A 72,089-nucleotide genomic window follows, 5' to 3' on the forward strand; every position below is an offset into this window, starting at 1 on the left:
AGGGGGCGGCGGGGGACTGCGCAACAGTGCATCAAATGTGCCTCGGTACCGTATAAATATTTGTAAATTTTGAAGGATATTCATTTGGAGTCAAGCAGCAGTACTATAACACCTGGGCCACGTTAGCCAACGAGACGACTGGAGACCACCACTGTGGGCCATAGGTTCGAGAGCGGGTGTGTCCAGCCGCCTCGTCCACAAGGTCTCTTGGTGCCACAGCCCTGGCGTCGCCAGACTCTTGCCAGGGGCAGCGGGCTGTGTCTCAAGCATGGCAGTCCTTCGCTCGCCTCCACAGTGGGACTCGATACACGCCAGAGTCACCAGGTGTGGCCACTCTGCAGCAGAAAGGAGAACGCCGTTCAAGTAGGGGCCTTGGCCCGTTGTCAGACAGCTGGCCACTGCTCTGCCTGATATCTGCAACGCAGGGCGACTACGTGTGCAACTCTCCGCCGCGGTGCAAGACAGCCACCTGTTAACCATCACCGGTCTGGGCCGTTGGTGTGGGCGTGTCTGCCTCACGTTACTGATGACGTAGTGTGCATTTGAAGTCTAATAAAATAGTTATCTCGACCACCAGTGTGTCACAGGGCCCCACCAACCTGTCACTGCACACGCATCCCCGGAGTAATGCGTCAACACTGGAAAGATGCATTCAATCAGCTGAAGTTTTTATTACAACTTATATTGACTTAACTTACGTTAGATATCCTTTTATTATTCTGTTGCGCTATGAGAGAGGTGGTTCACAGCAATATATTCATTCTTAGTAGTCAGATCACACAATCTTTCATTTTTGTATTAATTTTCTACAAATTGGGATTTCTTCTGGGTGTTAAAGTTGGAGTCATAACTTGCTGTGGGCTGAGAGTTTAAAGTTTAAATGTAGTGAACACTTTCAACTTTTGGGGAAGAGGAAGTGGATCACCGACTAAAAAATATAGTGTTCTATTCAAAAAAGACGCACTGAGGTTCATACCTACAAAGTAACAAGAAAACCAGTCATTTTGATGTTGTTTAATGTTCTCCGTAGTAGACGAACAACATTTTCTTGATAGATTCTTCGTTTTTCAAAATGGTTCAAATGGCTCTGAGCACTATGCGACTTAACTTCTGAGGTCATCAGTCGCCTAGAACTTAGAACTAATTAAACCTAACTAACCTAAGGACATCACACACATCCATGCCCGAGGCAGGATTCGAACCTGCGACCGTAGCGGTCGCTCGGGTCCAGACTGTTGCGCCTAGAACCGCACGGCCACTCCGGCCGGCCTTCCTTTTTCTTCTGGACAAAAATTTACTTGGGTTCTTCAAGATAAACGTAACTCTACCTGGTTATATTACATGTTTCAATTTCTGTGTGCTATAATGAACTGTCACAAATCGATTGTTTATTTTATTATCTGTAAGAATAAATTTCCCGTGTGGTGTTGGCTGAAGGCCAAAAATCTCAAGAAATAGTGGTGGTATAATCTGTTCTAATTCATATGCTTCATGTCAATGTTTGTTAGATGATAGAAAAAGTACTGTAAATTGCTCTCCACACCTACTCATTCCTCCTCGCCAAAGCGGACGCCCTGGTCTCTTCGCTCTGCATCACCTGTGGTGGGACGAACTGTTAACAGTATTTCAGGTTTTTGCAGCTGTGTAGACAAATTAGTGTGCTTCATTAGTGCTTCTTAGTTCGCTAATACATGGTTTGACAATGGATATTGGCAGGTAAGGCTTTTAACGTACGTGTTTTCTTGATGATGTAAGATTAATGTTTATGATAAAACCATTTCACCTAGATGTGTGGTTAAAAACTTACTCCGCGAGTAAAATATATTCTCTAGTTGTGTAAACTGGAGTCCCTTCAGTCCCTTGGATCGGATACCTCACTTTTTCATGTTTAAAGTCTGCCTGTATTAGTACACACTGTTATTCTCATAAAATTCCCTTGCACATTCTAAAGTAATAATGTAGGAAGTTGATCAAAGAAAGTGGACGTCTTAAATTGACTAAAGCTATTGATGCAGTTGAGAAAAATGAGACGGATTGGAATAAGCCCAGTAAACAGATTAATGTTCCACAAACAACGTTTATGAGGTGGTCCAACATGAAGTAGAGTACGCCTGAGCAAGCAGCAAAAAGATCTTTGGGAAGAGCTGGTTTAGTATTGTCTTGTTAACGAAGCTTCTTTCTTTTGCCTTACTGGTAATGGCTTGTGAAAAATGAACTTACAGTTGGTAGAGATAAATATTATCCCATTTCAAGCACGAAGTTGCTGGGGAAAATTGGGTTAGTCTTTTTCTTAAAAGCTATGAAACGAAACTTTAAGAAATGTAGCCTACAGGAACACCAAAGTTCTTGGGTTCAACAAGGAAAACTCAGAGAAATTCTATAAACTTCCCAAAGCTGTTGCATTATACCTACTTTGAAAGTAGGTTATGTTTTCTGTGATCTGATACCTTTTTGTAATTTTGTTCAGTGTTATTTTGATTCTTTTTACAAGGGGTCCGATTTTGGCAGCTATTTTTCAATCTCGCTAATTGTACATGTTTTCAAAATATTACCTTTTTCACAATAAATTTACATTACAGTTTCTAAGAGTGAAATGTTAAAGGTGCCTAAATGATTAAGAAAACTCACACTCTTTTAAAACATAATTTCTTGGTATTTTCCATTTTTTAAAATAAAGGACGAAATGGGGTCCGGTTTTGGGAACTTTTCTTCATTTATGTTTTACTAATCCATTATGTACAAGGGCTATTCGTAAAGTAAGGTCGGATAGGTCGTGATATGGAGACCATAGTGAAAATCAGAAATGTTTTATTTGCAACAGTTAGGTACAGCTTACAGCTACTTCTCTACATAGCTGATGCTCAGACTGAGACATTTCTCATAGCACTGTACCAACTTTCCAGTACTCTCGTCATAGGAGGGAGCCGCCTGCCCTTTCTGCCAATTCTCTACGGTGATCTGCGGCTTGTTGCCTGTGTCAAAATTTTGTCTTCGTAGCCAGTGGTTCATGTTAGCACAGATGAAAGTCAGAGGGACCCAAGTCCGGGCAGTACCGTGGTCGGTCAAACATTTTCCATCGAAAACACTGCAGTAGCGTCGTCATTTCCCCAGCAAACATTTTCCATCGAAAACACTACAGTAGCATCCTCATTGCCCCTGCAGGGTGGAGCCTAGAACTGTCATGAAGGAGGAAATGCATGACAGTTATGTTGTGTGGGCTGTATGATTTCAGGCGAAATCGCTCACCGGAATTCGTGCCTGACGGGAGACCCTATTTCATAGGCACGCTTACGTGCTAACTGTGCGCTCAGAACTAAAGAGAGCGATGCGACGTGATCGACACGCATACTACAGACATTGCCCAACATATCTATGCAAAGCTTTGTAAGGTGTCGGGCAAATCCAACACTTTCCATGAAAACCCTGACATGATAGCAAATCCGGCAGTATGTCACATAGCTCCGAATAAATCCTGACATTAAATTAACCAAAGTAATACAATCAACGAGTGAGCAAATGGAATACGACAGACTAACACAAGAACGCCTATATGCATGTCATACCTTCCAACCGTGAAACAGATGCAGTTCCGAGGGGAGAAACGAGAACAGAAGCCGACAGCAGAGCTGTGTCGGCTAGAAGACCCTACGATAAAGGACACCCACATCGCCAGCCGATCGCCAAGAGCAGCCCCCAGCCCATGTTAAAAAATTGAGCCCTCCAGAAGAACAGTATAGATCTTACAGTAACACTGAAAGGGCCACACCAGCTGCAAGTTTTAGCGTGAGACTATACGCGTCTCTGTTATATAGCAAACATTAAAAACATTGGCCCACCACGAAAAGTATAACGTTTCTCATTGGATAGACAGAATTTTTGTAGGTGGAGCTTAAGGTTAACATTGAGACCCTGATTGGTCAGTTGAAAACACAGCCAGATACCTTTTTCTTAAACCAACTTCGGTAAATTGTAGCAAAGAGAAGTTCGAGGAGTTGCTACCGAGACGGCGAGGTGTGTGGAGCTGCGCCGCCCGCCGCCCCCTGACGCTGACTAACTACCGACAAGGTAATGAACGCACGCGATGCCGCATAAGAGCGCATAAGGCTTCACTCAGAACTGCTGAAGTCTCATCTGTTACATCCCCTTTTTACGTAATATTCGTGTCGATCGTCAATTAAACTTCGTGGTATTCACATTTGCTACTGGAAGTTAAAATCTGAAACGCGATGATTTTTCTGTTATATAATTATTGAGAAGCCACATCAGCCACTGTAATTTAAGACAAGTTAAATAAGTAATTAAAGATAATTCAGGGTCACTGTAGACCATTTTAATAGTTTTCTCTTTTATGAAACTTAACCTAAACCTAGATTATAGATGTGATATGGCATAGGTCATCCTTCGATCCATTATAGGACTTGGAAACCCATTCAGGGAATATTCGTTCATATTTTAGTTGAATGCAGTTGGTTTTTATCATCCTGTATTAAAATATTTCCTTTTATCAATAGTGCAATTTATAAACAATGTTTTGTGAGTAGAATAAAAATTCCAATGGTAAACTTAACTGCTTTTTCGACGTTATTTTACCAGCTAACTAAAAACAGGAAAGCCTTGAACCCCTTCCACTAAATTTAGTTAGTATTAAGATTCTTTTACAGGGAGTGCAGTGGAGCTAACGCTGAAATCATTAAGTATTTGATTATATCATCGCTAGTCTCACTGAACTCTTCTGAACTCTACATGTCATGTGTGGTCTGGCGTCTCCTTACCAGCAACAGGTCCCAGGTTCAAACTAGTCAATTCCCTAACAAACACGCTCAGAGTGTCGTTGCGCGTAAGTAGTAGGGAGACGCGATTAGAACAAACAGACACCACGCAGAATGTTAGAGCTTCATCGGATTTTTCACTGTGGTTTTCATTTTGCGACCAATCGGACCTTACTTTCCGATAAGCCCTTGTAGGCTGGCAAAGTGACCTGCTGTCGCTGACGACCTAATGACTCACCCCTTCTTCCGACAGTTAAGAGATTGTTTGCAAGTGATGCAGCACGTCAAGTGCAAAGCAAGCGGCGCCACCGATAGCGTATCGAGAGGCTCGGGTGCTTTATCTGCGCGCTGATCGCGGAGCAGTTGAGCGGGGCTTCACTCTCCCAAGTGAGTCAGCTGGGAAAGACTGCGAACCCTCCGCCACTGTGCGCTGGTGCTGGCTGGCTGGTGGCGGCGCTGGGGCACGCACAATGGGCTCCGCCCTACCCCAGCCCGGTGGAGCGAGGGCGGGGAACGGGAAAGAGGGAAGGGTCAAACGCCACAACACCCGCCTCTGCTATATCATACGCATTTTATTCTCTATAGACAACATTCATTATAATAATATACTCGCTATACTCTTACTAGTACACAGCTAATATACAATATCCATATATTTATACAGCACATTCACTTTTTACAACGCTCGTCACGCCAGTACGATAATAGGTACCGAAATTTTCGAATACAGAGCAGTTACTGCTTGCATTCATATTCTTTAATTATACACAATACTTTTATGATACATTTATAATAATATTTTAACATATTTCTTTGATATTTATATACTTGTATCGTTAACACTCTTTTTTTTTTGCGCCTGCTGTTTCGTGTGCAGGAGTCCACTACTTGACAGTATACATGTAGATGCGTTCAAAACGTGCGATTTATCTGTCCACAAACTGTCTTCAGCAGCTTTCTTCAGTCTCGGCACAATGTCCCAAGCACCAAAAAAGTTGCGGTATTGAATATACCGTCCTGTGATTTTACGGTCTTCTAAGTTAGGATAAATACTTTTTTCCTAAGAAATTTTGTTGTAAAATTGATTGGAAGATATAAACCCCGTTCAGTGCATGTGGCGAGAAAAATGTCACTGCAGCTAGATGTAACAACCAAATTAGTGCACTCGTGTCGTTAGAGAGAAACAGTTACAGGATATCAAAGATTTATTTTTTCGCTTACAAGTCGACAATGATCCAGAATCCACAGTCACATCATTAGAAAAATGTCATTTAGATTATGCATCTATGCAGGAAATGTCTGTGAAACATTTACGCTCTTTCTAAAAGTTTTCAGTCAGCAATTGTAGTAGAATCCTTTCTGTAACTGCTAAACTTCCAACAGAACGTTGCCATGTAGCTACTTTTCATTTAGTCCACGCAAAGCGAATTTCATACATAAGGCAGTACTGCACAGTTTTTTTTGTTTTTGTTTTTGTTTTTTTTTTTTTTTTTTTTTTTTTTTTTTTGTCAGAGGGCATTCACATGTACTACAACTCTGCCCACAATGTCTTTCTGTTAACATTAGCAATGTCAACAAGTTTTTCATAACGCGTAACACCAAGGAGGGGATACTTTATGCGCACCACAAAAAAGTTAAGAAAGAAATATATTTCATTAATTGTTAACTTTTATTAACAGCATTCTTCTAAATCGGTAAGGATGTATAAGTAGGGTGCAGAAACTGAACACACCCTTTAGTGCAACTTGGCAGTCCCACAAAGCATTTTCCGTAACGTGTACACAGAAAGGAGGCGTACTTTATGATCACCACAAAAAAATTAAAAAGTACAGAATTCGTTAATTAACACTGAGTTTTATTCACGACATACTTTTTAAAAAATATATAGATGCGTAAGAAGGCTCCTGTGTTAGAAAATAAGAGTATGATATTTGTTGCGAAAAGTCTCATTTACTATTAAGATTTAAAGCTTTTGATTACATTTTACCGAAAAATTCAAAACAATTACATAATCTGGTATAAGTAATCATTAAAAATGCTAAATATTTTTTCAAAAATTTAAAATATAAATTAAATGACTAGATTATAATGTTCTCAAATGTGGGCATAATGGCATAAAGCCCCCCCCCCCCCTCCCCCTTTGATACCAAGAGGGTTAAGTGGTTATCGTGGTAAAAAGAGGGTTTTTTTGGGTAAGATTCAGTTTTTCAGTGTTTATTCATTTCTCTTGAGCGCAGAAATGTATCAGGACCACTGGTAGAGTCCTGGTTTCACAGAGCGGGCAGGGCCATTAATTTTTTTCATACAGTTACCTTAAGAAAGAACATGTCGTATAAGTTATGTTAAGAGTTTTACTGATCGACCAATAGAGACTGAAATCTTGTCTTTCAGAAGTCAATCACTAAACACTGACTGTACGCCAGCGACGAGAGTATCTGACATTGTTGCTCCGTAATTTTAATATCAAACTGCAAAACAGTGTCTACAGAGTTTTCCAAGGATATACGTCTTCTGTAATTGCAAGAAAAAACTTTATCTGGTTTTGGTCTTTTTTTCTTTACCATGACACTTCCGTTACCCGTCAGGAATTGCTGCCGAAATGCATTTCGTCATCGTTGATGATATTTTACTAGTATGGGGAGGGACATTATAAGAGAAAAACATAAAATTTCATAAAATTCACAGCTAAATTATTTTCCTTCAATGCAAATAAAGGATGAAGGAAACCCATATAACAAAACCAAATTTTAAACATTTTGGGTTACAATAAAAGCTGATTTCTGATTTTACTATGTAGATTTCTTTGAGGGAGTCTGATGTTTCCCATTTTCACAGCTCAGCATCCTCCCTTGACTAGCGCTAACACGGGATCTGAAAACTTTCGCTGATTTCTTATATTAGGTGCGTCTGTGGAATGAACTATTGTCTCATACATTCGCATTTTGCCGATATTGTGTTCTTACTCGCCTTAGGAGAGACCACTGAAACTTAAAACCAGGCTGTTTAATGGACAACAGTGACAAACATAACGAAGGAAACGGCCTCAAGGTGTCACACGACCTCTTTCGAAAGATGAGCTGAAATGCCGTCGTTCTGAAAAACCTACGGTGCAGTGGTGCTACTAGCGCGTGAGATTTCCTCCAATGATACATCTTGCATTTGTTGAAAGAGGACAGAAGTTGTTTCGTCCTGTGTCTTCCCTATCTTCAGAGTTCTCTCGAAGGTATCGGTATAACCTCGGTCTCCTAAACAGAATATTTGCACTGAGATAATGCAATATGCCTAAGAATCTCCGTTGCTGCAAATGAGACCCTCCCGAAAATTCAATTGGACTGATACTACTTGATTTTCTGAGTTTTTTAGAGCAGTTAATTGGTGTTGTAGATACTCTTTTACTGGCGTTCCCTCAAGTGGTTCCACAAGCTGCCCCAGAGAGAATGGCCGATATTCAGGGGTATGAGAGGAACGGTAATTCGAAGCACAAAAGTCTAGTAAACATGGACACTGCATGTGCCTTAAGGCCTACGAGTAGTTCTTCAACTTCGACACTGAGAAATTAACCTATTATGTTGCAAGCTCTTCGCTTTCAATATTTTCGGAATAGGTAGTTAGGACCAAAACAAGAAGAATATAGGTAGTTAACATGGGCTCTAGAATGCGTAGCTTGAGAACTATGAGCACTTGTTCGGTAGAAGAAATACGTTGCATAGTAGCGAAGATGAAGACGTTCTCATAGGTCTGAAGGCACACACGTACCTACAAAAAGGTTTTACCACTCATTAATTTTTGTGGATTTTCGCACAGGAATGGATAAAAGGCAGGTATAACTGGTAAACTTAACAATAAAATAAAAGAAACAGTGCACACCTCCTAAATCAGATTCACAAGAAAAATAGACACATTTGCTCGCATCCCCTTGTAAGTAGGCTGTTTATGTTTTCTTATTGGCAACGATACGTAGCGCTCTGTATGAAAATCACTGGCTGTGCTGTGTGCAGTCTGTGGCTAGTTTGCATTGTTGTCTGCCATTGTAGTGTGGGGCAGCGGCAGTTGGATGTTAACAGTGCGTAGCGTTGCGCAGTTGGATGTGAGCCGCCAGCAGTGGTGGACGTGGGGAGAAAGATGGCGGAGTTTTGAAATTTGTAAGACTGGATATCATGAACTGCTATATATATTATTACTATTAAGGTAAATACATTGTTTGTTCTCTATTAAAATCTTTCATTTGCTAACTATACCTATCAGTAGTTAGTGCCTTCCGTAGTTTGAATCTTTTATTTAGCTGGCAGTAGTGGCGCTCGCTGTATTGCAGTAGTTCGAGTAACGAAGATTTTTGGTGAGGTAAGTGATTTGTGAAACGTATAGGTTAATGTTAGTCAGGGCCATTCTTTTGTAGGGATTTTTGAAAGTCAGATTGCGTTGCGCTAAAAAATATTGTGTGTCAGTTTAAGCACAGTCTTGTACAATTTTTCTAAGGGGACGTTTCACCCTTTATAGGAAAATTTGGTACCAAGTTGCTAACTTTTTTCGTAACAGTGGTATTTAAATATCCTTCGGCACTAACGATGAGCTACAACAGCACCTCATTCACTGCATCAGGGCAAATAGCCAATGTCACAGCAAATCGGGTATTTACAAACTCTAACGTAGCTTGTATGGAGCTTCCTGGCAGATTAAAACTGTGTGCCCGACCGAGACTCGAACTCGGGACCTTTGCCTTTCGCGGGCAAGTGCTCTACCATCTGAGCTACCGAAGCACGACTCACGCCCGGTGTCACAGCTTTACTTCTGCCAGTATCTCTAACGTAGCTTTTAAGGTATGAGCTGTGCAGCCCGTGTTTACTGGACTTTTTTCCTTGTTTTGATCCATACGACCACGTGTTAAATTATGGAAAATAAAGATCTCATTAGAGAAGGGATTAGTTGAATAATGTCGAAGATGCAGAAGTGTTCGTAGCTCTTAAGGCGTGGCATTTTAAAGCCCATGTTTACTAGATATTTTGCTTCGAATTATCGTTCCTGTTATATCCCAGCATTTGGTCATGCCTCCTTGGGGTACCCTGTATAGCCCCTTACCGCGCTGGAGCTAGTGTCTGTCCAATAGGTCAACATCTTTTCCAGTCGAGATGGTTCAGGAGGGCGAAATGGTCGACTTGGCGATAGTACTACCGAAACATACACTTGGGTCATCATAGTTTATAAAAATTTGACCTAGCTCTTGCAGTACTGATTCCTCTGAGACAACAGTATAGCACATAGTTTTAAGTAAATTTGAACCCAAATGACATAGAGCCAGAAGCCAAGGAGCGTAACTGAAGGCGTACTAGAGTACAAATTTCTCGTTATTGAAGAAACACTGAGAACGTTTTACCAGCATTGTCGTTTCTTTTTTCTCTGCTTGATCACAACATAAAACGGACTTCGTTTCACAGACCTCTCACTAACGTATGCTGAGGTACCTGGAGGATGTTCGTAACCTCGAAGACTGGGACTGTATCGAAAACAACCTGCAGATGATGCCAGTGAAGTTTAGCATCGAAACGTCACCGGAGAGAAACGTGACTCGGGAGACACTGCTCGCCCCTTTCTCGCAGCCTCATCTGCGCTTCCAGCTCGACTCTGTGCGACGACAGAGCGCTGGTCAGTGGTCAAGGTGCGACCAGTGTGGGCTCACTCCGAGTACGACGTCTTGTCGGAGCCGGAGGCGGAGTTGGGCGACCCGGCGGCGGCCTTGTCGGCGGCGGCGGCTGCGGCGGCGGCAGCTGCAGCCGCCCCCGGGAGCCCGGCGTACAGGTCGTGGGGCGGCGCCAGCAGCGGCAGGGGGTAGTCGGGCGGGGGCCGGATGACGGTGGGCAGGTAGCCCGTGCCGGCGTACGGCGCCGCCAGGAAGCGCCGCTGGGGCGTCTGCTGCTGCTGCTGTGGCGGCGGCTGCAGCTGCGGGTGCGGCGGCTGCGGCTGGGGGCTGTAGCGCGGCTGCGGGGGCGGCGCCAGCGGCGAGAAGGCCGACTTGGCCAGCGGCTCGTCCAGCTGGTGCGCCTGCTGCTGCTGGTGCTGCGGCGGCGGCTGCTGGTGGCCGAAGCTGCCGCACGCCAGCACCTCGATGGCCGTGAGCACGTCGCCCTGGCAACACAAACCGGCCACCTGCTCAGTGCTTCAGCTCTGCAGCTGAGCTCTAATTGCGAGAAGGAACACCATCAAACCACACCAGACAAACAGTTACAACAAAGTTTCACAGATATCGCTACTACACTGCTGGCCATTAAAATTGCTACACCACGAAGAAGACGTGCTACACACGCGAAATTTAACCGACAGGAAGAAGATGCTGTGATATGCAAATGACTATCTTTTCAGAGCATTCACAAAAGGTTGGCACCGGTAATGACACCTACAACGTGCTGATATGAAGAAAGTTTCCAACCGATTTCTCGTACACAAACAGCAGTTGACCGGCGTTGCCTGGTGAAACGTTGTTGTGATGCCTCGTGTAAGGAGGGGAAATGCGTACCATCACGTTTCCGACTGTGGTCGAGGTCGGATTGTAGCCTATCGCGATTGCGGTTTATCGTATCGCGTCATTGCTGCTCGCGTTGGTCGAGATTCAATGACTTTTAGCAGAATATGGAATCGGTGGGTTCAGGAGGGTAATACGGAACGCCGTGCTGGATCCCAACGGCCTCGTATCACTAGCAACCGAGATGACAGCCATCTTACCCGCATTGCTGTAACGGATCGTGCAGCCACGTTTCGATCCCTGAGTCAACAGATGGGGACGTTTGCAAGACAACAGCCATCTGCACGAACAGTTCGACGACGTTTGCAGCAGCATGGACTATCAGCTCGGAGACCATGGCTGTGGTTACTCTTGACGCTGCATCACAGACAGGTGCGCCTGCGGTGGTGTACTCAACGACGAACCTGGGTGCACGAATGGCAAAACGTCATTCTTTCGGATGAATCCAGGTTCTGTTTACAGCATCATGATGGTCGCACCCGTGTTTGGCGACATCGTGGTGAACGCACATTGGAAGCGTGTATTCGTCATCGCCGTACTGGCGTATCACCCGTCGTGATGGCATGGGGTGCCATTGGTTACACGTCTCGGTCACCTCTTGTTCGCATTGACGGCATTTTGAACAGTGGACGTTACATTTCAGATATGTTACGACCCGTGGCTCTACCCTTCATTCGATCCCTGCGAACCCTACATTTCAGCAGGATAATGCACGACCGCAAGTTGTAGGTCCTATACGAACCTTTCTGGATACAGAAAATGTTCCACTGCTGCCCTCGCCAGCACATTCTCCAGATCTGGTGTTTGGTTGCCTAGCAACTGGCTCGTCACAGTACGCCAGTCACTACTCTTGATGAACTGTGGTATCGTGTTGAAGCTGCATGGGCAGCTGTACCTGTACACGCCATCCAAGCTCTGTTTGACTCAATGCCCAGGCGTATCAAGGCCGTTATTACGGCCAGAGGTGGTTGTTCTGGGTACTGATTTCTCAGGATCTATGCACCCACATTGCGTGAAAATGTAATCACATGTCAGTTCTAGTATAATATATTTGTCCAATGAATACCCGTTTATCATTTGCATTTCTTCTTGCTGTTGCAATTTTAATCGCCAGTAGTGTAGTTAATAATTTTGGTGGATGAACAGAACCGAGATATAATTGGTGAACCTAACAAGAAAATCAAAGAGAAACAAGCCACACCACCTAAATCAGATTCAAAACAACAAATATACACATTTGCACGCATTCTCATCATAGGGAAAATTTTTACAACGAGTTGCTAACTTTTTTCATAACAGTGGTACTCAAATATCCTTCAGCACTAGTAGTAAACTAAAACAGCAGCCGCGCGGGGTAACCGACAACAGCACATCATTCGCTGCAACAAGACGAACAGCCAGGGTCACAGCAGATGAGGTATTTGCGAACATCCATGTGGCAACAAGCAGACCTGGAATACCAGTGATTTTTTACACACCTTTAATGAAATTTTAAGAAACCGAAACTGCTGCTCAATTCTCACTCACAACTAGTTAAAATGCCAATGATTACAACGTTATATAATTTGCCAGCAACATTAATTGATCATATGGCACTGATGGCTGGACTCCCCTCCTGAGGAAGTTCCTTAACCGAGTTGCAAGTCTTTTCAGTTGATGCCACACTGAGTGACTTGCGTGCCCGTGATGATGAAATGATGATGAGCTCACCACAACGAATCTCCGATCCGGCCAGGAATCAAACCGACGTCCACTGCATTCGCAGTCAGACGCGCTGACCACTCAACGAAGGAGGCGACATCATTCTATATATTATAAATAATACTGTGGTTCTATAATCATGTAACAATTTCATTTTCATAATCTCTAATATCTGTTGTATTTCTGTCTGTGTAACATCTTTAGCCGACCGCTGTGGTCGAGGCGCTTCAGTCCGGAACCACGCGGCTGCTACGGTCGCAGGTTCGAATCCTGCCTCGGGCATGGATGTGTGTGATGTCCTTAGGTTAGTTGGGTTTAAGTAGTTCTAAGTCTAGGGGATTGATGACCCCAGATGTTAAGTTCCATAGTGCTTGAAGCCATTTGAACAATTTTTGTAACATCTTTGAGCTCTTAAATCTAACAACTGAAAGAAAATCAGCCCTCGGTCACTATTTTTAACAAATTAACCTGGTTTCGACACTGCTAGGAGTGTCTTCCTCAGAATTTAAAACAAAGAATGGTCTATATTCTATAACATGGTCACAGAAGTATGACTAAAAGTGTATGATAGAGTATAAGTACAGAAACACTGGCAGTACTTATATGTCATTCATAAAATAATAAATATGCCAAAAGGGCATTAAATCTAAGGTATTTTTCCACAAACTCTGTTTTCCCATACAAGCAAGTTAGATGTTGTGAGTGAATGTGCTCCCAAAGTTATTAACATCTATTGTACCAAAGGCTTAACATGGAAGTATCAATATTTACCATGTTGTATAACAAACAGATAATGTGTAAAAAACTGAGATATTTTTTGTGAAAAATGTGTTGAATGTGTTGTGGAAAAGACGTGGACTCTCCAACTGTATGTAAGCACTGTAATACTTAACAACACATACCATGTACCAACTTCCAATTGCTTCAGTTGGATCTATTTACTCATCATCACTTATTTGTTTTTTATTGAAACAGTGATGACCAACCCTGAGCAATGAAACATGTAATTGAATGCAAACCGCCTGAAGATGGGCACAAGATCGAAACCGGTAGTGGATGAAACAACATTATCTTCTATTGTAATTGGGAAATTATTCTGCTCACTAACTTTTATTGATTTACTTATACCTATTTTATGTTAAAAAAATGATTCAAATGGCTCTGAGCACTATGGGACTTAACTGCTGAGGTCATCAGTCCCCTAGACTTAGAACTACTTAAATCTAACTAACATAAGGACACCACACACATCCATGCCCGAGGCAGGATTCGAACCTGCGACCGTAGCGGTCGTGCGGTTCCAGACTGAAGCGCCTAGAACCTCTCAGACACACCGGCCGGCCCTATTTCATGTGTTCTGTCTACAAATATATAATGTAAAGTCCCCCGGTGCGGTTTCAGTCTGTATGTTCATTCTTATCTCATGATCTTCTGATACAGTTTTCAGTAACAGGTAGATTGATTCACGAGGAAGGGTTGTGAATGTAATTTATAAATGTTTCGTACAAACTGGCTAATCCATGATCAGTTCAAGTCACCTGCTGCTGTGAAAATGACGTCATAGCCTCTAGCTGTGAATGGCAGAACTCTTTGGAATCCTCTATACATCCCTAACGCCTCCCGACTGCGGCGCCAAGCCTGTGCGAGCTACTGCTACCGGAAGGATTGCACGAAAAACCGCCAACATCCTAAGCGATTTGCGATGCAGGACGTGTCACATATTAAGCTGCTTAGAATGGATTTATCTGTACAGTGTTAATGTTTAGGTCGTGTGAAAGGGATGCATTTTCCTCTCAATGATGTGAAATTCGCCAGAAATGACACTTGATGCGAATTAAACGTTAAACTGCAGGTTCTCTTCCCCAGAATGGATAACTGGTGTAGATTAGGGACACACAGCTCACTGAAGTAGCGTCCAGTTGATAGGTTAATGATCCACGCAAAATAACTATTATTGGAATTATACATCTATATATATCTTCCTCTGTATCTGAAGCCACGTTTTCTCTATGTATGTGAAGGCTAATCTTAGGTACTACTGCAGGATATTTCATACAGTTTTCCCTAACAGACTGATTCATTAGGCAGTTTTGTGTGTGTAATTTACTAGCACTGCACCAGTCAACTCGCTCAGCCATAGGTTACGTAGTGCTGCTACCTGTGCGAAGCCTGGGCAGGCCGCTAATTATTTACTAAAAACCATGTTTCGAAGTATAAAACTCACCTTCAGGCAAATATGGCAACACAAAAAACCTTTACCGAAAATACGCCATGTCTGACGATGCTCTATAGTCGTCTCTCCCGGCTGATCGGAAGAGACGGTCATACCACGACCGAGATTAGAAGGCCATCTCATAAACGTGTTATACATTAAATTTTGATGACATCGTTACTTTTTTACAGATACCAAATCTGTACATTCGAAAGGTTGTCTCTTCTAGGGGATCATGGAAAGATGAAGACCTTAAAAATGCTATTAATAAAGTAAACAACAGATTAGGCTTGGTTCTATATTCAACTAACTGGATAACTAAGACGATTTCTCATTACTTTCCGTATAAAACTAGTTGTGTTCCAACAAATTAATAAAAGTGTTAAAAATTTCAAGAATTGTAAAATGACTTTTACAAATGAGGTTCTGTGTAAGTTGTACTTTACCTATACTTCCTATCTTTATAAAATATTTTTTACCTCAAGAGATTCAATAAAACGTGTTTAAAGTATTAAAAGTTTTTTTACAATTTTCTCTCTGATTGTAAAGTGTTTAGTCCGAAGGCCATCTATCCCTTACGTGTCTGACCGTCTATCCCTAATATTCCGGTAAGATGGCCAAGCGTTACACATTTCTTAAGAATTTGAACAAGTATGCAATTTTTCATATCTTTGTAAACGAAGTCGACTACTGCTTTTTATGAATTGAAAAGGCAATTTATTGAAAGTTTCAGGCTGAGCTTGTGAATTAGGCTGTGAAACTGGCTTTGAGAATATTATGGCCATCCATCCCGTGTTTACCCTATTTCATTTTCAAAAATTACCTAGTTTTTTTCTTTTTTTTTTTTACTGGTTAGATGTTACTTTATGAATATTTCTCGTATTTGACGCCACAGTAAGAACGTTGCCGTACAGGCAGTAGTGGAAAATAATTTTATGATCCCTTAAGATGATCACAGGAATCTTGCTGCCAAAACTTGAAGCAAAATATATGCTTCTTGTACATATAGAAAGTTCAAAGATGAGCAGAACGTTTTTTGGTATCTAGAGACAAAGGAGAAAGTGTCACGGACATGATACAAGATTTGGGGGTGGACATCATTAAAACAAAGGTGTTTCTCGTTGCGGCGGGATCTTCTCACGAAATTTCAATCACTAACTTTTTCCTCCGAATACGAGAATATTTTGTTGACACCGGCGTACACAGGGAGAAACTGTCATCATAATAAAATGAATTAAGAGCTCGCACAGAAATATATAGGTGTCCTTCTCCGCGTTCTTCGAGAATGGAATAATAGAGAATTATTGTAAAGGTAGTTCGACAACCCTCTGCCAGGCACTTTAGTGCGATTTGCAGAGTGTCCCTGCAGATGTAGATGTGGCTATTCCGCCTGATATCCTAAAGGAAAATGCAATGCGAGGCAGACTAGAATCACCATGATACAAGCTAAAACCATGATAAGTTTAAGGTAAGGTTCCTCATTGAAATCACTGATATTTGGTTTGTATGCAGAAGGAGCAATTGGAGAAGTAAAGAAGGGTCATACACTGATAAACAACTGTTAGCTCGGGACGTAACTGTGGTTGCCGAAGGTGAACAGGAATTGACTCGGTTCTTTCATGAAATGGAACGTGAGCTAACTCGAAATCATAACATCCACGAAAAACGACGAGAAAGGTAAGGTAACAGTGTGCGCTGCACACAGCCAAGCCAAAGGGCTACATGTTAAATTTGGACAAGAGTTGCCATATCTCAAGTTTTCTCGGCGTGATTTGTTAATTAATCTTGGAAAAGAAACTGCAGAAGAGGTCGGCGAATTTTGCTGTCCGGGAAGTAGAATAGAAAAGGAAAAAAGATGCAACAAAGCCAAAGTGGCAAGGAGTACACATAGCGGAAGTGCATTATATAGAGACGAACGGGCTACTAACATTAAAAAATATAAATCTTAACACAATAAAAAGATTAATTAAAAAGTATTTTTGATGTACATTTCTGCAAGAGTGCGAAGCATTGACAGCTTTGATGTGTGGTGTTACAGGAGACAATTTAAGATCAGATGGGTTGATCAACGAAGACGAGTCAGAGAGAGAAAACGTTTAATAAAGAATTAAGTGAGGCGAAGATCTAGAATGGTTGGGCACGTATTACGACACGAGCCGTTGCTGAAGACTGCAGCAGAGGAATATATGAGCATATAAGGCAGGACAAACACTTGATTTAAGAACAGCAAAGGTAGGTTACGTACGTGGACGAGACCTGAAGACACTGGAAGGCTTCAGAGAGGTTATATAATGGTAACACAGAGAGTTCCGAACCAGATTTAGACCTACAAAATATTTCAAGGGACTTGTATGGAGTCTGACTTGCATTTATTGCTTGTGAACTGCATATCACAAATGAAGACACTTCAGAAAGGTAGGAATTTAAGGACATGTGACGTGGATACATTGAAAGAAACAGAAATTGCTGAGAATTGCATAGGGAGAATTACGCAACACATACACGAGGTTCACATCGTTCAATTCTTTATCTGTAAGCCTTTTCTGTTGTGTATCACTGTCAAGATACAACTAACATTGTCAGAAAAACAAACCACAGCAGAACCGCGCAACAGGGCCTACTTAGTGCAAGTTTGAGGGCGAGGAGTAAAGTGAGAGTTACTGTTGTCAACATCGAACAAGCTTGTTTCCGAATTGGACAGACAGACCATACAGTCGACATTTCCGCAGATATTTTCGGTGTAATACGAGTACTAAGATACATCAAACTAAACGCAAATACTGTTTAACGACCAACTTGAGACCACAGAAAAAAAGTTCAAATGTGTGCGAAATCTTATGGGACTTAACAGATAAGCTCATCAGTCGATAAGCTTACACACTACTTAACCTAAATTATCCAAAGGACAAACACACACACCCATGCCCGAGGGAGGACTCGAACCTCCGCTGGGATCAGCCGCACAGTCCATGACTGCAGCGCCCCAGACCGCTCGGCTAATCCCGCGCGGCTGAGACCACATATCTCGTATACCAAAATACTCACAGAATTCCCTTAACAGCCTCCGAAATTTTGTGGGTGGAGTCCCGTTCACCGCCTGCAGCAGGATACCACAGCAAACACTCTTCTTCTTCCACCAGTCCCGCACACAAACACTCGCGTTTACAATAGGAGAAAAAACCTAATAAAGCCTTCTTCCAAATTAGACAACACACACACACACACACACACACACACACACACACACACACACACACACACATGACCACTGCTTCTGGCAGTCTGGCCTCGGCAGCCAGAGACAATGGTCATGTGTGTGAGAGTTGCGTTTGAGTGTGTGGTTGTCCTAAACGCAGACTGTGGCATTATCAGCCCTGTCGTCCTATCCACATCTCTTACGGCTTCTCGGAATATAAAACAGGCAACCGTCGTAAGATACCATGAGCACGGAGTTCCGCCTAGCATCGTGAACTTGTCGTAATTCTTTGTGCATTTCTCTAAAGGTGTTTCCTCGTGGACCCAAACGATAAACTGTAGCAGATAAATCAGTGGCTGTCTTAGTGCCGCTGCAGATGGCAGTGCTGGAATACCTTCCGTAAGCTTGTACTTTTTACTGTTCTGTGGAATGGAATTGCATCAAAGATCTTCGGTGTTAGGCCTGAATAGAGTTATCGGCAATGTCATTGGTTTCCGGTGCGTATGTCAGCATACATGATCCTAGTTGTTCACGTTGAGGATATAAATTAATACTAAAGTATTAAAACTCTTCCGCTGACATGACAATGTGCGTCCACTACGTCTGTTTGAGTAAGTCCCGATCCACAGATCCTCCGATTCAAAACTAGACTACCGCCGTCTATGATCATATCTGACATTTTTCGCATCTTTCGTTTCCGTAAGTTATTTGCTTATGTAAATGTATCAAACTAGGCATCGGGATAAAGTCGCCTTTAAACTGTAGGTCGTCCCAAATCCGGCGCGGTGAGCAGAAAGAGAATGGCGTACTATCTCGAATGTTCGAGTTGATGACTGCTTTATTATTCATTTACATTTTAGATGGTATCACTGAATATGTCTTTTTGGTACCTTTCCGTCAAATCCACAGCATGTATAAGAAAGTGCCAAAGGAGTCAACTGTATCCTGCAGTATTCTGGAGATCTATTCTCAACACAAATGTACCAAATACCTTACTACTGGAAACTACCATATAATATCCAGAAACGCCTACTGCGGAAAACAAGTTTGACTGAAGGCGTCACATTTGGAAACAAAAACCTGTTCTCCTCAGTAGTAGAATCTTCTACGGGCACATCTCTGTTCCGCAAGGACCATAGGGTTGAAGATGGAAGGTACACCTACATACCAATACCACCAAACCCTCCCCTCTACCTCCTCCTCTCCTGTTGTATCCGTGTATGGTGCGCCGGAAGGAAGAATTGTTTGCAGCATTCTCCATATGACCGGATTTCCTTAATTTTACCCGTTTGGCCATTGCAACAAATATACCTCATGAGTTATGATACTTCATTATACAATGGATCGCCACTGATAAATAAAAATACCACAAAATCATCTTGAATCAAACACTGTATGACAAGGTTGTTGGTGTGGCCATTATCCATCCGCAGTAAAACGATAAGTATTCGTTTCATAAACTGAAATGCCTTTTTCTTCCTGGAATCCATATTTATGTTCCAGACTCTTTTCATCTTTTATATTACGGTATCTTCAGTGAATTGAACCTTGCAGTTCCTCTTATCCGGTCATACGTGAATGACAGTGTGACTTCTAACCTAAAGTCAGATAAGAGGAAAAGAAGATTTTGGCTGGAAAAATGAATGACTGTAGATAGTAATTTACTAATGTAAAAATTATGCTGTGAACTGTTTTCTAATCTATAAGTGTCGCATATAAAAGCAAAACTGTAAGATTAAATTCACTGAAGGCGAAACGCGTAGGGCGTACGGAATATAAATAAATATAAATTCCAGCAAGGAAAAGGGGTTTCAGTTTATAAAACAAACACTTTATTGGAAGCATTACACACCTTAGACTGTGTTTCAACTGAATTCTCGTTTTCTTACACACATACATCAGATAGACATCTTATGTTATGTATTCACAATTAAGAACTGTAAGAACTATGCTGAATGTAAGCACAACGAGATAGTGACAGCTTATTTGGCAACATCGTCATCTTGGAATTCCCTTCCGGCAATGAAAACTTGCGGGTTGAAAAACATGAAAAAGAAAACAGTCCCATAATTTCAAATGCGATGCCGTCTGTTTAGCCCACGTGATGCAATTTGCATACACTGGACAGTATGTACTGGCATTGGTGTTGCACCATCTTCTTAAAAATTCAGTCGACTGTAAATCTTGCTTGTCCCAAGTCAGGCTGCAGAGTAACTTACAAGTTATCACGTCGTACACGACTGTGGTCTGACTGAAAAGCGACATCGTTCCTGTCGTTCGTATTTGTGATCCCTCTTTCGTGTCAGTGATTCCCTCTGGTTTATGTGCTTGCGGCCTAACCAAAAAATCGTACTTACCTTCTGTCTATATGACAGTTGCATATTAGAGGGGTCACTTGAACGGTTCATCGTAATAACGTGAACCGATTCAATTTACAGGTCGTTATATTAACTTGTATTTAAACATTGGTGCGTGCTGAAGATTTATGGGACAGTGGGTGCCTTCCACAAACGACGACTATTCTGAAAGTCATACTGCGTCTGCTTCTTGATCGACCAGTTAAAAGTGAAACAGCTCACTCTGGTAGCCAAAGTCAGTATCATACTCCACGTGAGTGCGACATCTGTATCTGGTAAGATGCAAACAATTATTGCGAAGTCTGGAAGACGAGAATACGAGTTACCAAAAGGATAGATTGAATAGTTTTATAGCTACAGTATAATGTTAAAATTTTCAGGTTTACCTTTTAAATTACACATATTATGGTATCGGTACGACGCAGGACCGTCTTGTGAGCCGTCACAGTATGTATTCAGTTTGGTGTCCCACTCATTAGAAGTGCAAAGAAGTGGTGAAAACTCGGCACATCCATAGTAGCCTGGCTGACTTCGGCATCCGCTTTTCGAGAAACGAAAGCCCGTTGATCAAGGAAAAAGGAGATATAACACAAAGCTTCCTCCACTACTTTCCACAACAACTAAAATACACTTTGATAGCTATAACTACGCCCATAATTATTATTATCGTAGGTGACATTTGGAACTTTGCAATGCGTAATGTAGTTGGTCAATATACAGGGTGGTCAACTGATCGTGCCGGCCGGTGTGGCCGTGCGGTTAAAGGCGCTTCAGTCTGGAACCGCGTGACCGCTACGGTCGCAGGTTCGAATCCTGCCTCGGGCATGGATGTGTGTGATGTCCTTAGGTTAGTTAGGTTTAACTAGTTCTAAGTTCTAGGCGATTGATGACCTCAGAAGTTAGGTCGCATAGTGCTCAGAGCCATTTGAGCCAACTGATCGTGACCGGGCCGAGTATCTCACGAAATAAGCATCAAACAAAAAACTACAAAGAACGAATCTCGTCTAGCTTGAAGGGGAAAACCAGATGGCGCTATGGTTGGCCCGCTAGATGGCGCTGCCATAGGTCAAACGGATTTCAACTGCGTTTTTTTAAAACAGGAACCCCCATTTTTTATTACATATTCGTGTAGTACGTAAAGAAATATGAATGTTTTACTTGCACCATTTTTTTCGCTTTGTGAGAGATGGCGCTGTAATAGACAATTTTAGACGAACAGTTGGTAACAGGTAGGTTTTTTAAATTAAAATACAGAACGTAGGTACATTTGACATTTTATTTCGGTTGTTCCAATGTGATACATGTACCTTTGTGAACTTATCATTTCTGAGAACGCATGCTGTTACAGCGTGATTACCTGTAAATACCACATTAATGCAATAAATGCTCAAAATGTTGTTCGTCAGCCTCAATGCATTTGGCAATACGTGTAACGACATTCCTCTCAACAGCGAGTAGTTCGCCCTCCGTAATGTTCGCACATACATTGACAACGCGCTGACGCATGTTGTCAGGCGTTGTCGGTGGATCACGATAGCAAATATCCTTCTACTTACCCACAGAAAGAAATCCGGGGACGTCATATCCGGTGAACGTGCGGGCCATAGTATGGTGCTTCGACGACCAATCCACCTGTCATGAAATATGCTATTCAATACTGCTTCAACCGCATGCAAGCTATGTGCCGGACATCCATCATGTTTGAAGTACATCGCCATTCTGTCATGCAGTGAAACATCTTGTAGAAACATCGGTAGAACATTACGTAGGAAATCAGCATACATTGCACGATTTAGATTGCCATCGATACAATGGGAGCCAATTATCCTTCCTCCCGTGATGCCGCACCACACATTAACCCGCCAAGGTCGCTGATGTTCCACTTGTCGCAGCCATCGTGGATTTTCCGTTGCTCAATAGTGCAATTTATGCCGGTTTACGTTACCGCTGTTGGTGAATGACGCTTCGTCGCCAAACAGAACGCGTGAAAAAAATCTGTCATCTTCCCGTAATTTCTCTTGTGCCCAGTGGCAGAACTGTACACGACGTTCAAAGTCGTCGCCATGCAATTCCTGGTGCATAGAAATATGGTACGGGTGCAATCGATATTGACGTAGCATTGTCAACACCGACGTTTTTGAGATTCCCGATTCTCGCGCAATTTGTCTGCTACTGATATGCAGATTAGCTGCGACAGCAGCTAAAACACCTACTTGGGCATCATCATTTGTTGCAGGTAGTGGTTGACGTTTCACAACTCGCTATCCAAAACAAACACTTTACTGTAAGCATTACACACCTTATACTGTGTTTCAGCTGAACTGTTTCCTTAAATAACGTAACTATCCGGCGAACGGTCCGGACACTTCGATGATTCGTCCAGGATACCGAGCAGCATACACAGCACACGCCCGTTGGGCATTTTGATCACAATAGCCATACATCAACACGATATCGACCTTTTCCGCAATTGGTAAACGGTCCATTTGAACACGGGTAATGTATCACGAAGCGAATACCGTGCGCACTGGCGGAATGTTACGTGATACCACGTACTTATACGTTTGTGACTATTACAGTGCCATCTATCACAAAGCGAAAAAAGTGGCCCAACTAAAACATTCATATTTTTTTACGTACTACATTAATATGTAATAAAAATGGAGGTTCCCATTTTAAAAAACGCACTTGATATCAGTTTGACCTATGGCAGCGCCATCTAGCGGGCCAACCATAGCGCCATCTGGTTTTCCCCTTCAAGCTAGACGAGTTTCGTTCTTTGTAGTTATTTCGTTTGATGCTTATTTCGTGAGATATTTGGCCCGGTCACTATCAATGGACCACCCTGTATATGGAGATCTTCCTTTGCTGAACAGCCGACAGGACCTTGGGATGAGACTTCAGTTTGGAAGTCACTGATTATCTGATGCAGTTTGTTCTTTGACTCCAAGTGCAGATGCCTTAGAGAAAGTAACTGAAGACTTGATGACTTCCTTCAGAGCTCACTACAAGTGTAAACTTGAGATTTTCGTGTGCTGTGTTTCCCACACAGGCCTCAGCGGCTGTGTCATCGAGTCTTTTCCAAACGAATTGTGCTCAGTCATATTATTAATAATCTACATCTACATCTTCATCCATACTCCGCAAGCCACCTGACGGTGTGTGGCGGAGGGTACCCTGAGTACCTCTATCGGTTCTTCTATTCCAGTCTCGTTTTGTTTGTGGAAAGAAGGATTGTCGGTATGCTTCTGTGTGGGCTCTAATCTCTCTGATTTTATCCTCATGGTCTCTTCGCGAGATATACGTAGGAGGGAGCAATATACTGCTTGACTCTTCGGTGAAGGTATGTTCTCGAAACTTTAACAAAAGCCCTTACCGAGCTACTGAGCGTCTCTCCTGCACAGTCTTCCACTGGAGTTTATCTATCATCTCCGTAACGCTTTCGCGATTACTAAATGATCCTGTAACGAAGCGCGCTGCTCTCCGTTGGATATTCTCTATCTCTTCTATATTACTGGTCACGATCTGGGTGTTGTGTGATGTCCTTAGGTTAGTTAGGTTTAAGTAGTTCTAAGATCTCGGGGACTGATGACCATAGATGTTAAGTCCCATAGTGCTCAGAGCCATTTTTGAACTGGTCACGAATTCATACGTGAAGCAAAATTACAAATCCTATGACAGTAAACATAGGACAACTGAGCAAATATTGAACATGTCAGAAAACTAAATAGCCAAATTTCAGTTATGATATCAATTTACGGACCCACAGATGTGTTAGCTGGATGCAGGACCATTCGATGGTGGTAAGGAAACAACTTTAAAATCAGCTCAACAAATTCTTCGAGGAAGTCACAAGTCGGTCTAAATCGGCAAAGAACAGAGGTGTTTTGTTCGAATTACCGACACAGACATATCAGCAAGGGAAGAGATGGTTTTTTCGTGAGAGTCGTCCTCTTAGTCCCACTGAAAATGAACCACCTACACTGAAGTGATAAAAATCGTGAATGACTCCGTCGGACCTCCTTTGGCCCGGGGTAGTGTAGCAACTCGACGTAACATGGACTCAACAAGTCGTTGGAAGTCCCCTGTAAAAATAAGGAGCCACGCTGCCTCTAAGGCCGTCCATAACTGCGAAAGTGTTGCCGGTGCAGGATTCTGTGCACGAACTGATCCCTAGACTATTTCCCTTAAATGAATAATAAGATTCATGTCGGGCGACCTGGGTGACCATCATTCGCTCGAATTGTCCAGAATGTTCTTCAAATCAGTCGTGAACAGTTGCGGCCCAGTGTCTTGACATCGTTGTTTGGAAACATGAAGCCCAGGAACTGCTACAAATTGTCTCCAATAGCCGACCATAACCATTTTCAGTTGGACCACGCAAGCACAGCCCACATCGTTATGGAGCCACTACCAGGCTTCACAGTCCTTCCTCGACAACTTGGATCCACGGCTTCGTGGGGTCTGCGCCATACTCGAACCCTACCATCAGCTCTTACCGACTGAAAACGGGAGTCATCTGATCTGGCCATGGTTTTCCATTCGTCTGTGGCTCAACCGGTGTGGTCACGAGCCCAGTAGAGGTGCAGCAGGCGACGTCGTGCTGTCAGCAATGGCGTTCGCGTCGGTCGTCTGCTGCCACAGCCCATTAACGCCACAATCCACCGCTCTGTCCTAACGGAGACGGTCGTCGTACGTCCCACATTGATTTCTGCGGTTATTTCGCGTAGTGTTGCTTGACTGACAACTCTACGCAAACGCCGATGCTCTCGATCGTTAAGCGAAAGCCGTCGGCCACTGCGTTGTCCGTGGAGAGAGGTAACGCCTGAAATGTGGTATTCTCAGCACACTCTTGACACTGTGCATCTCAGGATATTGAATTCCCTAAGGATTTTAGAAACAGAATGTCCCATGCGTCTAGCTCCATGAACCATTCCGCGTTCAAAGTCTGCTGATTCCTTATCTTCCGGCCATAATCACGTGGGAAACATTTTCACGTGAATCACACGACTAGAAATTACAGCTCCCCCAATGCACAGCCCTTTTATACCTTGTGTGGAAGATACTACAGCCGCATGTATACAGGGTGGTCCATTGATAGTGACCGGGCCAAATATCTCACGAAATAAGCATCAAATGAAAAAACTACAAAGAACGAAACTCGTCTAGCTTGAAGGGGGAAACCAGATGGCGCTATGGTTGGCCCGCTAGATGGCGCCGGTCGCAGGTTCGAATTCTGCTTCGGGCATGGATGTGTGTGATGTCCTTAGGTTAGATAGGTTTAAGTAGTTCTAAGTTGTAGGGGACTGATGACCTCATAAGGTAAGTCCCATAGTGCTCAGAGCCATTTGAACCATTTAATAAAATCGTAGGGCTAATTTATGTGTCTGTATCGAATTATGTTTATAAGGCAAGTGCTGGATAAATTCGGTAATGCAGGAGTGTGCTGCCAGTCAATCCGTTTAACGTGTACATATTTAGTGAATATTCACATGCGGGAAACATTTATTCTGAGTCATATTCTTTGTATTTTTCAGTTTTCCACTTTACTGTCTTTACATAAGGCATTAGTTTCCCTAGAAATAAACTAAGATTGTTCCTGAAGATTGAAAGAAGAATATAGTTCCTAAAGATGTTTCAACGTGTGATAAATCGCTAATTTACTACATGTCATAGATCCAAATTCGAAGATTGTCAGGACGTCTTAATGTTGGCACGCTAGCAGGCCATTTCACAATGCCACCGCTCCGCCGAGAGATTCGGCAGTACGATAAAATTCAGTAATAAGCCTAAGCAATATTGATGGCTGTTCCTTCTTTTCCTGAAAGAGAACAGGAAAAAATAGGGACACCCGAGCTGTGACATAAAGCAACGAAGGGCATTTTCGTTCATCTCGTCAAAGCTTTCAAGCAAGTTCATTCCAGATACTGAAAGCAAATTATTAAGAAGTGTATCAATCGCGCGTACTAAGCCCATGATGCTTTTGAAGGGGATGTGTCTGCACTGGCGAAGTAATGACATTCAAAATCTATAGGGTGCTTCTGGTCACCTTACTCGGCTCCATAGTCACACATTGCGTTTGTACGTGTTGGCAACAATTAAAAGTTCGCGGTGACATTGTTTGCATACGCCTTCCACACTGCTAGAAACTTTTAACACTACACGTATTTGCTGAGCGTTTACGATTTATTTATTCCTGATATCAGTGGTGAATTACTGATTTTGCTGCAGATGAAAAGAGAAATACGTGAAACGTGGAAAAGTTTGTGTTGATGGTTACTTTGAAGTACTGAGCTGTTTTAGTTGCATTTTGAGTAAATGTATTAAATTTGTTATTATATGTGCAAGATGTAGAGGATGGTTGAACAAAGTCTTTGGTCATCTGCAGCAAACGTTTGCAAAATAGCGAATTCTATTCTGTTGTTCACACACATAAACGACAACGGAAATCGACAGCTTGAAAAATGTCAATTTTTTATAATGTTGAAACTCAAAAAAGACTGTGTGGAAGTTGAATTTTTGCCTCTTCATACATTTTGATAGGTCACACTTGCATGTTTTATAGTCAGTTTTGTTGTTTTAGACTAGAATATACTTACCGTATGGTTCTCTGTGACACGAGGAAACGGTTTTGCGCTTTATTCAACATCAATTATTTCACTTTTGTTTGAAAGAACGCTGTACCCAACAGAGGAAAAGAACTGTGTGTGTGAAAGTAAATTAGTTAAATATATGCCAGGAGCAATGTGAAATGAAGATCTGCGAAGTAAATCAAAGCTGGAAAAAACCAAATGTATTGGCTGAAATTTCAGCCTGTATCTTAAATACACTTTCTGCACAATACTGGTACAGAACACTTTATTTGTTTGTTTTTATAACAAAATGGGCATCCCCAGAAATAGACCGTATATTCCGCTTTCGAAAAAAGTCGATAAGAAGTCAAGAGATTGAAAGTGTATCATGATAATGGAGAACACAAAACAAACAAAAAAACTAAAGCAACACACACACACACACACACACACACACACACACACACACACACACACGCTGTGTAACCGTTTTAGCACCAATGCAACCACTCTGGTGGCTTTTATCTTAAGCTTGTTTAATTAACAACATAAAATATGAGTACCTAAGATCCCAGCTAATTCCTTCATATGTGTCGTATCGTCCACTTCCCCTGATGTCGTTACGTTGGTCTACTACTAAGCAGATGACACTAAATAGATAAAATAATTTTACACGGGTATCTTGGCTAAACAGTGAAACCTATGAATGTGGCGATAGGCTGAGCCATGGCGTAGTCCGAAGTGCTGGAAGGTAATAATTCCGTCGTGAGTTGGCGAAGCCAATGAATGAGAATGAGAAATGAAGATTTTGGCAGCGCATTGATCTATTATGTATCCTCACGTTTACGTTTTCCCCATTTGCAACGGACTTCTCGTTAAAAACACTAAAATTTCAAGGTAAATTCAGGAAACCTATGTTGTGCGACGATATCGCACCTAAACTACGAGAAATTCAAGGTGAGATCCCTATTGAACCTTTACCGACACCTGTATTTTAAGTTCAAGCAAACTGAAAACTACTCTCTCTCTCTCTCTCTCTCTCTCTCTCTCTGCGTGTGTGTGTGTGTGTGTGTGTGTGTGTGTGTGTGTGTGTGTGTGTGTGTGTGTGAACGCGCATGCGCACGCGCGCAGGAGGATGAAATGAGTATATGTATTTTTATTATTTGCGATACATCTGTCCTTGTGCGACATTTATCCAGTCGTTTAACTTTTCGTTTGTTAGTTATTTTGCAATGTTGTGGGTGCATGCACGTAAGATGCGCTAAATAAATATATGAAAGTTTATCAGCAAACAAAATTACCTGCTAGCCTGAAAAAAAAAATTTTTAAAATAAAATAGAAACACCAAAAATAGAGAAGAGAAAATGAAGAATCAGGTGGTATAATCGCTAATGTTCAGAAAATACAGTGTTTTTCAGAATAGTTTCAAAGCCACTGGGGCGTTCTGCAGTGTCATTAAGCAAAGCTAAGCTAGAAGAGACTCGGCCATTCGATAAAATGCCGTATAAAATCGAAAAATAGCGATGTCTGTCACAGAAAACCCTAAAACCGATACATTTGACTTGTGACAGTTGTGGCAAAGAAACGAAATGATCCCTCATTTTGCTCTTCAAAGCTAAGAGCCCAGTTATTCCAGGTATCAAATTCAAATACCGTTGTTATTTCTACGACACGCGTATACACGATGCCTACGAAGGGAATCTGTCTCTACTAGTAATGTAATGACGTTCTAAATCTACAGGGCGCTTTACGGACAAACGAACGCTGTTGCGAGGTCGCGAGACCACATCGGCGTTGTATGCTGACAACGCAAAATCTATGTTGCACATCTGAATGCTCACTCCAGAGATATTTCTATTGTGTGCTCACGAACTGTTGTAGATAATCTCTGATAACAAGTGAAGGAAGACCAGGATCGCAGGCGCTGAAATATGAAGTGGTCGTTGCCTTTACGAAGACTTAATAATTTTAAAGCACGGAGTTATCCAGCGCGTTTGATATCAGATTATAGCGCAGTGAGGACAGCAAATATAATGTCTTGCATATTCGGATAAACTTCAGTAAGAAGCGACTGCGGAATTAAAGTGCGATGTGATTACATTGTCCTACGTGGCAATACAAAAACGACATCGTATCTAACGTACTTTATAACGTTGGTAGCGAAGTTATCATTACACACGTCTAGCCAAAGACACACATGAAGCACTACCGATGAATGTGATTCAACGTACGAAGTTTGCCCATTCTTCGTCTAATGTCGGAGAACAACCCATGTCGTGAAAATGTAAGTAAACCAATACTTTAAGCAGTTGAGCTTGTGTGGTAAATAGAGTCAAGTGATGGTAGTATTTCTGTCGCTTCGTTAGCATTCATTTGTTGTCATTCGGAAAACAGTAGTTGTTATCAAGCATTGGAAGAAAATAGCCGATCGGTAACATATACAATGTAATTTGATTGTTATGAACATAAAGAAGTGCAATTACCTATAGCTAAATGAAATTTAGAACAGATGGAAGGAAGACAGATTAGAATTTAACATCCTATCGACGAGCATGTTATCCTGGGCGGTGCACAATTTAGACGGGGAAGGGAATCGGCCGTGTGCATTCAAAGCAACCATTCCGGCAGACGCCTTAAGCGATTTAGGGAAATCACGGCAAATGTAATTTTATATTAATGGGGATATGCACATTTTGAAGCAGAGGGAGATGCTAGTTGTTCTAGTGGTTTGAACGGCAGCTAGTTATTTGATCATTTGTGAGACAATTATTTTCTTCGATGTATCTGCTTGCATCTTGATGGTTGTACGTATTTCGCAGCAAGCCTTCCTTACTTAAAGATTGACGTATCTAAAATTAGAACTTTTCTGCAAGAAAGTAAAGAATTTCAGTGTCATCTAGGTAATCCACAAATTGATGATTAGTTAATTCTCATCCAGTACCATCAGTAGTTACTGAGCAGTTGCTGATCGTTTTGAGCAGGATACGTTGACCGCCTTATAAAACTCACATTACAGTTCTTTAGGAAATAGATTGCAGAAATCATGAAATGAGGGGCAGCGTAGATTTCAATTATCTGACAATTGGTCGACTCTTTAAAATTGTTCTAAAAGTAACAATGTAATCAGCAGGTTGAGATTTCATTTCTGGGTTGTCTCAGTGGGGGCAATTATTCGCATATAACTAGCAATAACTCACCATCACCATTGTAAAATAGTTAACAGTGACACAGCTTCGTCATTATGTCAACGTAATATCTGACATGTTGACGAAGCTATGTTACGGTTAACTATTTTACAATGGTAACAGTGAATCTCTTGCTAGTTATTATTATATTTTAATAATCGTCTCCACCGAAAGAGCCCACAATAATGATATCACAAACTGTGTGTTACATGGTAACGTTTAGAAGAACTTTTAAACATTCGACCTTTTGTCGGATAATTGAATTCTACGTTGCGCCTTATTTCGTGATTTATTTAATCCAATTCCAAAAGAGCTGTAATTTCAGCATACAGTTTTCTGCGTTTTGGAGACAAATAAGAAGTGGAACTACTCTTTCTTACTTTCTTCTCTCTCCTTTTGTCAGTTACTGAGAATAAATAAATGTTTCCTAATGACTTGTATTTTCAGTAATTTAAATGTCATCACAATATCCTTTCATTCAGGAATGCTACTCTAGTGAAGTATGGAGGAGACGTTCTTTGAATTTGGAAAACAACAGAAAGCTATTGACGGAAGTAAAGTTGTTACATCGTTTGCAGAGTCGTGCTTGGGTATCTCAGTTAGTAGGAGCATTGCCCACAAAAGCCATAGCCGTTGCAAGGTTCCATGTACGACTCCAGTTCCGGTATACAGTTTTAATGAGATAGTGGGTTTCAAAACAGCACAAACTCCGCTGCAAAATGAAAGATTCAATCTGTATACAATTTCACCACTTACAAATGAAACCGAAAGTAATAGAGTCTCTGATATTCCATGAAGGATGTAAATGACATTTGTTGCAATATTTGCGTACTAACGTGGAAAAAATTTAATATTGATTGAATTGCATGGATACTTTCCTTCCATGCCCATAGACGAATTTATGCCTTCAAAGCACTCCTTTAAAATTGTATTTGTCGAATTGCAGTTGGTATTGCTGCAAAATGCTTCATAATATTCTGGGTATCCCAAGCCGTAGATGGCGTTGACTCATAAACTTAGTACTTTCAGATAAAAAATACTTATTTTTTAAAATGTAGTCCAATTAAATCAGGCGATGCTGAGAGAATTAGATTAGGAAGTGAACACTAAAAATAGTAGATAAGTTTTGCTATTTGGTAGCAGAATAAATGATGATTGTAGAAGTAGATAGGATATAAAATGTGGACTGCCAATAGCAAGAAAACACTTCTGAAAAACAGGAAATTGTTGACATCGAACTTAAATTTAAATGTTAGGAAGTTTTTTCTTTTCACCAGGACTTCCCAAAGCTTTTCCGTCGAAGAGTGCATTCCACAGGTAAACTGACGGGTGCTAGTTGATGACTCATCTTCCACAAAACCCAACATCATCATCTTAAATTCGACGATGCGAACAATTCTATTGTTGAACCTTGGCCAGGTATTTGGACTGAGCGACACCATTTTTCTTACGTTTCTACTCTCGACCATAAATTTTCTCCATTGAGAATGACATCTGCTGTAACATGTTCCGATATATATTCATTCAACTTTCCGGGAACTACAACGTGCTGAGGGGTACAGTAAATGCATATTTGCAAGCTACAGTAAGGACGTATGCTGCATCTTTGACAATATGTCAGTTCTCAGCGGAACTGTCTGTACAGTAAATTACATCCATAATGGATTACGTTTCGAGGGCTGCGATTGTCAATTAAATGAAAAAAATTATTCGTCAGTCACGAAAATTCATTTTATCTATCACGCTTTTCGATGGTTGGCCATCGTGATCAGGTGTGAGGCGTTCGTACATGGTTGGTTTTAGTGGAAATCACTGGCGATTTTGGTACAGCAGTACATGTTGCGGCCAGAGGTTGTGTTGTGGTTTGCACTGTTGACAATTGAGCGACTTAACCAAAAATCTTATACGCATAGATGTAACGTAGTACATGGTTCAAAGCTGTTAACTGTACATACAGAGCAAGTGAAGCAGTGTTTGTGTTGCATTCTTCCGCAGTAAACCGCTATTCCTCCCTTGTTTACATCACTCACATATTGTTGTTGTTACATAGCATACAAATTAATATATGCCATAAATGCAGAACCTTTTTCATGCGCTTGTTAAGAGTGTCACAGTTTTCATAGCTATATTTCAGTTTCATTACGATGTTACATAGAAATTCATAGCATTTAGGAGTCGTGCAACATACTAAAATAATTTAAACATTTCCTACTATTATTAGATATACATAAAACATCCTTCTTATCACTGAGTCACAGTTCACAAGGTCGTACATACGTGCCTTAATTTATCTCCTGTCTACAAAAGTTCTGTAATGTAAACTCGGTGGTTTGAAATTTCTTTGGCGAGAAATGTAACTTCTTTGCTTCATAGCAACAACATTGCGTGATTGATGTAGAGTGGAAAGTAATTACAATTTTCAGCAGAGTACGTGGCACAAACAGTGCTTCACTTGGAATGTAATTACTTTTAATTTCACTTTAAAACTACGTTACATCTATTAGTTCTATGGTTAATTCACTCAATTATCAACAGTGCAAATCACAACATAACGTCTTGGGTGCCTCACATGCTGCTACACAAAATCATCAGTGAATACCACTGAAAGCAACCACGTATATCGGATGAGAGTCAATCAAGGTAGCCTCACTTACAACTAGGAAATTCAGACACTTTTGATTGCAATGATCCTGGCTTCTGAGATACTAATTATTTAATTTTCCCTTGTTCCAATTTCCAGCAACACAGAGAACAATTCCTTGCAGAATTAAGAAAGCTTAGTGTACCATTCCAAACATGCATTACTGGTCTTTTACTAAAGAATGATAAGACAGTTCTTAGATGTCTGATAAGATTTATTTCGGTTAGCGAATTTAAAAACTGACCACAGACATTTAGAAAAGGTGAAATCACTATTTCATAATAATAGTGAAGAAATATTGTTCAGATGTTTTAAAGTAACATACACAGAAAAGGGCCCAGCGGTACCGACCGCGCGCCGTGTCATCCTCAATTCCTAAACGTCACCAGCTGTTGATAGAGATGGGCATGTGGTCAGCACACCGCACTCCCGACCGTTGTCGGTTTTCGTGACCGGTGCCGCTACTTATCAATCAAGGTAACTCCTCAATTGGGCTCAAAATCAATTATTCTGTAATTGTTGATGGCTACATAGTGTAAGTGTTGACGGTTAAATAGTGAACTCAAGCTGAATGCCGAATAAAAAAAATAGAAAAGCAGTCGTGAAATTTAACCAGTGGTAAACTCCCAAGCCGACATATTAAAGACGACTATGAATTATTTTTCAAAGTAGGGCCGCCAACAACAAATCGGCAAACAGTTGTTTGTCATGAAACACCAGCAGATCACAAACACTTGCCACATTAACATTGCTCATTCAAGGCCCCGTACCATCTAGACAATTCATTTGCAACCATTGGTTAATTATTTCATACTACTCATCGTTCTAATAGGGACGTTAGTCAGACCCAGATCGAATCCACGTGGCGGATCTGATACAATGGTCAGCCTGAGAGTGGTTTTAGGTGTATTTCCACGCCCGTTTAGGCAAAGGCTGGGCTGGTCCTCAATCTACGCTTCAAAAAATATGATACATAAAAACTTAAAATACGATAAGAAACAGAAATTTACACGACTCACAGACACACGGTGGCTACACTTCCCTCCATTAGGTTAACACACAGAGCTGAAAATAAAAATAAATTTGCCAAATCTTGAGAACAGCTGACCCTACGCGACGGGGTAGACACTATGAAGAGGAGAGATACTGTTTTGGAGCCCTTATCTTTCGTGTAACATCCACCGTAAAGGTTTGACAGACACTACATTTGTTTCACAGCGAGCAAGCCACTTTCGACTTTTCTCGAGAATCTTTAGCACGAAAAAATCCAATACCTACGACATTCCTCCTGTCCGTCCAAATTAGAGCATTGTTCTGAAGCGTTAAAGACGGTTGGTCTCTATCTCTACAATTATGTGCGTGCGATCGGTATCAGACCCCTTATAAATGTGATGTATAATTGGCCAAACGGTCAGAACCGTGGAAAAACGGTGCACTGAACAATTGCATACATTTTTAAGACGACCGGTTAGTCAGTTGTCATGAAACACTTCTAGGCGAATGCAAACGTCGTAGATTTTGAGCAAACGACTGTGCTGATCTGGACATCTAACTTCTGGGATTCAAACTAAAAAGAAGTTATGTAAATAAAAATTCCTAAATATCTGAATGAGCATCCACCATGGTATTATCTCAACAAGGATTGGAATGACGGCCTACGTCTTCTTAAAGAACCGTGGATATTATGAATAGAAGTCAACGTCTACTCAAATGCTGTCGAAATACTGCAAAAGCCTGTCACAACGTACCATCCGTTCGGCCGGGAACTTAACGCACGCCTCTGTGCCACATTACATGAATATACGGTGAAATCCATAAGCTTTCACCTAGGTAACAAAATTTTAGAAACCTTTTTTTATTTTTATGTTTCATTATATTATTGACACTGTAACATCGCCCACTATCTAGGCCGCCGATGGAATGTTAAACCCTTTCCCAAGCAAACATACTGTGTGGGCAGAACGCAAGTGTGAGCTCTGGGTGATAAACCCAAAGTCATCCGATGAAGAGCTACTCACCTGCCTTCTTTTTAAGTTTTTTTACTGTTTTTCCTTTATGGTTCAGATGGACCATGTGACGTGAAGCTACTATATCATGGCATGAGTCACTACATTCTTCACAGGATGTTGAGTAAAAAGTTAAAAAAACAAAAACAAAAAAGAGGTATGTGACAGTGTATTCAAACAGTTATCGCGTTACTATCAAAGGATACTAACAGCCAAGCCTCCAGATGTCAGGCACTCAGATCACAGGAGAAGTGTGACGTGGGCGAATGTACCGCAGGTCTAGCGAGGCTAAGGAGGTGAAGCCTTTGGTCATCGTATCAAAAATCCCTCCTTCAGACACCACTGACGACAATTTTTTGAACTGTTTACACGTGAAATTGTTGTATGTGAAAAATATATTCCTGACATGTAAAATGTCTTTTCGGAGTTCGTAGCAATGTCATTTTGGCAATCTGCTTTGGCTTCGTTAGTTGAACATATTATTGATGTTATTATTTTGTTTATTATTAATTATTACTACTACTATTACTTTTACACATTTGATGCAATTGTTTCGTTATTTTTCTGTTCTGATTGTATATTCTGTGAAACTGCAAATGTCCTCTACAGGTTTACTACTTTCAAAGAAACGAAGAGAAACACATTGTTCCATACATAACCCTTTCATGCATAACACATTAAAAAATTTGTCGTCATTGGGGTTTGAAGCCGGGACCCTTGAGACGAGGCTCTAATGCTGTACGAGCTTCCCCACATGAATATCATCAAATAGTCACGCACAGTTATGCTGCTGGTGTGTTCTGTAGTTCTAGTGTTACTTTTAATTAACGTTTGGGCCCGTTCTGCTAGATGATAGCACATAGTATGAACTAAACCAGAGTTTTACTTGTTACTCTATCGACATACAACGTTGGTACTGATATGATTGCCTGACATCGGGGGTTTAGGGTAGAAGTACCGCAAGGAACTCTTTTACATAATAAAAGGAGTGTGCCACGAGAAGACCTTGTAGCGAACTGAAAGGTAGCACCTTAGTGTTCATTAGCTTAGATCAGAGTGGCTCAGGATGCAGTTAGTGCCCCATTTTCGTATCTGACAATGATGGAGTTTACATTAGAATATGTAGTTTCAATATTAATTAATACCAGAGTTTAAGGACTTAAAATCACAGCAGCTATGCGGAGATACGATGTTACAGAAGGATGTTGAAAAGGAATTGGGCGGGTAAAAATTGAGTGCATTCTCCACAGAATCGCCAAGCAAACTAACATTTCTGAATTCGGAATAACTGAAGAAGGGACTGGACATGTGTTAAGACATCAGGGAATACCTTCCACAGTACTAAAGGGAGTCGTAGACGGCAAAACCTGTAGGGGAAGGTAGAGATTAACAAATATAAACCGAGCAGTCGAAGATGTGATACTCTGAGGTAAAGAGATTGCTATAGGATAATAAGTCGTGGTTGGTCACGTCAGACCAGTCAAAAGGTTCATAACACAGCAAAGAAAGCTAGATAAACTTCATTTTTGGTGTGTTTGTAACTAGACTGTGTAGTGGTTAGTACTGTGGACGGGAAGTCAATAGATAAATAGATTTATTTCACACGTAATTCTATTGAATCTTCCTTAAAGTTAGTGTCCACTTCTTAAATCGGATTCCCTCTGGAGTTGCCTGAGGCTGAAATTTGCCTTTCTGACTGCACATCAGAGAGAAAGTGCCTACCGATGTTTGCCTGGCTTGGGAAAGATCGATGCCTCCTTCCAAAATTATGGACTGCCCACCCCAAAGTAACGCCACTGCCATCAGACATGGTGCTGACCGATGGAGAGATACTGTTTGAAAACAGTACCAATTTCATGAATCGTAATTATTTTTGCAGGATTTGAGTGGGAACTTTGTGCTGCTTTCGTGTCCTGTTACGTAGTCAGATCGCTACCAAACGTTGTATGTCGATAGAGTATCAAGTACAACTCTCATTTAATTCATACAATGTGCTGTCGTCTAGCAGAACGGGCCTAAACTTTAATTAATATTGGCAGCATCAATTAATCTCACCTACAAGTTGAGACGATTCGCTTCCCGGCCGGGCAGTTCTCTCTGCAATTGAAGAATGTAAGCTTCACTCAGGCAGTAGAGTAATGTATCTTCTAAGCAGCTCACATTTAACTTAATTGGTTATACATCTTGGAATACTCAGCTATATGTATATTTACGTTTGTCTCATTTATCTTGCTTTTGCGATCTGCCCGGCTATAGAGGTCTTATTCATTTTTGCTTTCCGCAGTCTTGCAATTAAACATAAATCTCACCGCTTTTATAGTCATTTTATTTCGGTTTGGTCAGTTTTCACAACTTCCCTTTGTATTATTCAATGCGAACTTTTCACTTGGTTGGATTAAATAAAAGTTTTCTATTCTCGATCAGATTTACATTTTGAGATTCGTGGCGTCCCAAAACTTCCCTGTTGTCAGGAAACAGCTAAATAATAAATATAACCAGTTGCATTTCTAGTGAGTCTGCTTCATTTTTTCAAATTTTTATTGTGTGCAGTGGCCAAGCATTAGTTCTGAAGATACAGGAGACGCAGAGGTGGTAATGGGTGTCGAAAATTGCTGTGTTTTATAGCAGAAGTTCGTGCGCAACCTACTGAGTCTTATTTCGAACTCTTTCAGGTCTGTTATGTTTGTCACCCATACTGTGTAAAAACTTTTTGCATACTACTCATTTAATTTCGGCAGAAACTAAATCACGTAATTATACGCCGAAATATGTCTTCTTAAGACCACAAGCATGCAATTTTCACAAATGCAAAATGGAAGTGCAAAGGCAAATGAGGCGAGAAAGACCAAAGAATGATGATCGAAAGCATGTGTGAAGAGCAACACGAGGAGCAAGAGGATAGAATTAGAGGAAGAGCAGCAGAAAGCAAAAGAGCAACACCAAGTGGAAGAGCAATTAAAGGAGTTAGTTCACTCCACACAATCATACACAGTTTGAGCCTGCACTTTGTCTTCAGATACTATCAGTCATGAGCGCCATTTCCTGAACAAAATATTGTTCGCTATACGTCAGAGATAATCTTCTATGATAGGCGGTCTTTCTTTTTTTTTTTTTTTTTTTTTTTCAAGAAAGGAGTTAGTGGAAGTACAAGAGGAGGAATGAGACTGAGAGTGAGGGAAATAGCAAGAGAAAGAAGAGTAATTAATTCTAAAATATATGATACTATTATGTCAAGAGAAATAAGTTAGTAGATAAAGCTCACACAAAGTAGCTTGGCCTATGCACAGAAACACATTCTTGTTCTCAAGCTGAGTGAGTCTGTCCTTTTTTCTTCGAAGGAACAGAAGGCTCAGTTTGCTGTTCCCTCCTAAGAAACAAAAAATTCACTCGCTACACTGCTGGAACGGCGGCATGATCACGCCGGCTGTTGTGCGCTCTTTCTCACGCGATGTTACATGAACTGTTTGGTACAAAATGTTGATTTTTACGCATCTTATATCATCATTTGTTAGCGTCAAGGTGAATTGCCTATCGCTTCGTTAATGGTAATAGCTACTGCGATATTTAGAAATTAAATAATCCCATCACGCGAAATTAGAATATATTACAATGAAAAATAGGTTTGGTGTAAGTTATGTCATATATTGCTGCATATCAAATGTTGCAAACATACTGAATCTTTTTTTAACTTGGAAGAATATCTGCATCTATCTAGAACCTCAAGCAAAAAAGTGTAGGTGAAAGGTAGGAGACGAGATACTGGCAGAAGTAAAGCTGTGAGTACCGGGCGTGAGCCGTGCTTCGGTATCTCAGATGGTAGAGCACTTGCCCGCGAAAGGCAAAGGTCCCGAGTTCAAGTCTCGGTCTGGCACACAGCTTTAATCTGCCAGGAAGTTTCAGCACAAGTAATAACCATCACACAGAAAATGTAGTACGAAGGTGAACTAAAGACTGCGTTTCATTGGCAAAATATGTAGAAAATGCAGCAACTCTGCTAAAGAGACTGAATCCACTACGCTTATCTGTCTTCTTCTGGAGTATTGCTGTGCAGTATGGGAGCCTTACCAATTAGGATTGATGGAGAACATTGAAAAAGTTCAGAGAAGGGCAGCTCATTATTTATCACCACGTAAAAGCGGAGACAGAGTTTCATGGATGTTGTTGTTGTCGTGGTCTTAAGTCCTGAGACTGGTTAGATGAGCTCTCCATGCTACCCCATCCTGTGCAAGCTTCTTCATCTCCCAGTACTTACTGCAACCTACATCCTGCTGAATCTGCTTAGTGTATTCATCTCTTGGTCTCCCTTTACGATTTTTACCCTCCACGCTGCCCTCCAACACTAAATTGGTGATCCCTTGATGCCTCGGAACATGTCCTACCAACCGATCCCTTCTTCTAGTCAAGTTGTGCTACAAGCTCCTCTTCTCCCCAATTCTATTCAATACCTCCTCATTAGTTATGCGATCTACCCAGCTAATCTTCAGCATTCTTCCGTAGCACCACATTTCGAAAGCTTCTATTCTCTTCATGGATACGATACGTTATTTGGGGTGAAAAATCATTAAAACAAAGGGATTTTTCGGAGCATCGAGATCTTTTGACGAAATTTAAATCGCCAGCTTTCTCCTCCGAATGCGAAAATATTTTATTCACTCCCATCTAGGTTGATGTCAAAATTAAAGCAACAAACGGAAATTTTGCAGGGCTGCGTTTATTCTGCCACGAAACAGTATAAACAAGTGACAGTAAAGTAGAAACAATGTAAAGAACACAAAACGTAAACAACCGCAACATGCATAATGACAGACAAAAACGTTCTTCGTTTTTCCCAACTTCACGGATTTTCACACTCATTCCGACAACTGGTTAATGCGCTCAGTGTGGTATGTGATCACCTCTGGTAGAAACGCAGGCCTGACAACGACAGGTCATGCTGTGAATGATACCATCAATCTCATGTTGAGGCAATAACGGCCATTCTTCCTGTAGAGCTGTTCGCTGGTATTGGTGAGTGGTTGGTGGATGCTGATGTGACGCAAGCCATCTCCCTAATGCATCCCAGACACGCTCTATGGGATTGAAATGCATGCTAAGCATGCAATATCTTCCGTTTCCAGGAAAACATCGACCACCTGTGCTATATGAGGTCGAGCATTATCGTCCATCAGTACGAAGTCTGGGCTCACAGCATCTCGCAACAACCGCACGTGAGGTCCCAAGATCTTGTCACGATACCTGACAGCATTTAAACCTTGACAATTCACCCGAACAGTTTCATGAAGAGGTGTTCTAGTGGTCAACATAATCGATGTCCACAACATCTCCTCGATGTCGGTTTCTTTCGACAATGTTTGGGTCCCGAAATCGTGCTCCACGTTCCCTCCAGAAGATAATCCGTTGAGAATCGCTCTCCAGACCAAATCGGGACTCGTCTGTGGAAAGAACATCGGCCCATTATTCGGCCGTGCAGGTGGTGTGTTGATGGCTCCAATCTAGACGTTCCCTTCTGATACGATGGCCTCAGCGGTACACATGTAGCAGGTCTCCAACGATAAAAGCCACTCTGGAGAAGCATTCTGTAGATCGTTTGCCGCGATACAACACGTCCAGTGGATGCTGTGAGGTCAGATGCCAGTTGCCGTGCAGTACTAAGACGGTACCGTCGTGTCTTTACAGCCAAATAACAGTCCTCTCTTTCTGATGTCACACGTGGTCGGCCTTCCCTGGTCTTCGGGATACAGTTTCAGTCTCTATAAACTGTCGCCACATGCGAGAAACAACATAATGATTCACATTAAGCCATCGGACGACATCAGTTTGCGACTGTCCTGCTTCCATTCTTTCTATGGTTCTACACCGCAGAGAGTCTGTTAAGTGTCTTCTCTTTGCCATACTGCACCGTGTGTGGTTGTGTACACAGCGATTGTGGATGTGGGACTACTACGCGGCAAACACATCCTGTTTAATAGGCGCCCTCACGTCATCGTTTGCGTGGTTGCCCGTTCACCGGAATACCATCTTCCATGCAGGACTCGACCGTACAGGCATCTGTCGGTCGACAGTTTGTATGACTGTATCGTGAATTAGACGTAGGATGGGAAAATAGCGGTTTGTTGGTTTAATTTTGGACACCAGTGTATGTAGGAAGAAATGATCATTGTAGTAAGACAAAAGAAATCAGAGAGGTAGGTGATCGTTTTACGAATGTGCTACTTGAGAGAGGAAGGGTTGAGAAATAGTTTGGAAGTGGTTCGATGAACCCAAGCAGAGTATTCAAGCAGATGTACGAGGGTGAGTCAAATGGAAACCTTAAATATGTAATAACAAATTGAAATTTCGCGCCGTTGTCGTGTAAGTTGGTAATCGTGCTACAAATAGCGTGCAGAATGGCCTGTAGGTGGCAGCATAGTGCAGATGCGCACATACAATCGTAGTATCAGTATGATGGCCGCCCCACTTGCGACTTGCACCAGGGAAGAACAGCGTTCTGTTATTCGGTTTTTTCCTAATGAGGGAATGAAACCTATTGAAATTCATCAACGAATGAAGGTTCAGTACGGCGACGCATGTTTGTCACATCAGCAAGTCTAAGAATGGAGTAGGAAGTTCGTAAATGGTGTGGATTCAGTGGAAGATGCTCCTCGTCCAGGTCAGGCACAACGAGTTGTGACTCCACAGAACATTGCAGCAGTTGAAGCCATTGTGAAGGAAAACCGCCGAGTGACACTGAATGACATTGCAGCATGTTTACAGATCAGTCATGGGTCAGCACAACACATTGTGCGTGGTGTGCTCCAGTTTCACAAAGTGTTTGCAAGATGGGCGCCACGGCAGATGACTCCTGGAATGGGAGAACGACGTGTTGATGTTTGTGAAGAACTTCTTCGGCCCCTTGAACGAGAAGGTGATGGCTTCCTTGCAAGAATCGTTACTGGAGATGAAACCTGGGTTCACTTCCGCCAGCAGGAAACGAAGAGAGCGAGCAAGGAATGGCGCCATTCCTCATCACCAAAACCAAAGAAGTTTCGATCAGAACCATCAGCAGGGAAGGTTATGCTGACTCTCTTTTGTGATGAAAAAGGCGTCATTTTGGAGCATTACATGCCTAGAGGGACCACTGTCACCAGTGCATCGTACACAGATCTTCTAAAAAATCATCTGCGGCCTGCAATCAAATCAAAGCGACGTGGATTGCTCTCAGCAGGTGTCCTTTAGTAACATGACAATGCAAGGCCCCACACTGCCCGTACAACAGTTGCAACAATCACAGACCTGCATTTTGAGTGTCTTCCTCATCCACCTTACTCACCAGGCCTTGCCCCAAGTGATTTCCATATGTTTGGACCACTCAAAGGTGCAATGGGAGGAAAGAAGCTCCGTTCTGATGAAGAGGTACGCCACGCGGTGCATGAGTGGTTGCGCGGACTAGCAAAATAATTTTTTTCTAAAGGAATTTATGCACTTTGTAAGCGCTGGACGACTTGCATTGAGCGTGGGGGAGATTATGTTGAAAAGTGATACAGCTTTGTATCACTTCCGCACAATAAATAATATTTAAAAAAATATTTGAGGCTTTCGTTTGACTCACCCTCGTAGATGCAGATGCACTCATTTCAACTTGCGCGCGCAAACGATACTGTCAGAATGAAATATTCGTAACGTCACCCATATCTCGTAAATGGTTCGAGACACTGAAATGCGTTTTTGGAAAATGGTAGCAGACAAACAAGAAAGTATTTTTCTGTATTGTTAATATAAGAAACTTTCTTGTCTACCACCGTATATGAGTAACAACACATTTTTTTCGATGAAATAATGAATTTTTTTAACTAATTAATCGTGAATTAGTACATGTTTTCAACAACGTAAGTGAAGAAGCTACACGTCTATTTCTATACCCATAGAGAGCCCTTCATATGCTATTGACCTTATTTGTCCTCCGTTGATACTTTAATAATACCGGGTGTTTCAAAACGAATGTCGGGGTTTCAAGGATTTGTAGCATTTATTACGTTCAACCTACAACTATAAATCATACATAAAATGAACAAGCAACTCAGACACATTTTCTTCCAGGCGTTCAATGTGAGGACCATTCGTCACATAGCACACATAGAGTCGGTAGGAGAGTTCTCCTCAAGCTTTGATCAGTGTGTCTGAAGTCTGAAGTAATTGTTGGAACAACTGCTTCATCGTGTTTCTTAAGTTGGGCAAAGTCATCTGGTAGCGGAGGCAGATACTCATGATCTTTTGTGAATCCTCAAAGGTAAAAATCGCAGGGGGCCAGACCGGGTGAACGTGGAGTACATGTGAAACAAGCTCTGTCATGTGACCCTTTGCTGTCAGTCCAGAAGTCGGCTAGAATGTCATTTAACCAGTCGCCTTCTGAGTTATGCCAGTGAGGCGGCGCACCATAGTTCTGTGGTTCCGCTTCTTCCAATTGAGGAAAGAGCCATAGTTCTAGAGTATTACAATTGCTTCACCTAAAAAGGAAGGCCCATAAACTTTCCGACAGGATATGGCACAAAAGACACTCAATTTAGAGGAGTCTCGTGTGGATTTGCTGACCCCTAGATACCCACATAATGTGTGTTCACATCTCCACTTAGTTCAAATGTTGATTCTTCACTGAAGACGATACGATCATGAATAACTTCATTTTCTCATTCAGCTACATTTTACTTGCAAAGCTGGCACGTAAACCGTAATCTCCAGGCTTTTGATGTTGTAATAACTGCATATGATACGGATATAATCGTCAGCGTCTCGTTAAGTCTCCACACAGATGTCACTAGTGGAACTGATAATATACGACTTGTCTTCCCAGCTGGTTTCTTGGGGCTACGCGTGAAGGACACTCTCACTCGTTCAACACGTTTTTCAGTCTCTCTCCCTCGTTCCATGCTCTTCCCTTAGTGTACAGGTATACAAACAAAACTGTTTGAGTTGATCTTTCATTTGATGAATTATTTACGATTGTAAGTTAAATGTAATAAGTGCTACAAAGCCTTAAACCTCGATATTCATTTTGAAACACTCGGTACACTTTTAGAGATGTCTGTCCCAATCGCAACTTCACTTTCAATTTAATGAAGTGAAGTTGTGTAAGCCTCGCTGTGTTTTGGGAATAGAAAAAAATTTCAGAATGGCAACAAAAGAAGTGTAGGCGTTACTCAAAACTAGCGACTGAAAGACTTAATAAATGTTTCCAGGTCAGGCGAAAGTAAGTCGCCCCTTCCACTGCAATTTTGGTGCAATCTTGAAATCCAGTATGCTTTAAAAAAAGAAAAAAAGCTCTAATAATACTCTACGGATTTATTTTGCCTTTTGTTTTATTTAATGTTACATCGTTGATCTTCTGCAAATGTGTTTGATTGAATAGATAACACAAAACTGAATACTCCTTTCTTTGTAAAAACTTTGATGTCATGATTTGATTCTATGCAATGTAGTGTATGTGTCATTAATTCTTTGTCCCAATTGGAGGGAGACAAAACTTACTGTACATATTTGGAATTTGTTTAAACAATTTGTTTAGAAATGTCAATATGTGAAAAGGTTATGTTTTATTTAAAATGTTTGTTCTCTGCTATATAAACTGCTGACCTTCACTTAGGGTTCTTAGTTATTTTGTATGTAAAAGGTGTAGTGGTTCAGCTCGGGAACGGGACTGTGTAGCACGCGCAAATTGTGGTTGGCCTAGGTAGAAAGGTGGAACCGAGAGTCAATCGGGGACGAGCTACCGAACTGTCAATTGCTCATGCAAAAGCTGCATATTGTGCTGGTGCCGAGAGAGTCTTTCCGTGTCACTTTTCAATGTCTCGGATGGATGGATAAAGAACTGGAGCTATTCTGGAATTGATGTCTATCATCGCCACCAAGAAATGATAGATTCCGGCAATTCTACCTGCAAATCCACCTACCAACATGCAATTGCCACCACATTGCGCAATCGCTGTAATGGAACGCTATAGTAATGTGCAGTGAAGGATCAGCTCATTGGACCGAGCGAGGTGGCGCAGTGGTTAGCACACTGGACTCGCGATCGGAAGGACGACGGTTCAATCCCGTGTCCTGCCATACTGATTTAGGTTTTCCGTGATTTCGCTAAGTCGCACCAGGCAAATGCCGGGATGGTTCCTTTGAAAGGGCACGGCCGACTTCCTTCCCCAATCCGATGAGACCGATGACCTCGCTGTTTGGTCTCTTCCCCCAAACAACCCAACCCAACATCAGCTCATGGATGTTTAGTGTACTGAAATACAAGGTAAATTTTAACTGAACTTTTGTACCTACCGTGATTTAACCTCAGTCACATATCCACTTAGGGTCCCTCCCACGCTAAAGTGCTTACCGAGTGTCCTTTATTGAAAGAAAGTTAAAGTTAATGTGGCAAGAGAGTGAGCTAAAGTACGTGATGCTTGCTGAAAATAAATTTTTTATTAAAACTGCTTATTAATATATTGTTGCCAATTTCAAAATTAAAAGTTCTTAAAATGGTTCAAATGGCTCTGAGCACTATGGGACTCAACTGCTGAGGTCATTAGTCCCCTAGAACTTAGAACTAGTAAAACCGAACTAACCTGAGGACATCACAAACATCCATGCCCGAGGCAGGATTCGAACCTGCGACCGTAGCGGTCTTGCGGTTCCAGGCTGCAGCGCCTTTAACCGCACGGCCACCTCGGCCGGCTAAAAGTTCTTATAACTGAGGATGGTAAAGTTTTGCTTAGTAAATGATCACATTGCTGCTTGTTGCAAATCGCAAAAGGTGAGTCAGTTTTTTATAGATATGTCAAGTTGTGTTCTACTGCAGTAAGAGTTGAGAACTGATACCTTGTTTCTTTTGTGTACTGAAAGTGTGTTTAGTATTCTCTGCTACAGTGGTCAAGATTAAGGGCGCCACCCCCCCCCCCCCCCCCTCCTTTCACTGAAAGTGGTTCAAATGCACAAAGTTACTTAATTATAGCAAATTTCAATTACTCTTGCTACTCAAGTCAAATTCTGTACAATATTGGGTTCCTCTTGTGTATTAAAAGTGCATATTAATGTTGTAACAGGATTCACAGTTTGCCTATGCTACATAACGGTTAATAGAGAGGCAACTATCTATGAAAACAGTAACTCCTTTATTCAAAAGACAGTGAGAAGTAAAATGTTAGTGAATTCCATTTAACTTTCATTCTAATTAGAAAATTATTTAGCTGAGAGAGACTTAACCTGTGACCAGTTCATAATTTTGCAATGAACTGCATTTACAATTTGATGACAGCTACGAAAATGTTTGAAAAGTAATACTGAACCTACGTGCAATTTGTGATTCTACAGTGTATATTAATAGTAATGTTATAAAGACCATTCAGTTTGAATAAGCCCTGAAAGTAATAGTGTGTATTGTTATCTGTTATATTTACGCAAATAATTTGTTCTACTCTGTCAACTCCAGATTTAACGTTGACATATGCAGGTGTCAGAGTTCATTGCACTCGCGTGTGGCAAAATATAGGTTGTGTTTGTCCGTTAAAGTTACTCATACCCATTTTCTTGAACAAGTATGTCAATCATTCTCTCGCCTAATTAGGCTGGCGACCGTTTTCTTTATTCTTTGAACAGTGTGGATAGGTAAAACATTGTTTGTTACTGTTTGAAAATTTACACAATTATGACTTTCACTACCGATAAGCCACATCCATTAGGTACAACACGGTCAACATAACAAAATTCCCCTCAGAGGGCAGCACTGCTCTGTTGCTTTATACCATAATTGCTTTAACAAGAATAATTTCGTTATACGAACTGCCTTCAGCTTTGAGGTTATGGTATAGCAGTAGCGGGAGGAAGTGTTACAGGTTGACTTCTAGAATTACTAATCGTACTGGCATAACCTGTCAATACGGTGATTTGCAGACTTGCTAACCGTTCTACTAGTCACTAGCCTTCAGCTGTTGAACTGTGCGCCCCATACCGCGCATAGCCGCTCGCAGCGGGATCCCCACCACTGTAGAAGTCCCCTACCCCATCACAGCTTCTGCACTGATATAGGGTAAGTCATTTTTTCAGCACGCTACCCGCCAGGCGCACCGGCCCCGGATCGAATCCGCCCGGCGGATTAATGACGAGGGCCGATGTCCCGGCCAGCCTGGATGTGGTTTTAAGGCGGTTTTCCACATCCCGCTAGGTGAATACCGGGCTGGTTCCCCTGTTTCGCCTCAGTCCCACGGCTCGCAGACATCTGAACACATTCGCAGTATTCCATGGATTACCCTCGACGCAGACAGTTGGGGTACACTAATTCCGTCCCGGGGGTACGGGGTGGCAGCAAAAAAAATGGTTCAAATGGCTCTGAGCACTATGGGACTTAACTTCTGAGGTCATCAGTCCCCTAGAACTTAGAACTACTTCAACCTAACCAACCTAAGGACATCAGACACATCCATACCCGAGGCAGGATTCGAACCTGCGACCGTAGCAGTCGCACGGTTCCAGACTGTAGCGCCTAGAACCGCTCGGCCCCTCTGGCCCGCGGTGGCAGCAGGAAGGGCATCCAGCCACCCTTTAAAAATTAACATGCCAAATCCGACTAACGATGGCTGACCCTTCGTAACTGCGGGACGATGCGCAAGCGATAGATAGGTAGGTAGATAGAATTTTTTGAGCCCTCTAGAAAGCATCTGGACGCCTTACCTTACACCTGTTGAGCAGTGCCTCGACGTCGACGCGTCTGCGGCCGGGGAAGGCCCGGAGGAGCACGTCGACGGGTGAGCGCTGCGGCGGCGGCGGGGGTGGCGGAGGCGTGGGGGCGGGTTGGTGGGGGTGGAAGGGCGACTGGAAGGCGGCCGAGAAGTAGTGCGCGCCCGCGGTGGCCGAGTAGTGCAGGAAGGCGGCGGCGGCGGGCTGCGGGGGCGGCGGCGGCTGCGGGGGCGGCGGCGCGGGCGCCGGGCTGCCCGGCTCGTACTTCTTGGGCAGCGACAGGTTCTCGGGCGCGTCCACGCACGCTGCGGCAGCCAGAGGCGTGAGCGAGCGCGCGCGCCAGGGCCCTGCGGCTGCGGCTGCGGCCGCCCACGGCCAGCACGCTGAGTGGCAACACGCCCACCGTCTCAGGCCCGCACACGCCAACTCACTCTACAGCTACCTTACCGACTACCGTTATTGTGGGCTGAAGCCGTGTGCCGGACCGCTTCTCGAACTCTAATCCATTCTTCACATTTGTAATGCTCAACCAATTGAGCTGTCCTAAAACACATTACAGCAGGTACTTCCAGATCGAGTGCCCTACCACCACCAGCCAGGTGTCTGCGGGCAGGGGAGAGCAGGGGTGGGCAACACCTGATGTACGGACCGTCAGAGAGCCGCGCAACACAGCCTACGCGTTGCTGTAGTACGCCTCGGTGTAGCCTCCGATAAATGGCTGGCGCGTGCGCGGAACAGGGCGTAGCGGGTGCAGTACGTCTATTGGCGAGTAAGCTACCCAACCTGTTGTGTCTTCCCGCGGCCTGGCTGGCGGGCTACAGCGGGCACCCGTGCCCAATGGGGCAGCTTCGGAACAGTCTTTCCTACAGGGAGGTTCCAAGTTTCACCCGTCGCCCTTTGATCCTAGCAACCCTGAAGCTCTTTCCTCTAAGAATGTAGTAGTGGCAACAAGAGAATACGCTAGATATTTTTAAACAATGGAGATAAACAGCAAGTGACAACCCGGAGGAGACAATGCACAAATAAGATCTAATGAACATATCTCTCAAACGTATGCTGCCGTTGCTAGGACCTACACTCCTGGAAATGGAAAAAAGAACACATTGACACCGGTGTGTCAGACCCACCATACTTGCTCCAGACACTGCGAGAGGGCTGTACAAGCAATGATCACACGCACGGCACAGCGGACACACCAGGAACCGCGGTGTTGCCCGTCGAATGGCGCTAGCTGCGCAGCATTTGTGCACCGCCGCCGTCAGTGTCAGCCAGTTTGCCGTGGCATACGGAGCTCCATCGCAGTCTTTAACACTGGTAGCATGCCGCGACAGCGTGGACGTGAACCGTATGTGCAGGTGACGGACTTTGAGCGAGGGCGTATAGTGGGCATGCGGGAGGCCGGGTGGACGTACCGCCGAATTGCTCAACACGTGGGGCGTGAGGTCTCCACAGTACATCGATGTTGTCGCCAGTGGTCGGCGGAAGGTGCACGTGCCCGTCGACCTGGGACCGGACCGCAGCGACGCACGGATGCATGCCAAGACCGTAGGATCCTACGCAGTGCCGTAGGGGACCGCACCGCCACTTCCCAGCAAATTAGGGACACTGTTGCTCCTGGGGTATCGGCGAGGAACATTCGCAACCGTCTCCATGAAGCTGGGCTACGGTCCCGCACACCGTTAGGCCGTCTTCTGCTCACGCCCCAACATCGTGCAGCCCGCCTCCAGTGGTGTCGCGACAGGCGTGAATGGAGGGACGAATGGAGACGTGTCGTCTTCAGCGATGAGAATCGCTTCTGCCTTGGTGCCAATGATGGTCGTATGCGTGTTTGGCGCCGTGCAGGTGAGCGCCACAGTCAGGACTGCATACGACCGAGGCACACAGGGCCAACACCCGGCATCATGGTGTGGGGAGCGATCTCCTACACTGGCCGTACACCACTGGTGATCGTCGAGGGGACACTGAATAGTGCTCGGTACATCCAAACCGTCATCGAACCCATCGTTCTACCATTTCTAGACTGGCAAGGGAACTTGCTGTTCCAGCAGGACAATGCACGTCCGCATGTATCCCATGCCACCCAACGTGCTCTAGAAGGTGTAAGTCAACTACCCTGGCCAGCAAGATCTCCGGATCTGTCCCCCATTGAGCATGTTTGGGACTGGATGAAGCGTCGTCTCACGCGGTCTGCACGTCCAGCACGAACGCTGGTCCAACTGAGGCGCCAGGTGGAAATAGCATGGCAAGCCGTTCCACAGGACTACATCCAGCATCTCTACGATCGTCTCCATGGGAGAATAGCAGCCTGCATTGCTGCGAAAGGTGGATATACACTGTACTAGTGCCGACATTGTGCATGCTCTGTTGCCTGTGTCTATGTGCCTGTGGTTCTGTCAGTGTCATCATGTGATGTATCTGACCCCAGGAATGTGTCAATAAAGTTTCCCCTTCCTGGGACAATGAATTCACGGTGTTCTTATTTCAATTTCCAGGAGTGTAGATCTAGAAACATACTCTACAAACGACTGTGCAGTATATGTGTGCCTAACGTTGTGCGACATGTTGGTTTCTTCCTGTTCAAACTGTATATGGACTGATAGAAGAATGTTTACTTAAATGGCTCTGGAATTAGTCGAATTACGTCTTTCCAGGCCCCAAGATAACAATACAGAGGTACGAGATGAATATCTCCAGATTCAGCACTTAATACTGCTTCTTGCAACTTTATAATTACTGTTTTTCGTGATAACTTGTGTCTACGAATTCAGTTTTCGGCATCTCAGTGATGATCTCCCTTGAATCAAACGAACTTGTGACAATTAACGGGCCCATCTTTCTGTGCATTCAGCACCCGCTGTTAGTCGCTTTTTGTGCAGAAGAGATTCACAAATGATTTGTAAGCCATCTCTGCTTTGTAGACTGACTGCATTTTCCCAGTATCATCCCAAAGAACGTGTCTGCCACCCACCTGACGCTACGAGATCATTCCACTTGATATCGCTACAAACTGTTAAACCCAGGTATTTGCATGAGTTGACTGAATCCATTTGTAACTCACTGATCTTGAGGTCATAGGATACTACTTTTCTGCGTTTTGTGAGCTTCACAAATTTACTTATCTGTACATTTAAAACAAGTTCTTAATGTTTGCAGCACTTTTAAATCTTTTCAAGACATAGTCCAATAGGATGGTGGTCAAGAACCATCAGTTTCAGTTGAGGGTCAATGTGTGGATGGCATTATCGGCGACCAAGTCACACAAGCCATCGTCCTTCCATGACGCCTCAAAGGGAGGCGTATCTGCATTTCTTGGAGGAAAGACTGGATCCCGTGCTGCAAGAAGCTTCATTTATGTTGCTGTTATGTAGCTGCAGCATGATAGTTCTCTACCCCACTTTTGCCTTACCATGCCAAAAATGTTTAATTGGAGACGGAACGGATAAGGTACTCCACTTATGTGGCTGGGGAAGTCGTTTAAACTTGACCATTTTGTACATCTACCTGCAAGAGCACAGAAAATCAGTGAGAAAAACTGAATAGGTACTGGACGATGTTTGTTTTACTAACAGTGGGGAAAGATATAGGTACCAGATGTATCACTGGGAAATGCTAAGATTCCAGACATTAAGTTCCCTCGTAGCTCAGCATAATGTAATTGGAGAACGTGACAAGGTACCTGCCGAATATCTGTACCTTGCTGACATGTAGCTTGGAGAAGATACTTCCATTGTGAGGCTCTAGGGATCTACGCACGAACGGCAGCGAAGACTGGCCGCATTCATTCAGACCCATCAACAGTATCCTTATGGCGTCATTGGCAGCAGAAACTCGTTGTTCCGGTGCCTTTTCATCTCAGGTGGACTCCTAATACACACGCCATTTCACGTGACTGGTCACACAAGTGGAATACCTTATCATCTGATCTGTCGTCAAAGGTAACATTTTCGAGGCGTTTTGGCACCGTAAGGCAAAAGTGGTGTGAGTATTATCATGTTGAAACCACATAACACTTATTAACATAAAAGAAACTTCTTCGAGTAGGGGGGGGGGGCAGTCTTTTCTCGTAGAAGTTCATATACGCTTCACCTGTAGGGCGTCATGGAAGGACGATGGCTTGTGTGAGGTGGTAGCCAATAATCCGATCCACACATTGACTCTCAACTGAAACTGATGGTTCTTGATCACCATGCTACTGGATTATAGCTTGAAAAGATTTGAAAGGGGTGTAGACATTGGGAACTTGCTTTAAATGTACAATTAAGTAAATCTGCGAAGTTCACAGAAGGCAGAAAAGTAGTATCCTATGACCTCAGCATCAGTGAGTCACAATTGTAACCAGTGAACTTTCGTCTGTTCGTCAACAGTGTGAAAATATACGTTTGTGGTAATTCTTTCAGCAAAGTGTATTTGTGGTTTCTCATGTGAAATATATCAAGCACTTGCAGGTTGTTTAGAAGAAGAAGATATTTGGTTGTAGCCGAGATCACACGTCGTCCTGGAAATGCTCGTTATACTATGGTCAAGCGGTTCTGTGTGACACAGCCTGTCTGTTAACAGCTCTACAATCACACTGCCAGGAAATCATTCTAACTGCGCAGTCTCCAGTTATCGCCTACATCAGCGTCTGCGCAGGCTCTGCAGGGCTGACGTCTAGACTGTTCCGGTTGAATCAGTTGGGTGAGCACTTGTCAGAGATCCGAGATGATGTTACGGTCCGGCACACTGTTTTAACCCGTCAACATTGTTCAGCTAATCAACACTCCAATGGTGAGTGAGAAATTTGATTCTGAAAATTTATTTATCAGCTTAAGTACTATTTATGTTTATCAGACAAGCTACCACGATGAGTTTTGGCATATGCTAACAATATCAGGATACGCTGTGTTTGAAGACTGCTGCGTTATAATGCTCGCCGTTCAGTGGTTGCATATGCAACTAAATGTGGGTCACGCCCATTCTGCCGTGCACGCTGGTGTGAAATACAGATGTCTAGAAACGCAGGGGTAGGAGGGGTGTTTCCTTTCTTATCAAGCTGCCAGGTCCAGAATTCATCACTATAACTGTATGAATAAAATGTTCGGGCGGATTCCGAAACTAATACAGTTGCTCTGTATGTACAACAAAAGTATTGAGGTCCCTCAGCATTGCGAAATAAATCAGTTAAATGTGACTTCACAACGTAGCCTGGTTCCTAGCAACATGCCTTTGTTTCTGGCTCCCGTGATACTTTCTGTTGCAGCACGCTTGAGTTGTTAGGGTAGTGTTCATAGATTTGTTTCCAGAATGTATCTAACAAACATTAACCACTATAGATGGATTTTTCTAATACGTTTCGCCTGCGGTTTCATTTAATGGATGTTATAATTTTCGAAATATTAATTACAGTGTCTTACACAAAAATGCGGGGGTAGGGAAGGAAGGGGGAAGAGTACTAAAATTTAGATGCAATTTTCGTCCACAGATTCTCATTAAAATTATCAGTCAATAAATTATAAACGCTTCAGTGACTAACTGTATCGCTGGAATTGTGCTACTCAGAAAGTGGCACGCAGTTTCCAACCCCATGACTGTGTAATAATACAGTAACAAATAAACACCAGGAATCTTTAACATTACAGTGGAAACAGCACATGGCCTCTCTGGTTCTGAATGGTTTACAGCAGAACCGAGTATGCCCAGATAGCTGAGACATCGTAGTGGCCGTCGCTGTTAAGAAGAACTCTAAAATTCCGGTTTGTAATCAATATATAGTTACAATAACCATAATCGTCGTTTGTTCGTGTATACTACTATAGCTCCGAAACCGGTCCCTGCAGCCCTTTACGGGTTATACAAGAAATTATAAGTGCAGACATTGTGATCATTGGTATCTTAGTACTATGTGCCCATTTCAGTGTGCTAGTTGTTTTTTTTCTCTGCGTCTGCCTTCTCGCAAATAGGTCATATAATTGACTATATTATGTTTTCTAGACGGCCGCTAACTGCACCAGTAAGTGGACTACGCATGTCGGTATAGGCTTACCGGTTTGCACCCACGCGCCCAAACTTAAACAGCTGACCTGCTGCTCAGAGGAAAATGAGCATTAATGGCTTGCTCTTGCCACATGTTCTTCGAAGTACTAACCAACCTAAAAAGATACTACTCCTAAAACCTGTAATTATTAGTCTTCAAATGAAGTAAATGCTGATGTAATGTCGTTCAGTACACTGTCCTAAGTTCCCAATGAAAATATTTACACTTATAACCCTGATACCCCGTAAAGTACGGAAGCCCTTCACCCCTCAGTCATGAAGAAGGTTTCAGGTTGCAACTGCATACTTGGATTCGAAGACATGGGTGTCAAAAGCAGTGCACCAATGGACCTCTTATAGGAAGTCAGTGATGCTGCAGGGAATCGAGAACCGAAGTGGCTGAGTTCGGCCAGGACGTTCCTTCTAGAACGTTCTAGAATGTTTTAGAATGTTCCAGAATCACCCAGAATGTTGTAGAATGTTACCTAACGTTCCGGAATATTCTCGAGTGTTCCATTATCCTGCTGTGTGGGGATACGTTCCATCTCGGAAAGGTCAATATAGGCGATGGTGAGAGGCATGCGTCAGTATACTTTTGGAAATCGATTAAAGTGGATTGAGGAAAAGTGATAGTGATAGAAAGTTAAATAAATTTAAGTGAAAGTGAATTGGTGAAGATAGTGAGGAGTGTATTAAGTGGAATTTTAGTGTGTTAAGTAATATTAACATTTAAGAGGATGCCGGAATCTAAATGAGGACATCTTTGCCAGTGGTGAGTTGAGAAGAAGGCAACAGAAAAAAAACTAAGAAATGATACAGATGAGGAACGAGAAGTACGTTTAGCTTGACAACGGAAGAGAAAGAATGGACTTAGAACTTAATAGATATACGACGAGGTGAAAGTAGAGAAAATGATCAAGTGAGGCACTCAGCAAGCAGCCACAGAGAGACCGCTAAAAGAAACAAGCTTACGAAATGATCTAAGCAGAGCTACAGTTGAATACTTAAGTCAATTTAAGAGTACTTCAGAGTATTTTTCAGAATTCCAGAGCCTGAAATACTAACATTTTAAAGCTATTTTTAAAATGTTCTGGGTGGTTTTCTAGTGATCCGAAATGTTCTCAGAAAATAAATGAAAATAAAAACGAAGCGAAACGGATCTTTATCAGCTACGTGGACATAAGAATAGTTTCTTTTACTATGTCTGCACCTCACTGAATTTGCTGTTGCTAGGGACTAAAACTAGCATTTTGTTCTCTTATTGAAAGAATCAATCACATACCTCAGTCGCGAACCGAGTTGTTAAGGCTCTACATAAAGTCACACATTTTTACTTTTTCGGTGCAGTACATTGTTTAACGTCAGTCATCTGCCATTCGTTATATGAACTGGTATTCTTCTAAATCAGTTCCCAGACTGGCATTTGAAGAAATATGTTACTAGTTTGCAAGCTAATCATCGTGGGGGAGTAATTCGGAGAGAGAATGGACAATTTCGATGTATACCTTCCACAGAATTTCGTAGGGAAGGGCGTAGAAAAGTTTTTTTGGGAGAATGTCATGGGAGAAATAATAGAGAAGACCAGACTGTCACGATCGATTGGTTGGTTGGTTTTGGGGAAGGAGACCAGACAGCGTGGTCATCGGTCTCATCGGATTAGGGAAGGATGGGGAAGGAAGTCGGCCGTGCCCTTTCAGAGGAACCATCCCGGCATTTGCCTGGAGTGATTTAGGGAAATCACGGAAAACCTAAATCAGGATGGCCGGACGCGGGATTGAACCGTCGTCCTTCCGAATGCGAGTCCAGTGTCTAACCACTGCGCCACCTCGCTCGGTCACGATCGATTAATCGCTTTCAGGAAGACCACCGAACTTTCCACGAAGATCATTTGAAACCTGTAGTCCATGTCAGCTAGTGGCACAGTTAACATCAGTGGTGTGCTGCGGCTAATCAACCATCGCGTGGGTTTTTCATTCCATGTGCAAGACTGAAAAGTCCGATTTCTGGTACCGCATCGTTTAACTAGATTCCATAATAATCTGTGGTTGGTTATTTCCTATTTGATCACCGTGTGATAGCACAAGAAGAAGGTGGCTAATAGCGACGACGAACTAACTCTTACGTAATTGTTAAAGTAAGATAATAACAATGAATGAGGCAGTCATAATAAAAAGCAAGTCATCCGTCTACTTTTTCTTATTCCTGGCCTTTGTCCATATCTTCACGGGATCGGCTGGATAATCTTTCGGTTTTGGAAGTGTTAGTGGTAAAGAGTCTTCCATCTTCTCCCCCTCCCCACCTCCATGTCACCTTCTGAACGGAATTTTATGTACCTGAATTGTCTGCGTCTAGTGTTATCACATGTTCCCATGTGAAAGAATGCTAACGTTTTCCAAATGTTCGCGAATACTGCAACAAGTGGGAAGTGGTTACCAGCCTGGTTTTCACTTAGTCGGATGTGGAAAAACGCCTAAAAACCACATCCAGGCTGGCCAGCACACCTGCCCTCATTGTTAAGCTGCCGGAAGGATTCGATCCGATGCAGGCGCTCCTCACTGAATCCCGAAAGTTGTGTGATAACGAGTGCGGCTATCCTGGCTGGACAAAAAGCAGTTCATCCATATAAGAAGATAATATGCATTTGATGAGCTTTTGGTGATGAAACCTTTTTCACCGCCAGAATTCTAACCGATTCCCCTCTAGCCAAGCGCCATCCCACAAGTGTGCGTTAGTAACCACGGCTTTGGATGAGAGTTACATTGCTAAGATGATCCTTTGAGAAAAAAAGTGTTTCGAAATTGACTAGACGATTTGTCAACTTCTAATCAAAAGATTTGTTCAGCTGTGGAATCGTTAATTACCTTCAGAGCTGGGAGAATTCCTCGAGTATTGGAGAAGACTATACAACTAGTATATCTCCTTGTGCTATTTATGTTAAACGAAAAAAAAACCTTACATCCAAGAAGCACTACGAACTTTTTAATTAACAAACTACGGCGATCGGCAACTATTAAAATCTCACTTTTTTCAAATATAGATAAAAGAATAGAGTAGCGTAGCTCTAACAATGGACATAGTGTTGCAACAGATATTAAAAAACAGTCCCTGATAAAGTTATCACTCAAGCAACTTCATCGTGGCAGTACGTTAGCTAATTAAAATACATCACTCCAAAACGAATACATATTGCTTCAAGAACTATAAAGTAAGATGCATGTATTTTCATTGTTATGACGTAAACAATGAAATTACATAATGCAACTGCCTGTGCAGGTGTCAGGTCAGCTTCACGAAAATCTGAAAATGTAAAATTATTAGAGAAGTCACTATTAGCAACAACATGGAAATAGAATCATGTGTTTATTTTACCAAGCTAATGAATTACAAGAGTATAACGCTAAAATATTTTAGGGAGAAGTTGACAGTTTCGCTGCATTTTGATCACGTGCAATAAGGAAAACGTTTTTGAAAGAAATGACAGACTGTCATTAATATTCTGTTTATTTTTCACTTTTTTCACAACACAATCGTATAAGAAATTCGCAATACCGTAACGGCTTCCTTGCTGGTCACAACCAGTTACGGCACAATGAAATCCTCATGTGATTGTCGTGAAAAATGTAAGAAATACGTTATTAGTAGCTCTTCGTATCTATAATTTATAAAACTTTCATCCTTACTGTATTTTGTTAAAGTTGACACATATTACGTAGGTAGAAAATGAAAACTTCGGTTCAGTATATTAACTTGATTATTTCTCTTAATTGTTTAAGACGGATAATGTGATACTTGAACCACGATTCACATTTTCGGAAGAAAATGCTTTATTTGCTAATGTAATAGTGACATTGCATGCAATGGGCACATGAGTGAGAGAATTTTTGATGTTTACAATAGCAGCCAGAGGTCATTCGCCGTTACATTATCTCAGGGGATGCAATTCGTTCCTGCTACTCATAGTGTTAGCGCAGTAGTGGGTATATTAGCTTCAATTTTAGCGTTGTTCGTGATGAGAACATTGCATAACAAGAAAAATAGGGGGCGAAATACATTTCTAAAATTTTTCATCCTTCTCGGAGTGTTTTTTAACCAAGATTCTAACTTTCCAATAACCTTCTATATCATCTACACGTTTGCACTCCAGTCATCTATGATTAATTGCAATATGCGTTTTTTTACACTTATGAAGACACGGTCAGTGTTTACTGCTAATATCTATTATCTAAATTTTAAAAAATAGAAAACTAATTACATATTTAAGGAAACTACACTATTAACCGAAGGGCAATGACGCTGACCTGAACTCCACTACAGGTTTCATTCATTGCGCTTCGTATAAGTCTACAGTATATAAAGAACTAGCAATAAACATACAATGATTACAGTCTATTTTTGGAGTACAGGAGAGTGAATTAAAAGGAGGTTCCCAAAAAAGAAATTACCACCTGTACAACCTCATGTCTAGTTCTTATACTCGAGTTTTCATGAAGACGTCTATCATGAAATATTTATGAGTCTCAACAACTAAGGGTTTTCTTCTTTAGTGATGGTATTAGTCCATAAAATCACGCTCGTGAAAGACACCTCCTGATTCAGTTTAATGTATCCTAGATAAATTTTTCACCTAATAGGAAAATATTTTGAAGCACTCATTGTAACTACTTGAGAAAATTGCATACAAAGTTGAAAGTTGACTGTGATTTGTGCCAACAGCCACCCTGCACTTGCGGGAGATCGGAATGCACAACAAGAAATAAATTTGTAATTCGATGAAGGAAAGCACAACGGAGTAAGTAAGCACACTGATCCTACACCTCGGTGTGTACTGGCATTCCACTGTTCTTCTCCTACGAAAGTTTGAAACCTTTAGCTGAATTTATCTTTGGCATTATGTCAAAATGCGCTGCTAAAACAATTAGGAGATCAAACGAGATATTACAGAATACTTTGAGATGAATTTTTAATCCAGTCTGAAAAATTGCGTAGACATTCTGTAAACGCCTGTGAATATCTGCAATGCTCTGGGTTTGCACCAAAAGAGACTCGGAGACAGGTCTATGCTTGCACCACACCTATACAGGGTGTTACAAAAAGGTACGGCCAAACTTTCAGGAAACATTCCTCACACACAAAGAAAGAAAATATGTTATGTGGACATGTGTCCGGAAACGCTTACTTTCCATGTTAGAGCTCATTTTATTACTTCTCTTCAAATCACATTAATCATGGAATGGAAACACACAGCAACAGAACGTACCAGCGTGACTTCAAACACTGTGTTACAGGAAATGTTCAAAATGTCCTCCGTTAGCGAGGATACATGCATCCACCCTCCGTCGCATGGAATCCCTGATGCGCTGATGCAGCCCTGGAGAATGGCGTATTGTATCACAGCCGTCCACAATACGAGCACGAAGAGTCTCTACATTTGGTACCGGGGTTGCGTAGACAAGAGCTTTCAAATGCCCCCATAAATGAAAGTCAAGAGGATTGAGGTCAGGAGTGTGTGGAGGCCATGGAATTGGTCCGCCTCTACCAATCCATCGGTCACCGAATCTGTTGTTGAGAAGCGAACGAACACTTCGACTGAAATGTGCAGGAGCTCCATCGTGCATGAACCACATGTTGTGTCGTACTTGTAAAGGCACATGTTCTAGCAGCACAGGTAGAGTATCCTGCATGAAATCATGATAACGTGCTCCATTGAACGTAGGTGGAAGAACAAACTAAAATGAGCTCTAACATGGAAACTAAGCGTTTCCGGACACATGTCCACATAACATCTTTTCTGCATTTGTGCGTGAGGAATGTTTCCGGGATTTTTTCTCTGCCTCGTGATGACTGGGTGTTGTGTGATGTCCTTAGGTTAGTTAGGTTTAAGTAGTTCTAAGTTCTAGGTGACTGATGACCATAGATGTTAAATCCCATAGTGCTCAGAGCCATTTTTGAATGTTTCCGGAAAGTTTGGCCGTACCTTTTTGTAACACCCTGTATAGGAAGCGTCATTTTGAAGATTGATAACAGCGGTGCCATTTACCAGCAATTACTGGAAATATGTGAGATGAGGAGCGAATCATGATGTCGCAAATAAAGTTGCGATCCTTTTAGCCGAAACTGAATGCCCCTCGTAGTAGGTACGAAGAGGAACTGGATTGGACATGTGCTGAGAAAGCACAACGGAATTTTGAAAACTGTTTTAGAGGGTTGTGAGCAGGGGAAGAGAGGGAAAGGACAGAAGAGAACTCAGAAATTGTACGATCTGCTTAATGCGTGCGAGCGCACCAGTCTGAAGAAAGAAGCGATGGACCACAAAATGTGGTGACAAGAAGGTCCTGTTCATAGAGTAGACAACTGATGATGATGATGATGAGTACCGTGTACACCTGGAGATTATAAATATAATAGGTATTTACCGCTATGCTTATTCGACTACGGTTGTCCGTGGACAGGGACTACTCCATGCACATACAACTAGCATGCACTACCTGGTACGCTACGGGAGGGTCGTAGGGTCGGCACCCCGTGGCTCACCTGAGAGCGGCGGTTCCGGCGTGGAGCTGGCGGAGGCGGAGCGAGCAGGGCTGCCCGAGCTGGGGGCGGGCGACGCGGAGGCCGACCTGCTGCCGCCCCCGGCCCCGCCTCCGCCCCCGGCGCCGGCATCGCACGCCTCCTCCTCGGCCTCCGCCTCGGCGTCGGCGCCGCTGCTGCCCCCGCCGCCGCCTCTCTCTTCCGCCACGTCCGACGCGCTGTCGTCGTCCACGGAAATGCGGGCGCGTTTAGACCCTGCAACCATCAACCGGGTACGGCACAGTTTAGTCTCACGTACTTATGGTCATAACTATTACAAACTGTAAACGTTTGATTGGATATACAGGGTGTCCATAGTTAAAGTTCCGAGAAAAAAAACCACTCCTCAGAATGACGTCGAATTTGAGCAGTATACACTACTGGCTATTAAACTTGCTACACCACGAAGATGATGTGCTATAGACGAGGAATTTAACCGACAGGAAGAAGATGCTGTAATATGAAAATGATTAGCTTTTCAGAGCATTCAGACAAGGTTGGCGCCGGTGACGACACCTACAACGTGCTGACACGAGGAAAGTTTCCAACCGATTTCTCATACACAAATAGCAGTTGACCGGCGTTGCCTGGTGAAACGTTGTTGTGATGCCTCGTGTAAGGAGGAGAAATGCGTACCATCACGTTTCCGACTTTGAGAAAGGTCGGATTGTAGCCTATCGCGATTGCGGTTTATCGTATCGCGACATTGTTGAGATCCAATGAGTGTTAGCAGAATATGGAATCGGTGGGTTCAGGAGGGTAATACGGAACGCCGTCCTGGATCCCAACGGCCTCGTATCACTAGCAGTCGAGATGACAGGCATCTTATCCGCATGGCTGTAACGGATCGTGCAGCCACGTCTCTATCCCTGAGTCAACAGATGGGGACGTTTGCAAGACAACAACCACCTGCACGAACAGTTCGACGACGTTTGCAGCAGCATGGACTATCACCTTGGAGACCATGGCTGCGATTACCCTTCACGCTGCATCACAGGCATTAGCGCCTGCGATGGTGTACTCAACAACGAACCTGGGTGCACGAATGGCAAAACGTCATTTTTTCGGATGAATCCAGGTTCTTTTTACAGCAACACGATGGTCGCATCCGTGTCTGGCGACATCGCGGTGAACACACATTGGAAGCGTGCGTTCGTCATCGCCATACTGGCGTATCACCCGGCGTGATGGTATGGAGTGCCATCGCTTACACGTTTCGGTCACCTCTTGTTGGCACTGACGACATTTTGAACAGTGGACGTTACATTTCAGATGTGTTACGACCAGTGGCTCTACCTTTCATTCGTTCCCTGCGAAACCCTACATTTCAGCGGGATAATGCACGACCGCATGTTGCAGGTCCTGTACGGGCCTTTCTGGATACAGAAAATGTTCGACTGCTGCCCTGGCCATCATATTCTCCAGATCTCTCACCAACTGAAAACGTCTGGTCAATGGTGGCCGAGCAACTGGCTCGTCACAATACGCCAGTCACTACTCTTGACGAACTATGGTATCGTGTTGAAACTGCATGGGCAGCTGTACCTGTACACGCCATCCAAGCTGTGTTTGACTCAATGCCCAGCGGTATCCATGCCGTTGTTACGGCCAGAGGTGGTTGTTACGATTTCTCAGGATCTATGCACCCAAATTGCGTGAAAATGTAATCACATGTGAGTCCTAGTATATATATTTGTCCAATGAATACCCGTTTATCATCTGCATTTCTTCTTGGTGTAGCAATTTTAATGGCCAGTAGTGTACATATGAAAGATGATGCCTATTAAGATTTCTCGCTATTCGCATAGCAGCGGCTCTAGCGACGCAATTATAAGGATCCAAGTCAGGTCTGAGACTGAACGTGTGGAGTTGACGTTGGTCAAGAACACCTTTAAGGCGACAAAGATGGCGCTATCAACACCTCACTGAGTTTACACTAGTTCGTCTAATAAAGCTACGAGAAGCTGGATACTCTTTATGCGACTGCAGGAAGATAGGGCAGGTATATAGGCACAGTATATGATAGGTGACAGCGATGGACACGGGAAGGTATGGTCGTAAGAAAACCGGGCTCCGGCCGGCCACGTGGGACTAAGACTGAGATGACCGCCGTGTTCGGCGACTACCTCTGCCGCGTTGTACGGCGAATGCAGCAGAAATTTGAGCAGCAGTTGGTTCCACAGGAACACAACGAACTGTTACAAATCGGTTACTTGCAGGACAGCTCCGAGCCAGAAGTCCTGTAGCGTGCATTCCGCTGGCCCCAAACAATCAGCAATTGTGACTTCAGCGACGTCAAGCGAGAGCCCATTGGAAGAAGGTTGGAGGTCTGTTGTGTTTTCTGATTACAGCTGATTCTGCCTGGGTGCTACTGAGGCCGTGTGCTGGTTGAAGGAGGGCCTGTAACCAGTCTGCATGATAGACACACTGGACCTACACCAGATGGCCTGTGTGCGATTTCATATGACATCAGGAGCACTTTCTGGTTATTCCACGCACCCTGACTGCAAGTACAGTCTCCAGTCTGGTGATCCGACCTGTTGTGCTGCCATCTATAAACAGCATTCCAGTGGGTGTTTTGCAACAGGATACCGCTCGCCCACATACCGCTGTTGTAACCCAACGTGCTCTAAAGGGTGTCAACGTGTTGTCTTGGCCTGATCGATTAACAGATTCGTCTCCAATCGGACAACTCCAGCGTCACTCACAACCAGCATTAACAACCGTCTCTGTATTGACAGGGCACGGCAACGGGCATGGAATCCCATCCCACAAACCGAATTCCGGCACCTGTGCAACACGATGCACACTTGCATTCAACATTCTGGCGTTTACACTGGTTATTGATGTACCACCAGTTCACATTTGCAATGCATTACCTCGCGGTTCCATTAACCTGTGATCTTCCGATGTTAATCATTTACTTGTTAGAAATATTACCTAGACAAACGTATTCCAGAAATTTCGTTACTCTACGTAATTATTTTCGGTGCTGCTATTTTTTCCGTCAGTGTATTATACAGCACTTAAATATGTAGAACACGTAATATTTATAAACGCTGCGCAAAACACAACCTGACAACAACAAAAACAGTAAAAAATGTCAGAAACTGCTTTATTGGGCTCCTGATGCGCATTTATTCGTGTGCTTCTAATGTCCGTCACTAGACTGAAACACCGACCAGGAAACATCATGTGCTCCTATCTAGATTATCTTTTAGTATATGTTTAGCTGGCTTAACCAAATTGTGGCGCATATTACCCATATTTGAAAAGTAAAAGATAAAAAACGGTCTTCAGTCATGAGCAATATTACTCTTTCACTTCCAGTCTTTCTGCAACTGACCGATATAGGAAACCATTTGGTGGGAGAAATGGGGCGAAGTTTTCATTGGAACGTAGAATTTTTGAAATCCAGTTGTTTTTTTTTTTACAGCGACTTTGTCAGAATGCTAGAAATGTAAAATGTGTTACATGTCAGTACCAAAACACATTTATACTCGTGATACCAGCCCGCATCTCGTGGTCGTGCGGTAGCGTTCTCGCTTCCCACGCCCGGGTTCCCGGGTTCGATTCCCGGCGGGGTCAGGGATTTTCTCTGCCTCGTGATGGCTGGGTGTTGTGTGCTGTCCTTAGGTTAGTTAGGTTTAAGTAGTTCTAAGTTCTAGGGGACTGATGACCATAGATGTTAAGTCCCATAGTGCTCAGAGCCATTTGAACCATTTTACTCGTGATACCGGAAATCGTGACATATCACGAAGAAATTTTGAACATTAAATTTAAAAATGGCTTTGACTTACAACATCAAATTACGGTCCCCAAAAGCTTTTTGCTAATGACAGCACCAAACAGATCTGTGACATGGACGTCCCAAAAAATATAAACACAACAAAACCTGTCTATTACTTTAGTGAGGCGATGTCCCCAATCAACGACAGAAACGTTGAGTAGGTCGCATACAAATTTTTTTCTTTGTTTACTTGGAGGAGTGTAACGCGTTGAAACGAAGGTACAGAATTAGACATTATGTGGTATCACATTGGGTCAGTTTAAAAATGAGACGAAAGGAAAGAGATAAAACCTTAATTTAAATGAAACCATTGCACATGACGGAGCAAGAATGATGAATAGGGGGGTGTCCAGGATAGTTGTGTAGCTGCGTAAATGAGAACCAAAATTAGCTCCTTGGTGTTCATGGACTTTTTGAGGCATAAAAATGGCGCACCTATGGAACCCGCCATTTGTTTGGAGAGACCGCTACGGACAAAGTTCCGGAGGGAACGCGGGAGAGGAGAGGGACGCGTTGGTGGATCGGAGGCCAGCAGCCAAGAAAGCGAAGCGTCTCTACCCCATCACTCAGCTGTCAGCGTACGAAGTCCCGCGTGATCCTTTCCTATACTCCTATTGGTAAAGGACTGCGACCGAGGATTTGCTGTCCACCAGCAGTCCTCACCGTAGGACCCTACTGAGACCAACATCACGCTCTGGGATCGAGAAAACGCTGTGAACGGGTTCTCAACAGCAGCTAACTTAATGGTACTCCTGTTGAGGTAGTCTTTACTTTTAATGTCAAAAAGACACGGCTTGATTTCATCTTGTTCATTTAAAACACGTATTCTTTGCGTCAAATTGCCATATTTTACCTTCTTTGTGTTCGAAATTACGTTGACAGGGCGCCACGGGAACTGCTAAGTGCACAGCTGAGGATGTTGCATCGTTTGAAGACACGCCTGTGAGTAAACGGTGCGGCTTCTAACGGCAACATTCACTTAAGCTCGTATGCAGTTTCAGACTCTGATAAAGACTTGCCTTCGGCTCCATGCAATTTGCAGTAGCAGCAGTAGCAGGGTGGTGGTAGCGAGCTTAGGCAATCCAAGCAACTCCGCGGACTCCTGTCGTGTAGTAAAAGGAGTTTAAACAAGCACTTACACGTTTTGTTTACGTACACTTTAACCGGAAAAATGATTAACACTCTTTATATGGCCGCCAAATGACACTAAAGTTTGAATTCCCTGCATCAGGCGTTGTCTCAACACTATCTCTCTCGCTCCCCCATTTTTTTAAAAGAAAAGTCAGCAGTCTTTCGATTGTATAATGAAGGTTTTCACAACCAGTTGCTCAACTGCTGGTTAATCTTCCAAGTTGTATAGTCGTAGTCCATAAAACCTTTCCTTCCATGAAGTTTCGTCCAGACCTACCCTGGACATCTTGAGAGGTATCCGTGGGTCCGCTGAATCTTGCCGAATGACGGGTCGGACGTCGAAGAGCAACATAAATACTTTGAAAAACGGGGCATGGTCGAGTTTGCACGTGATTGGCAAGAATAATCCTTATTCTTTATCAAAGATAAACCTTAACTATCGATTGTCGCCTGTCAAAGCAAAACTAATCTATCGTTTACGTAGAGCCACTGTCCATATATCATTAAGTTTCATGGCTTCTTTTTTTCTATAAAATTATCTTCATGTTTCATCTTTGACAAGGATTATCTGTGCCAATCACGTGCAAACTTGACCACGCCCTTTTCGAAGTATTTATGTCTCTCTTCCTCGTCCGACCCGTCAGTCGGCAAGCCTCAGCGGAACCAGGAGCACCTCTGAAGATGTCGAGCGCAGCTCTGGACGAAACGTCAGGAACGGAAAGTTTCTTGGAGCACGGCCATAGATCCCGGAAGTAGTGTTTCACTGATTTTATACTCAACTTTCATTCCTACGTAACGATCACAGTCAGTATCCTCTGTAAACAGTTTACGTATTCTACGAGGATTGTTTAATAATTAAACCGAGAAATGTACATTACCCGATAAAAAGTAACCAGATACCCGCATGCAATGCGGAATTGACACTAGATGTCACGAAAGCTGGCCCGCCAGTATTAAAAGTGGCGGGGAGTGTTGCGTTGTCAGCAGAGTTGAAGCAACAGCAGAATGGGTTGATCAGCAGAGCTCAGTGACTTCTAACGTAAACTACTGATTGGATATCACTTAACAAATCTATCAGGGGCATGACTGCGACGTGTAATGTAACAAACCAAAACCGGGCAGATCTCGTGTACTGACGGACAAAAACCGTCGTGCTTTGAAGAGAGTGGGTGTAAAGAATCGCAACAAATCAGAGAAAGGAAAGATCCGATAGTTCCAAAACACTACCAGCAGTCCAGCTAGCACAATGGCTGTGCATAGTGAGTAAAAAGAAAATCGTCGTGCAGCCCCTCATAAGCTACACTATGCTTATCGGTGTTAAGAGCGACGCCAGTGGACAGTGGATGGCTGCAAACGGATCATTAGGAGTGATTAATCGAGGTATACACCGTGGCAATCCTATGGAAGGGTTTGGATTGGTGAAATTCCTGCCATCATGTGAGATGCCAACAGTGAAGTATGGAGCTGATGCTGTTACTGTACGGAGATGTTTTTCGTGATTATGGTGCGGTCCCCTTATCGCTCTTAAGATAATGCTATATCCGGAAGTATATGAAGACATTTTACAGCATTGTACGCCGCCTACAGTAGAGGAAGAGTTTGGGGTCGATGACAGTCTGTATGAGCATAACACTGCAGGCGCATCCGTGTGTGGTCAACAACATCCCTGAAGTGGGCTACTCTGACCATAGCCTCGACCTGAACCCAGTGGAGCACCTTCGGAATGAGTTAGGATGTCTATTTCGCTGCAGACCTCACCGTCCAACATTATAAACTCCTCTACTTTCGGCTCTAGAGGAAGAATGGACAGCCGTTCCGCCACAGATATTCAGACACCTCATTGAAAATGTGACCAGCAGAGTTCAAGCCAGCAAAGAGACGAAGGATGGACAGGCACTATATAAGTATACGGGCCAACGGCCTTGCCGTTGTAGTGCTATCGGTTTCCGTCAGATCACCGAAGTTAAGCGCTGTCGGGCTTGGCTAGCACTTGGATGGGTGACCATCCGGGTCTGCCGAGGGCTGTGGCAAGCGGGGTGCAATCATCCCTTGTGAGGCCACTTGAGGATCTACTTGACTGAGAAGTAGAGTCTCCAGACACGAAAACCGAGAACGGCCGGGAGAGCTGTGTGCTGACCACATGCCAATCCATATATGCATCCAGCGCAGCCTATCGGCTGCTGATGACCTGGCGGCCGGTCGGTACCACTGGGCCTTCCGAGGCCTGTTCTGTCGAAGTTTTTAATAGATGTACATCCGTACACTTTTGACGCGATACTGTTTCCTTTGTCTGTTTAATTAGTTAATGATCTTTGTAGAATATGTAGAACGATGTTGAGGTAATAGTTATATAGAGATGAAAGCATGTGCAGAAAACAGGGAAGGATCGAGTAGTGCAAAAAATCACTCGAATGACTGCTGACATAATATAAAGGAGGAGAACGAATTTACGAAACCGTCGTCGTTTGCAGACTTTTAGAGTTTTGGAACAGACGCGTGAGTGCAGAAGGGATTGGTTGTGTGGCTAGCGCCCTGGGCAATATTCACGCGCTCGCCGGCTGCAGTAATGGCCCTAGCACTGCGCCTTTGCCTCCCCCTGACGCGTTATGACTGATACTCGCAGGAATGCCGCAATAAGGGCGCAGGCGCGGCGCCGCATAACAGTAGCGGATAGCGCGCCGCCCACGCGATATTGAGAGAGCGCGCCGCCGCCCTAATATACTGTTCCACCCGCCACCCACACGCCCACACCGCGGGGGTGTCGTCGGCGCCAGACCCCGCGCATTCCCGCTGTCCGCAGGCTGCCACCGCACGTTCACGTCACTGCACGTGTGTGTGTCTGGTGAAAAAGATGAACGAGAGAAAATACAGCCTGCCCTATATTCTGAGATGTCACAGGAACAGACACGCGATACTCAACAGGGTGTCCTATTTACCTTTTGCGTAATCTAAATACGAGGGTAATTTTTTTTCTTTCAATGTCGGATCAATCCCGAAGTGGAAACCGCAGTGAAAATAAAAAATTTTTTATTTGCGCCATTTACCTACACCTTCCATCTACTTCTCTACTTATGAGATACACCGAAATAAATATCGAGTGAAAAAATAAACACGGGCAGGAGCAGAACACGGACCAGTAGTTTGGTAGTATAATGCCTTGACTACTTTCTCAAGCAACGCTTTTTTTTTACTTACACTAGGTCTTTAAGGGATCAGGTCGTGTCTTGGCGGAGACAGGGTTGCGAGTGGTCGTTACTCCAGGCCTGGTCACAATGTCTTCTCCCTCTTGTTTCTGAGGGTGAGGTGTAAGGCATCAAACGTATTTCTTTGGGGAGGGGGGGGGGGGGATTTTCAGGTGTAAAACACAACATAAACAACCCAAATATGGCATTCAACACAGGCGAAGATAAAATGATTTCCAACGCCGTCTACATTTAACGAATACACTAACAAAAAATAAAAAAATAACGGGACGTTACAACAGCCCGGTTGGCGTGTATTCAGGTATCCAGGTAGGACCTCTCGATTGCCGACCTCGCTCTGCTAGACACGCTGAAATACACAAGGTTATATTGTAAGATAGACATGTCATTTTGATTCTTGTATCTTTTCAATGTACAGTCGTGGACAAAACGAGCGAGACCCCTCACCTTTTCGTTATGCTGATCCGCATAGCTTTAAAGTCTGCTACACAGCATAACAGGCAAGGCGACGAAGTGCTACCAACATACTATGCACAGGCATGAAATTGAAGAACTATCCGAACTTTGTTAAACTGATTTCAACCTTGTGTTAGACTATATTAATGCTGATTAGTGTGTTAAACATAACACGCAAATACAAGATATAAATAAAACAAGAAACGCTAATTAGTATGAACTGTACTAATAAAAATGAATTTCAGCTTATCGAGATAACGTAACTGTTTTAGTAAGACTAAGTACCCCAGATCGTTGCGAATAGGCAAATCGATTTTATTTGCATTCCTGTAAACGTGATTTGGATCTAAAGCGTAGCTATGATTAATATGCTGATGTATCGACTGTAACTAGAACATTTCGAATAAAGAGCAGGGGGAATTATTAATGCGGCCCTCATCTTCAGTAACTGTCGTAGCATTTTCGTTGCTAGGATTTCGTCACCTAAATTGGTAAAAATGGAAACCTACTAGTCTCACTTTCTTTACTGTCTATCTGTATACCCAACCCTTAAAACCCGTTTACCTCGAGTACGGGTAAGCGGAAATGTATCGCACTTCCTGCGGTATACGGACCCTTGGTTGTCTAAAAAAGTGAGCTTTCATGTCAACGCAATCTAAAGATATGGCCGTTTATGTGAAGAAAATTGACGCGAAAGGACAAAAAATGGCTCTAAGAACTATGCGACCAAATGCTTAGGTCATCAGTCCCCTAGAACTTAGAACTACTTAAATCTACCTAACCTAAGGACATCACACACATCCATGCCCGGGGAAGGATTCGAACTGACGGCGCAAGCAGCCGCGTTGTCCGCGATATGACGCCGTTGAACTAAAATATATAAAAATATACTGAAATATATCTAAAATATATTTGATGTTACGGAAGAGGAAGGACGCCTAATTAATTTCCCCTCGTCTTTATTTATGATGTTAGATTCACAATCTGAGCATACGTACTATCCATAACCACACTTTAGCACTAAGTCGTAGTCACAGATATGCAAATACAACACATTGGCTTATACTTGAGGTATTTCGTTTCCCACGAAGTGGTGTCAGACGATGTTGTGGCGTCTTTGAAGCGCGAGCTTCGCCAATGCTACCTATCTCAGCACATCAGCTGAGCAAACGTTTTCTTGCTGCTGCTAGTCTAGTGGACAATGGCAACACCGTAGAATATGTTTGACAACTATGTGACCATCGATTTATGTTCTTGACTGGTTCATAATTATGTTAGTAAATCCACTCGATATTTTATGACCATCAAATTACATTTGCTACATGATTCGCACTGAAGACGTAGGAAATGTATGTTATTTGGTCCAGGTAGCATGTTCCAACAGAAATTCCTGCTTACATTGACATTTATGTTGTGAATTAGCCGTCTTATCCATCACATGGACAACGAGGATGCTCTGTTTTGCTACAATTGTTTCATAGCTTTGTGTTATTGTTTTCTGTTCTAATCTCGATGGAGGCAGATAGACCATAAATAAGCAATTTTAAGAAATTCTAGTGCCCCCCCCCCCAATACGTTTTTCGCTACCTTTATTTTGTACCGGCGCCCTGTGGATGTCAATATGAAACTATTGTAGAATTTCGTACTTGTTACTGACTACTTTTTCCGCTTCTGTCAATAATTGAATTCACTTAAGTGTGGCACTGAATGATTTTTGACTGAATTTCGTTATGAATCTTCAAGCATTGCTAAATTTGCACACTTTAATGGAAGGCCAGCAACGGTAATCCAGTATGACTGGTCTGAACGTTGACACAGACCATTTCGCGGACGAATGCGCATAATATCATGCTAATTCGTAACGACCTGGGGTACTTTGTCTTACTAAAACAATTATGTTATCTCAATGAGTTGAAATTCATTTTTATTAGTAAGTTCATACTATTTAGCGTTTCTTCTTTCATTTACATTTTATGTTTACGTGTTGTGTTTAACACACTAATCAGCATTAGTACAGTCTTACACATGATTGAAAACAGTCTGACAAAGTTCGGATAGTTTTTCAATTTCACGCCTGTGTATTGTATGTCGCCTTGCCTGTTATGCTGCGCAGCAGACTTTAAAGCTGTGCGAATCTGCATAACGTAAAGGCGAGGGGTCTGGCTTGTTTTGTCCACGACTGTAAATGCCAGAGAGAGATCAAATTACGTTACTGTTGTGGGGACTGGTCCGTGAATACCAGGGGAAACCCTGAAAAAATTTTCAGTTTTCTAAACAGTGTAACTCAAAGAAAATGGTTTATAAGCCCATATGATGCTTACCATCTTTTAAGAATGTATGTACCCCAGCTTTAGCTCTCACACTTCTTTTAATTGTATTTTTTTGTTGCAAAGCCAAATAAACCATGTTAATTATTTATGTATATCATAGGTACACATTACTCAAGATACAGACAAAGTAGAAGGTTTATTTTTTCCTGCAACTTCTTTACACTATTATCTTTAAAGCAGACTACTGAAAATATGGTGCTGTCATAAACTGTGGAACGAAAAATGTTTAGTATGATTATCAAAAATTTTGGAAATGAATTCAGGGTTTTCTTTTAAAAAGCATTTTATTTTCAGAGTTAAGTCACAAGAGTAGTCTGCTTTCTAGTAAAGCATGTTTTAAGACAGTATACCCAATTTCAGCTCTCTATCTTTAATAGTTTTTAGCCAAAGTGTACCAGAACATGAAATAATTTAAATTTTGGCAAATTCAAGTAAAGTTAAAACTCGCTTTCTCTATTAAACTTGCAAGGCACCAATGCATCCCAGGTCCATATTCATCTTGTTTCCTGTGTTGTTCTTCCTCCGTTCTCTTTTCCCACTTCTTCTTATTCTTGTTTCTTTGGTGGCTTCCATCACTGATTTTTCTGCTTTGAAGAGTCTCCTTCAGTCAATGGCTATTAGATCTCTACGAAAATTTAGTCCATCGGGTCCATACCATTAAGCCTTGACTATGCACTGTCATTGAAACATAGAACAGCATCTAGCACACCTATTTTCCAAGTATTTAGTGCTACAAGAACAGTTTGGGTATCCGTTC

At 42.7% G+C, this 72,089-nt stretch overlaps 1 protein-coding gene across 1 annotated transcript; it reads right to left on the bottom strand.

Annotated features, from left to right (window-relative positions):
- Positions 1 to 10,439: 10,439 nt before the first annotated feature.
- On the bottom strand, positions 10,440 to 51,571 carry LOC124616622 (putative bifunctional UDP-N-acetylglucosamine transferase and deubiquitinase ALG13). The gene is made up of 4 exons (XM_047144946.1): positions 51,520 to 51,571; positions 47,991 to 48,226; positions 47,838 to 47,918; positions 10,440 to 10,889 (listed from the first exon to the last, which is right to left on the bottom strand). The coding sequence occupies exons 1-4, from the start codon at positions 51,569 to 51,571 to the stop codon at positions 10,440 to 10,442; spliced, it is 819 nt and encodes a 272-aa protein (XP_047000902.1).
- Positions 51,572 to 72,089: the final 20,518 nt, after the last annotated feature.

Source organism: Schistocerca americana, chromosome 5 (assembly GCF_021461395.2).
Source record: "Schistocerca americana isolate TAMUIC-IGC-003095 chromosome 5, iqSchAmer2.1, whole genome shotgun sequence".
NCBI lineage: Eukaryota > Metazoa > Arthropoda > Insecta > Orthoptera > Acrididae > Schistocerca > Schistocerca americana.

Bases quoted from the DNA above. Each gene is read 5' to 3' on its own strand.
- LOC124616622 (XM_047144946.1), bottom strand. From the start codon at position 51,571: ATGGAAGTATCTTCTCCAAGCTACATGTCAGCAAGGTACAGATATTCG. The intron at 48,227-51,519 runs GTACCTTGTCAC...GTTGCCACTCAG, and splicing joins AAGGTACAGATATTCGGCAG to CGTGCTGGCCGTGGGCGGCC. The intron at 10,890-47,837 runs GTAAGGCGTCCA...TTGTGTTGCCAG, and splicing joins CACTGCTCAACAGGTGTAAG to GGCGACGTGCTCACGGCCAT.